Genomic DNA, 72,089 nt, shown 5'->3' with positions numbered 1-72,089 from the left:
CTCTGGAGATAGTGTCGGGGTCAATGTCTCATGTATTGCTTAAGCATCTTGGGGGAGAGCTTAATCAGGTTTCCCTTAGAAGGAAAGGAGGGAGGAGTTGTGTAGACAACTGGAAGCATCTCTTATGCAGGAAAACTTTAGGCAGTGACTGCCACATGGGTAGCACAGGGCATGGAGCTCACAATCGGGAGACAGTAAATGACCAGCTCTTGATGCGGCTCTTCTTACTGTTTATTACAGCCTGTGACATGGGGGATGAACTATATCTGTGTTGCGGAGGGAGATGATTAAGTTGGAAGAGAAGAAGGCATGCCTGTTTCTGCCCATGGAAACTGTGTCCTGTTATGTGAATGGCTAGAGGACAGAAAACAGGCTTTCCTTCATGCTTTGAGGAGGCTACCCCATCTGGTTTGTAGAGGGGGTGCTTGGGTCAGGGTCCTACCTTAAGATACATGAGCCAAGTGGAAACTTCAGTCCACGTAGGAATCCTTGCTGCCTCCAAAGGATTTGAACTAGCATAAAACAGAAAGAAAATTTAAGGCTTCCTATGAAAATTTCCTCTTGAATTTACTATAATCATCTCGTGCTAAAAAATGATCCTTTTGAGGTGGGGTTGGTATTGGGTGTCACCCAACAGCCTTACGGGGCTCCCAACCATCCCTGTGCTTGCCCTGTTCCTATGTTGGGCTCTTTCCTTCTTTCTGAAGTTTCTATTTATTACCATCCATGAATGTTAGTCACAGGGTAGAATTCCCTCCCCACCACGATGCATTGTTTTGACTTTAGGCCATTCCTGGAACTTTTTACTATTCTGAGTACTACTCATCTCAATTTATTGTCCTGGCCATTCGTGGCTGCTCCGTTGGCTGTGTTTGATGGAGAGTGCTTTGTGGCTTGTGAAAAGCATTTTTGAGACACTTGCAGTTAGATAACATCCCTGGGTCTCAGGAATCCTTTTTTAAGCATCACCACCATCTACATTAATCATCCTGTTTTTGATGCCTAGACAAAAGATGTGAAACAGTTTCTGTAGGGCTTGGGGACTGTTTCTAGGAGCTGTTTCTTCCAGTCTGGAGAGGCAGCTTCAGTCTGAGCTGTGGGGGCGGTGTGGAAAAGCTTTTGGCTCCTGAATCACAATAAGGATTTGAATCGAGGGAGCCCACAAAGATTCTGCCCATAAAGCTGTTTCACTCTTGTTTTTCTCTTTTTAGAAGTGAGGCCCTAAGTATTAATGTTTTCCCCCACCGAATGCAATTATGCATGTGGAGTGCAAAAAAGAGGGGAGACTCAGAAATTATTCCACCTCTCTCTGTTTTTCCTAAATAACTTACTTGAGTTCTCAGAATCTTGGGGAGAGTGTGCTGATGTGTTCTGAGTCTGGCAATACTGGTTTACGAGGCTGGGAGTTTCTGTCATTCTCTCAGGCTTGTCAGCAGAGAATTGTGGCTCCTGAAGCCATTTCCTTTGGTCTGTCCAGCTGAATGTTCTGTTGTCTTAACTGGCGGGCTCAGTCCAGCCCCAAGTCCTGAGCCAGTGCTGACAGTAGGAATGTATCTGCAATTTCAGCCCTATCTACTATGCAATACCTCTGAGAACTGAAGTAAGCGCCCTGCAGACAGAGGACACCATTGCTATGCCACATGTGCTAACTTTCACACTTGCCAATGTCCTTTGCTGGCAACCAGCCCCAAGGGTAGGTCCTGACCTCTTGTATGCCCCCAGAGTTGTTGCACGCCCCAATATCCTGTGATGTTCCACCTGTCAGATGTCTGCCTTGTTCTAGCAGCCCCTATCTCCAATAGTCTCTACCAAGCAGAGTCCTGCCCTGAGCCTTAGTTTGCAGGATGGAGTTCTTCATGTCATATGAGGCTCCTTCCTCCCTGGTTCTGATCCATGCCTCCCTGCATTTGGTCAGCAGTCTCAGAATCTACCTAGTTACTGATTCTGAAGGGTATGACTACTGCCTGGGTTTGTCATTTGTTAAACAAACCCTGTTGATTCCTGTCTGGGTCATTTGACACTGTGTCTTGACTGACAGTCGAAAGATGAGCATTGTAAAGCCTAGAGGGCGGGAGATGTTCCGAGGGTTCAGGAGTCCATGTATCCATCGTGGACTGAATGTAGATTGAATGTAAACTGAATGTGGAGTGTCTTAGGTGAATACATACATTATGTTTTTAAAGTGTGTGCAGGTCCTTCTATGTCTGATTTTGTTAGACATAAATCCATTTAAAAATGCCACTGAATTCATAGCATCTTTTGTCATTATGTATCTTCTAAAATCATTGGATACCAGCAATACAACACAGTAAGATGCTGAAGTCAAAGAAAGCCCTCTTTTGCAGTTGCAAAAGCCCTCTCTGCTGCACTCACCTGCTCTCTCCGCTCTGCTAACTCCTCTGGGTTGCAGTACTCTGACTGCAGGACAGAACTCCCCACAGCACTTCATTCTGCCTCAAATGTGAGCTCTAGCTGGTGGCTTTTCCTGTCAGATACTTTGGGTAGGGGGCGTCAGGGTGGAGGCGTGCTGAGCTAGCTCCATTGTTATCTTCAGGCATGTTGACTACAGAGTTGTGCTGACCCCTGAACCTCTAAATATGATGCAGTTGCCACAAAGTTTCTGAGATATTCACAGTCAGCATCCACATAACTGTCCCATTCTGTAGAAAGAAACAGAAGTAAAGGGCGGAACAGACAATTTCTAAGTTAATATTTGCCAAAACTAACTCAGATTTGACCAGACTATAAATTCTTGATGGAAGAAGCTGATATTCTGAACCTGTTCCTACCCACCCCCATCCCACTACATTCCCAACATACCCAGGTGTAAATCTGAGATACTGGATTCCAAGGGAAAATCCCTGAGCTCTGGGTCTAAGTGAAGCCTTGCCTTGAATTCAATATAACTTTCTGATGACTCTCTGAACCTCCGAAGTTATTGCAGAGGAAGAGTGGCTCAAAGCTGTAACAAAGCGCAGGAGGGGCAGGGGGCTGAATCCCAGAAAGCTTGTTTAGCACCAGAGCCCACCCTCAGGCCCAGGGCAGCTATCCTTGTTTTTGAAACAGACCATTGGCAACCATCTCTGCTGTGGGGGAGCCTTATATAAATAATGCCTGCCTCTCCTGAAACTCCATGGTCCTAAGTGGAGGGAAGTCCTAGCTGGAATTTGGTGAGGCCATTCAGTTGTGATATGGAGTTCATTACTCCTGAAAGAGAACGTGTTAGTAACTCAGTCGTGTCTGACTCCTTGTCACCCCCCATGGACTGTAGCCCACCAGGCTCCTCTGTCCATGGCATTCTCCAGGCAAGAATACTGTAGTGGATTGCTGTTTCCTTTCCCAGGGGATCTTCCCAACCTAGGGATTGAACCCTGGTCTCCCTCATTGCGGGCAGACTGATCCACCAGGGAAGCCCTTTCATTGCTCCTGGGCCACCCTTTCTGAGTCAGCGAGTGAGCACAGGAGAGCCAGCTGACTGGGGGAGTCACGGACAGGAGAGAAGAGAGACCCAGGGTATACCATCCCATCACAGTAACACCTCAGAGGACAACGCCTGAGCTCCAAGAGAGGCAGTAACAGTAACAGATTTCCCTGGTTCCTGCCATTTTGGAAGAATTCTCCCAGGAGATTGGGACAATGTTCTATAGCTCTCTTGTCTGGACCGTGAGAAAGGCCAGGACAAGCTAGATGATCTAACCTGCTGTAACAATGGCATCTGTCTTCAGACAGGGTTTTGTGCTACAAATGCAGCAGAGACAACGCTGACGTGGTGTTTACCTTCATGGAGCTTATAGCTTGAAGGAAGGTACAGGGAAAAAAAGAGAGAGAGAGAAGTAAACAAACACAGAATTCCATTTTCTGATAAGGAAGCAAAATGTGCTAGGAGAGAGGGACCGTGGACTTGCGGAAGATATAGTCATCTTTATTACTGAGTTATGAAGGATGAGAAGCAATTAGCCTACTCATGAGTGTGGGGTAAGAGTGCTTTGAGCTGAGGCGAAAAGTGGGTTCAGATATTTTGTGGCAGGAAAGAGTTTGCTCCTTTGATGAATTTAAAGAAGGCTTTTTAAGGAGATGAGGTTGTGAGAGCTGCTTCTCTAACATCACGCAAGGGCAGGGAGAAATGCCTAAGTGAAGCTGAACTAACCGAATAGCTGGAGTTAACTAGTAATCTGGAATTTAATTCCAGTTATTATTTCAAAGGGCGGTAAACATGCTCAGGAAATCTGTCTGACCTTGAATTCTGCTCCTAGTTTTATATGAAGACTTTCAGTAGGGTGATTTTTACTGCCAAATAGAATTCTATTTTATACCATGACATGTGCCTTTACAAGCAGGAGAGAACTGTATTCTCAGTAGCGGAAAAATGACCAGAAAGGGAAAGTCTTAGGAAAAACAAAAACGAAGAATTAAGCTAAGGCAGAGACAAAGCTCTTATCTGTACAACCCCAGATTCTGGTCAAGAAAAGCTCAGAGAGATCAGAGACAAGTCGTAATCTGTGATGAACAGATGGGGAGACATGGAGGACTGTGGTTGGTGAAGAGACCTAGGAAGAGCCTAAGGGATTGCATTTGGGGCATGGGATTTTCTGGGCCAAGTCAGGCTGCCTGAGAGTGTAGTCGTCTGAGAAGGGCTGTGCTTGTGCACAAGGGCTTTCATGTGAAACCAGGGAAGGATCCTGGTATGGCGCCCGAAGTTTAAGGAACATAAGTCTCTGTATGTATGGGTGTGTACGTGTGCACACATACAGACATCTGACAAAGACAAATGCAAAATTTCTGACAACCCTCCAAGAGCCTCAGAAGAAACATGGGTAAGAGAAAGGCCCTGAATTTTAAGCCTTATTCACTTCATGGCACCTTTGCCTGTGTGCACATCCCCTCATGCAAGTTAGGGTCTGACTTAACAAAGGAAAGGGACACCAGACTTGTCTCCTACGTTGAGTCCCTGCTGTGGGAGAGGGAGAGGGAGGAGACAGAAGCAGGTGAGTCAGGGTCAGCTGTCAGAAAAGCTACAGGATGAAACCGCAATAGGCTTCTGCACAGGGACAGGTTGAAGTTGTTGTTTTGTCGCTTACTCGTGACCCCAGGGACTGCAGCACACCAGGCTTCCCTGTCCTTCACCATCTCCCGGAGTTTGCTCAAACTCAAGTCCATTGAGCTGATGATGCCATCCAAACGTCTCATCCTCTGTCGCCCCTCTTCTTCTCCTGCCTTCAATCTTTCCCAGCATTAGGGTCTTTTCCAGTGAGTGAGCTCTTTGCATCAGGTGACCCAAGTATTGCAGCTTCAGCTTTGGCATCAGTCCTTCCAATGAATATTCAGTGTTGAATTCATTTATTATTGACTGGTTGAATCTCCTTGCTATACAAGGGACTCTCAGGAGTCTTTACCAGCACCACAGTTTCAAAACATCAATTCTTTGGCACTCAGCCTTCTTTAGGTCCAGCTCTCACATCTATACATGACTGCTGGAAAAATCACGGCTGATGTTCATGAAGAGAGAATACCAACCGTATAAGCAGTGGGTCTTCTGTCTCCTCTACTGTAGACAGCAGGATACTCTCTTGACTCAGGGCCTTGGCTTAAAATTAACTTCAACCATAGAAGGGGCTTGTTATCACTGTTGGGAATTAGTATGTGACAGGTATACCTTAGACTCCACAAAGTACAATGCATGTTGAATCCCTTCATGCTTGAACCAGACTGACCTGCTTGAAAGAACAATAGTAGGAACAGCCTTAAGTCAGTTTGGAAAGTGGAGAAATGCTTATGTCCAGGCCCTCGCTTCCTTAGCCTTGAATTCTCTGCCTACCTTCTAAAGTCCTCAGTGCTCTCAGGCAGCCCTAGCTCTTAGTTACCCCATCCCAGTCCTTCATCCTACCCTGTTGACAATTGGAATTTGCTGTTAAAACTTTACTTTTCCTAAATAGGTCCCTGAAGTCTAACTCCAATCATCCTGCTGTCCCTATGCAAACATAAGCACCCAAATCACATCTCCTGCCTTTAGTAACTTATGAAATAACTACTTTGATAAACTTCAATTCAATGAATTTATACTCAGATAGTAAGGGCAGGCCTCATGTACTTGTCTTTCTAGAAATATTTTCTCATTGAGGAAAAACTCTTCGAGTATTTACTATGTGCCAGACACTGAGTTAGACCCTGGGGGGCAAGGATGGCTAAGAGAGGACCCCTGCCTGGAAGAGACCCCTCACCCAGTGGGAAAAGACACTTAGTACAATTAGTACTAGTCAGTGCACAGAGTATTTGGAAGAAGGAGCTGGGAGAAAGCAAGGAGTGGCTTAAAAGTTGAGAATCTTACATGCTGGCTCCAGCTGGCACAGGAAATCCAATAGGATAAAGAAATCTTAGCATATCCATTAGAAGACTGAAACAGCAATACAGTATACTAACGCATATATATGGAATTTAGAAAGATGGTGACGATAACCCTGTATGCGAGACAGCAAAAGAGACACAGATGTATAGAACAGTCCTTTGGACTCTGTGGGAGAGGGAGAGGGTGGGATGATTTGGGAAAATGGCATTGAAACATGTATAATATCATATAAGAAACGAATCGCCAGTCCAGGTTCGATGCATGATACAGGATGCTTGGGGCTGGTCCACTGGTCTGACCCAGAGGGATGGTATGGGGAGGGAGGTAGGAGGGGGGTTCAGGATGGGGAACCTGTGAGGGATTCATGTTGATGTATGGCAAAACCGATACAATATTGTAAAGTAATTAACCTCCAATTAAAATAAATAAATTTAACTTAAAAAATAATAGTAAAAAAATTAAAAAAAAAGAAGGCAACCTGTAAAAATCTACCTGACCAATCAAGGTGATGACCAATGTCTTGGGAGGCTTGGCTCACAAGTCTTTAGTATTTTCTGCCTGGGACCAGGTGATTGCTGGTCTCTTCCTGCTCCCAGCTGGGTATAAGCTAGATTGGAAATATTTCACAGGATCCTAGATGAATGGCAGAAAAAGTGACCGTCAATTTAAACTTGAACCCTACCTTGCTGGAAAACTGCATGGTGAGGCTGGATTTGAGAAAGCCAAAGACAGACTTGACTTGATACTGACAAAGATTCACTTTCTGACAATCCTGTTTCCCTTTAGACCTGCAGTAATATGTGTATTAGCGGGAGCTGGTGATGGACAGGGCGGCCTGGCGTGCTGCGATTCACGGTATTGCCAAGAGTGGACACGACTGAGCGACTGGACTGAACTGAACTGAACTGAGCATGCGTGTGTGTTCAGGTGTGTACGACTCTGCGACCCTATGGACTATAGCCCACCAGGTTCCTCTGTCCATGGGATTCTCCAGGCAAGAAAACTGGAGTGGGTTGCCATGCCCTTCTGTGGGGGATGTTCCTGACCCAGGGATTGAACTCACATCTCCAGTGTCTCCTGCACTGCAGGTGGGTTCTTTACCCCTGAGTCACTGGGGAAGTCTGAAGGCTAGCAATACCTGCAATTTTAGAGGGGCTATAAGGATTTGATCCCTGGGTTGGGAAGATCCTTTAGAGGAGGGCATGGCAACCCACTCAAGTATTCTTGCCTGGAAAATCACATGGACGGAGGAGCCTGGTGGGCTACAGTCCATGGGGTTGCAAAGAGTAGGATGTGACTGAAGCAATGACATACACACACACACACACACACACACACACACACACACACACAAATCCATTTGTTCAAGATCCCAGTATCCTGGGGCTAATCCTCACCCTTTCAGCTCTGTGAGAAAATGATGGTTGTAAAAGTGACTATCCAGGCAGGGTGCGGTCTCAAGATGCAAAACACTGCAAATTGCTTTGAAAGCATTTTACCATGATGATCCAGATTGAAAGGTGATAGAGCAATTTGGTTTTGCTGAAAGACGTGATTGTGTGAAAGCTAACACCTATGGTAATTCTTTTCAAAGCAGCTCGGAGTGCTGTCTTTGCTCATGTAGATCACAGATCTGGTCTGGGCATCCAGAACGAATGTCTGGTTACATGAGGCACTTCTCAGGCTTGACATGAGGACAGTTCACAAGATTGCAAATATCTGTATAACCTTGGGTTTCTGACTCTAGGTGCTGTGTTTCTGCAATGGGAGTCTCACATGTTGGAAATGACTGATAATCTCTGGAGGTGCTAAAAGCATTACTGCCAATATCTAATCTTGGGGGGCCCAAAGAATTGTTTTCACTCCCACTTTCGTGTCTGCACAGTTATCTACCTAAGTGTCACCATATGGTGTTTCTGTCTCTGCAAGTCTTCATCAATCTGATTAACACGTTTGACTTGTGTTAAAAGTTCAAAATAAAATCAAATACTGCTAATAACATTTTTAGATTTTTATATATTTTAATTTTAGGGTGTATCTTAAAATTATAATAAAATCTCTGTTACATATAACTTAAAATTTTTTTTCTTAAGAAAATTTGTAGCATTCTGAGTTTATGAAAAACCATTTCTGTCTTCTTTTACTATAAAGAAGTAAAAAAGCTGCAGTTTCCTTCTGTCATGAATTATGTTTTCCAAAAAAAATGTTTTTGAGTCCTTGTTACCTGTGAATGTGACCTTATTTAGAAAGTGGGTCTTGGCAAATGTAATCAAGTTAAGATGAGGTCATACTAGATTAGGGGCAGACTCTAGACCAATGACTAGTATTCTTTTCTTTGTTTTTTGCTGCACTGGGTCTTTGGGCTTCTATTTTTGTGAAGCATGGGCTTAGTTGCCCCACAGCCTGTGGGATTTAGTTCCCCGACCAGGGATCGAACCCACGTCCCCTGCATTGGAAGGGAGATTCTTAACCACTAGACCACCAGGGAAGTCTCATGGTGTTCTTATAAGAAGAAGGACGTGTGGATAGACACACAGACTCACAAGAAGAACCACCTGAGACAACGAAGACAGGATTGGTGGTGTGCTGCCACAAATCAAGGGATGTCAAAGTCGCTGGCAACCCCTGGAAGCTACAAAGGCAAGGAAAGATCCTCCTCTAGAAACTTCTAAGGGAGCATAACTGTACAGACACCTTGAATTGGAACTGCAAGCCTCCAGAACTGTAAGAGAACACATTTATATTGTTTCAAGCCATCCAGCTTGTGGTACTTTATTGTGGCAGCCCTAGGACTTGATACATCTTCCTTGTCTGACACTCGTATATTAGGTGTTGGGTCTCTAATACAGTGTTTGCCTTCGAAGGGCTTGTGAATACCTATGCTTATTTCTGAGTCAGGTAAGTTGAATTGTATAAGTAACATCTTATCACATGGGATGCACAGAATTCCAGAGATCAGCAGCCAGAAGTCTCAGTTTTGGGGCTTCAGTGAAACAGCCTAAAGAGTGGGCTAGAGAGGAGTGCAATGTTGTTTATTATAACAGATTCAGAACTCAGTCTCCCAGACTTGTGCTGCTGTGTTGTTAATAACTTGGGGATTTCCACTACAAGGAATCTGATCAGTGTGAGAAATCTGTGAAGGATGCAAGTTCAAGTAAGTGACACCAACAAATGTGTCTCCTTGATTTGACCACGGTTTCATATGTTCTGTAAAGAAGATGGTGACATTTGATATGGTTTTATTGTTTATAATTTGTGGTTTGTAAGTTTCATCAGGTGGGAAGTTAGGGCAGGCTATCACTAGATTGCAGGTGGTTCCTTGTCTCACAGTTGAAATAATAAACCATGTGTTTTGTTCAAGGTTTATATTATAACCATATTTTATTTTAATTTTCCCCAAGTTAGTCATTATTAAAACAGATACAAATGCTGATTATAAAATAGCAGAGTGGACAATCTTACAGTAGGATCTGAGAAAATAAGCTCCCCTAAATTTGACCTTTTCGTATAATGAATTCCCAAGAATTATCCACTTATTTAAGTCTCAATCTTGACTCTATTTTTTTAACCTGTAAAAGGTAAAGTGAAAGATAGGTGAATAACTGGCTCATCTGCCCCATCCCAAACCTAATCTCTCAGAACTCTTTATTATTTAATAGCAGCAACCGTTAGTTCGAGTTGCCAAGCTAGAAACTTTTAGAGCAACTGATTCTCCCCTCTGACACTGTTCCCGTCTAAATGATCACCATATCAAGCCTACCTACCACATCTACCAACCCTTCCCTGGAAAAGGCACACACCATCTGATCTGCCTCAAGAGTGATGGCTCTGTGGTTCCCAAGTCGAGGTAATGTGGAAGAAGCGAATTCTAGAATGGCCCGAAACAGATGCTGGAGCAGTCAGCCTGAAGCGGAGTAACTGAGGAAAGAAGAGTTTGTTATTTTAAGTCATGGGCAAATCCTTTTTAGAAGCAGATGAGTGTCCATTTAAAGTAAGCTGGTCATGGAGAATGAAATGGTAACCCACTCCAGAATTCTTGCCTGGGAAATCCCATGGACAGAAGAGCCTGGTAGATTACACTCTGTGGGGTCGCTAAGTCAGCTAAGACTTAGCAACTAGACAAAACAACAACATTCAAAATGTGAGATATTTTTCAAAATGTAAAATGTTCATGGACTTTAAGTCAGCAATTTAGCTTCCAGGAATATCCTATGACTATTACAACTAGTGCTTGTAAGAAATGACACACATAAAAAGTTTTTCATGGCAGAATTGTCTGTGATAGCAAAAGATTAAAGCAACCTGAACACACATTGGCTTGACATTGATAGAAGAAGGATGATGCAAGCATACGAAAGAATATTATACAGCCACGGAAAATAATTGGCAGATCCAAATGCACAGATGTGGCAGAATCTCCAAAATCTAGTGTGAAGCGAAAAGATGTAAGGCCGTGTCTATGCTGTTCTACCAAAACATGTATACATGCAAACACGCACATGTTTACAAGTGGTATTTACAGGCACACACACAAATGTTCCAACCTGTGTATTTTATAGCATGTATCTAGACAGATAGATATTTGAAATAATCATCATCTTCTGAAAAAAAAATTGGGTATCGAAGGGGCAGGCCCATAGAGAACTTGCTTTTTACCGTGTACCCATGGCTCAGTGGTAAAGAACCCGCCTGCTGATGCAGGAGACATGGGTTCAGTCCCTGGGTTGGGAAGATCCCCTGGAGGAGGAAATGGCAGCCCACTCCAGGATTCTTGTCTGGGAAATCCCATGGACAGAGGAGCCTGATGGACTACAGTTCATGGGGTCACAAAAGAGTCAGATATGACTTAGTGACTAAACAACAACAACAACTATTTTTTAACCTTTTAAATTTGGATGTTGTGCATGTGACTACTTGAAAATAAGTTGATTAAAGAAACTACAGAAAGCAGAAAGAAAAAGAAAGCAAGTTGGCATCGGCCTTGTGACACTGTGTGCACAGTGCTCTTGCGTCTGTTCTATGCCCCTGGGCCCAGGTGGAGGGGAGGGCTAGACTTGGAGGACTCGGGAGGGGAGTGGACCACCCAGCCACAAAGAGAGGAGCAAGTGCAGCTCCCTGCTCCCATGCTCAATGCACCTTGTATGGTGGAGGGGGAACACCCGATGGAGTGAAAGATGGCTCCCCTGCGAGGAGAGCCCCACAAGGCCTGGTAAGTAGAGGCATTCTCTGCCCCCAGGAGGAAACAGTGGCCCTGCCTGGGGTCTGGCCTGGACTCTGTGGTCACACAGTATAATCCTAGTCAGCATAACTAGGGGAAGCCTTGATAAAAGTCGAGGTGCCCACTGTAGCCCTTTTTGCTCAAACTTGTTTGTTGTTCCATCACTAAGCTGTGTCCCCGTCTTTGTGACCCCACGGACTGCAGTACCCAGGCTTCCCTGTCCTTCACCATCTCCTGCAGTTTGCTCAAACTCATGTCCATTGAGTTGGTGATGCTCAAGCTTGAGTGAGCTTCTATTGTATCATCCATGACTGAAAAGTTATGTAACAGATGGGGCACAGCAGACTTGGGACATTCCTGGCACCAAGCGAGTTCACCAAGCTAGCTCAGGGAGCAGGCAGATGGGTGAGGCCAGCCTGGCTCCAACCCTACCTTAGGTGGTCTGGAACATCAGTACGGTGTGGGGCGCCTCTGCAGGTCAGTAGGTGCTGAATTCATCTCTTTTTATTAACTGTTCAATAGACGTTGGGCTGCAGCATATTTCGCAGAGAATATCCGGGCTGAGATAAGACCATTTCAGCCTAACACTTTTATTGGAATGAGCAACTGCTCTAAAGCCTATAAGTGAACCTCAGTGGACCCTTAAGCCACTCTTTTGAAGACACAGCATCTCTTCCCAGTGGTACCATATGTTGGCAGATGGCCTATAGTGGAATCATTTTTATTCTATAGGATAATGGTTACCTAATGCTGGCCTGTGGAAAGTCCCATCCTGCAACTAAGTTACTGACACTCCATGGAGACTAAAATAGAGACTGTGAAGAGGGTTTCTCCTTTAAGGTCAATGTATTCACTTAGTCTAGGTTATATCTTTTGTATATGTTCAGGAGTTTGAAAATGCCCTTTCTAACTGAATCTAAGTGTGAGTAAACAGACAAATCCAGAATATGGAACATTCTACAAGACAACCTGCCTGGATTCTTCAAAAGAGTCAACATAGTGAAAAACAAATAACTTTTTAAAAACACATCGTGGGGGGGATTGTTCCAGATTTAAAAAATACCAGAGAGATGTAACAATTAGACGCAATGTATGGGATAGGATTGAATCTTGGATAGGGGGAAAAAAAAGTCTTTTTATATAAAGGAGATTTTGGAAACAACTGGGAAAATTTGAATATGAATTGCTTATTAGATGATATTGAACTCAGGCTAATTTTCTTAGGTGGAACAATGGTATCAAGCCTACCTACCATATCTACCAATCGTACTCTGAAAAAGGCATGCACCATCTGGTCTGCCTCAAGCGTGAAGTTTCCATGGTTCTTAAGCTGAGGTTGTGGAGAAAGTGTGGTTGTTTTGGAAAATTTCTTCTTAGAGGAGCATAACAGAGTATTTAGGGGTGAAGTGTCATGGCATCTGCAACTTTCAAATGGTTCCACAGGAAGAAAAGTTAGCATGCATGCCAAGTCACTTCAGTCATGTCCAACTCTTTGCAACCCTGTGGACCATAACCAGCCAGGTTTCTCTGTCCATGGGATTCTCCAGGCAAGAATACAGGAGAAGGTTGTCATGCCCTCCTCCAGGGGTCTTTCCGACGCAGGGATTGGATCTATGTCTCTTTTGTCTCCTGCATTGGGAGATGGGTTCTTTATCACCAGCGCCAACTGGGAAGTCCAGAAACCAAGCAAATGTGGCCAAATGTAAACAATTTGTGAAAATGGGTAAAGGGAATATGGATATTCACTGTGATATTATTTCAGTTTTTTAATAGGACTGAAATATTTCAAACTAAAAATCAGAAAGTAAGGTTCAATTTTTCTTTTTTTTTTTGACTTTTTTTTCTAGTCATTTTATTTATTTATTTATTTATTTTTACTTTACAATATTGTATTGGTTTTGCCATACATCAACATGAATCTGCCATGGGTATACACATGTTCCCCATCCTGAACCCCTCTCCTACCTCCCTCCCCGTATCATCCCTCTGGGTCATCCCAGTGCACCAGCCCCAAGCATCCTGTATCCTGATATTTTATTGGTACCATAAGTTTGGACTGTACTCCCTTGCATGATGTAAATACTTTAATATGAAAGTATGTTAGAAACACGCAGCTCAACAATCCCCTTCCTTTACGAAATGATAGTCACAGGTGATAGCTGCTTTGTATTAATTTCCAAAATAAAAAATTGGGATATTAAAGAAAATAAATAAAAAAAAATTTATCTAGAGAGTGCCCCAGTGCATGGTTTGTGCTATTCAGAGGTCTCCAGCATTCTTCATGTATGACACATGCAGAAAATGGTAATATTCACATGGCCAATGGGATGAGGCTGCCAATGTCTGAAGACGACAAGTGTAGAAACTCTGGCTACCCCCAGGATAAAGGGGCCACTGTCTTGGCACACCCATGAGCCATCTGGGCACACAAGTGTACCATTGCCCACAGATTGGGAAACTCTGCTTTGATGCACAAAAGTTCTATGGACTGTTTTAGACATGACTTGAAAAGTTTGCTTGAGAAACGCTGGCTAGTGCATGTCCCACACACTGTGGATTCGTACTTATGATACTATGAATGAGGTTGAGGTTTCACTGCATATTTGTGATAGCACTAAATACCGGCGCTGTGACCTATCTCTCTAACACGCTTCCATCTGTATCATCACTCATTGCAACACTTGTTATGATGGATCTTGAGTTGTAACAAGGTTAACAACGAGGCAAACTCCTACAGGAGCATATGGAGCAAACTCAGGGGCTAATGTTCTGTCTCCGGCTTTGTGATTCAGTCCAGCTTAAATGGATTGAGATAGGCAAGAAATGAATCTGAAAACAGAAGCCCAGAAAGGAAAAGTTAGCCCAGCTTAATTCAAACCTTGCTGCTAAGTCGCTTCAGTCGTGTCCGACTCTGTGCGACCCCACAGACGGCAGCCTACCAGGCTCCCCCATCCCTGGGATTCTCCAGGCAAGAACCCTGGAGTGGGTTGCCATTTCCTTCTCCAATGCATGAAAGTGAAAAGTCAAAGTGAAGCCGCTCATTCGTGTCTGACTCTTGGCAACCCCATGGACTGCAGCCTACCAAGCTCCTCCCATGGGATTTTCCAGGGAAGAGTACTGGAGTGGGGTGCCATTGCCTTCTCCCTCAAACCTTGCTAATGAAGTAATATTTTGTGTTTAAAGTTTAATGAAGGGGGATGTGTACTAACTAACTTTATAAAACTAGTTTCTTAACCATCCTGGTGCCTGATGACTCAGAAAAAGATGCATGATTTTCATCCTCAAGAGATTCTATTTCGATTGGTCTGGCAGCCTATTTTTCAAACCCTTTTCACCCAGGTGATTCTAATGTGCCACCAAATACTGATGCCTAGAATCAAGATGATGGTAAAAAAACTGAGTGGGCTTCCCCGGTGGCTCAGTGGTAAAGAATCTGCCTGCCAGTTCAGGAGACATGGGTTTGATCCCTGGGTTGGGAAGATCCCCTGGAGAAGGAAATGGCAACCCACTCCAGTATTCTTGTATGGGAAATCCCCTGGACAGAGGAGCCTGGTGGGCTATAGTCCACAGAGTTGCAAAGAGTTGGACATGACTTAGCCACTGAACAGCAACAAAAAACTGAGAAAGGTAAAGTATTTTACAAATATGAGACATTAGCTTTATTATGTAACTACAATACTTTCCTTTCTGTCTTCTCCCAATTTCCCAACATGGTTAATGCAGTGTATTTGGAGTAGATTTGCTCTATTTTTTTCTGGAATCCCTGTGGCCTTATTCTTTCTAGTGCCCGGCAAAGACCCACATGCCCTTGGTTGGCACAAAAGAGGTGACGAGAGAGTAACACCATGAGTATATGTGAGCGTGCTACTGATTAAAAGTGTGCTTTCTCTCACAAGCCAAATAATGTTGTTTTGTGTCATTTATTGGTCTCGATTAATCATAGATTTTCTTCCTTCCATTAACGTGGGCATCTCAGTCTTCTTTGCATTGACTGAGTGTCTGCACTGAGTACAAGGTAGATATAGAAATCAAGTAGTTGGGCCATTGTTTAATTCCAGACTCATTTACAACTGTTTATTTCTTAAGACAAACTTGTTAGCCAATAAAAACATGGGAATAAGATGATTTGTAGCCAAGGATAAAAGTGTGACTTGCTGAGATTTGCAAGATTGGTTAGTATGATCCTGCTAAGACACGTCAGTCATGTACGACTCTGTTGGACCCCATAGACAGCAGCCCACCAGGCTCCCCCGTCCCTGGGATTCTCCAGGCAAGAACACTGGAGTGGGTTGCCATTTCCCTCTCCAACGCATGAAAGTGAAAAGTGAAAGTGAAGCCGCTCAGTCGTGTCCGACTCGTAACGACCCCATGGACTGCAGCCCACCAGGCTCCTCCATCCATGGGATTCTCCAGGCAAGAGTACTGGAGTGGGGTGCCACTGTCTTCTACAAGTATGATCCTAGAGAAGTAAAAATCATACAGGCTCAAACATTCTAGTGAAGATAATGATGATGTTTACTATCTCTCAGACCCTGTTCTAAGTGCTTTTTACCCATTAACGCATTTAACCTTCACAGCACCTCTATGGGTTAGACGCTATCATTTACATCTCCATTTTACAGGTGAGGAACTTGGGAATAGGTTTGTTCTAGACTTGACTTCACCACTAATTAGCTGTGTGAGTCTGGTTATGTTACTTCATCTATGAGGTTCTGTTTTCTGATTGGATTAGTGAATCTCTACGGCTCCTTTCTGCTTGATGGTTCAGTAACTTCGTGAGTTATAAATTCCTAATTTGGTGCAGTGATTTATTCTTTCTACCCTTGCATAGTGTAGAAATGAGTGAGAAAATGATGAAAATGCCGGTAGTAGTATCAGTTGAGCCATGGCACCTCAGGGTACATAATTGCTATCTTTTGTAATATTTCATAAATACTGATCACACAACTGCTAGTATACTTATGATTCAAAGAACGATATTTATGCTAATACATCTGACAATGACACAGCTCCATAGTTAAGACTTTCCATTCTCCTTTCAAACTTGCAAGTGTGGACAGTGAGATTGAGATGTAGGTAGTTAAAATACCCAAGGAACTTAAGAGGACTGAAGTACACTCTTTTACTCCAAATGGCTAGAGGATTAACGGGCAGTATTCTCTGGGTGACTTACTCATTCCAGAGAAACAACATCCTAAAGGGGAGGCTATATGCAATGAAAGCCAATTTTAAAATCATTCAGGTCTTTTTTCTGCTTTACCATTGGAACCTTGAAATGTATGATTTTCTATTCTCTATCTGCAAATCTGGGTGTTCTCATGGCCATGTATTAAAAATTTATGAAAAAGAGGACAGATAGATACTGGAAAATATTCTCAGCTGTGTATGTCTATCTGGCACTTCTAACATTCTGTTCTCCATGAAACTATGAAGTTTAAGGATTCCTCCAAGTATTCCAATGACTCACATCAATGAAGGTGGTAAACATGTTGGGCCAAAACATCGGAAACATCTTTGTCAGCAGGGAAGAAGTTATATTAATTAAAATGTTCTGAGAAGGTACAGGGTACACTCCCAACGAGTCATGAAACTATTTTAATCCTAATTAAGGATGTTCCCTGCTGGCGTCTAGTAACATGGGAAATTAGAATAAAAAAGTCTACGGCATATCTGGAAGTAGAGTCAGTGGATTTAAGCTGAATCCCCCCAGGCTAGGAACAGGGCATATTTTGATAGAAAACCACTATCTTATTAATTGATGTTTATTTAACCTTCTTTCCATGTTCAGAGATGATTAGGGAAAGGTAGAGAGTAGGCTGCAGTCCATGGGGTTCCTAGGAGTCGGACACGACTAAGCGACTTCACTTTCACTTTCATGCACTGGAGAAGGAAATGGCAACCCACTCCAGTGTTCTTGCCTAGAGAATCTCAGGGACGAGGGAGCCCGGTGGGCTACTGTCTATGGGGTCACACAGAGCTGGACACGACTGAAGTGACTTAGCAGCAGCAGCAGCAGAGAGTGAAAAGGTCAGAAACAGGTGAAATTTGGGTAGAAGTGTGAAGGGCTTGAGCTACTGAGAAACAATCAGTGACCTTAGGAGGGAGAAATGTTATGGAATGGAGGGTGTCTCCCACTATAGGATCACTGGCCTACTCTGACACCATTGTCCATGTGGGTCTAAGAGCCTTAGTATCCAGACCTTTGGGAAGAAATGATGTCACCAGGATTTTCAGCCTATGACCTAGATAAATTCTTCTATTTTAGGATGATTTGGTGATTCACCATGAAAGCTTAGTATTTTTCTGCAGGGATTCTGAAAACCTAATAAAGCTATTGGGACATTTCCTCACTGCACCTCATCATGTGTATACATATTTGGAGGTAATCATGAACTGACATCTCCATTGTCGAGAACATCATCATTAATTCTTTCAAGCATTAGTGCATAGATGGAACTTTCATCGCTGCAAAGTGTGAGTTAAATAATCCAGGCTGAAAAAAGAGGAGGTAGCATCGTGTTATCTGGACCTCACATTTCTGGTAAAGCACCAGTTTTCAAATGACAACATCTAGGCTCATCCTTCTCGCTCGAAAATGATTTGAGAGGCACGAACGTGGGTTAACATTCAGAGATAGAGCGTTTGTGCTCCTTAAAAAAGGCTTTCCTGAATGGGAAAAGAGAAAAACATTACTTTTTGATTTGTGGTGATACAGAATAATGATTTTGTGAATTTGAAGACACTTCTTTTTTCAACTTTAAAGCTGAAAGAGCATTCTTATTCATTGAATGGTTTCTGTTGGTACTGGTAGAACTGACCTTCGAGAGAGGGAGGAGAAACTAGCTTCTGGTCAGAGGACAAGCTCCTGAGCTGGCTTAGTTCTACCAGGAAGGAGTAAGCGCAGTATTTCTGGCCCTACCACCCATGTGTACCCTTGGTTAGTAGTCTGCAGAGCAGAACCCACAGACTGGGAGTGTATGACATTCACATTAATCCGCACGTGTAACTGTCAGTTATAAGACCACTAACAGGCAGCCTGATAGAACACTATGCCGCAGATGACTCTAATCGGCACAACATATTGGTTTTCGAGCATTCTCAATTTGTTTCTCAGAACGAAGTTGATTCTTTTTTAATGACTTTGCCAGTTTACTGTTGTTTTCCATGGCTTTTGCAACATTTTCTTCTACACGGCTTTACCATGTGTGGGAAAGGCCCTACCACAATTAATGCTGAACTGGTTATCACAAACTGGTTTAATAGGATCGAGACGACATGGACCGACTTGAATGCTGTCAGATAAAAAAGTTGTGGCAGCAAAAGATGGATAGATAGATGTAAAAATCATTGTAAGGGCGATTTTTGCCTGGATTCAGTCTAAATACATATCAAAAAATTGTAAAATAGAATCTACCAGCTAAAACTAATGAGCACAAAACTGCATTGATTTGGCCCAGGGTGGACAAATAGAACATCTGGCATATTTGGCACCAATGACACAGCTGGCATTGTTGGAAACGTTTCTGCAGAAGGTACAGATGCAGAAATGGGAGAATTGGTACAAACAGTGCAGATGGAACAGTTGGAACAGATGACAGTGGGCAGAGCTGGCGATGCTGGCACAGGTGTCATAACCTCAACAGCTGGCACAAGTTGTGACAATCCTGGGATTTCTTAGTACAAGGCACATGTTCATTTTGGCTTTGGCTGCAGAGAGATAAGAGCATTTTATAATTAGTAAATGTGCCATTTAAAAAAGAACTTTTCCCCCCCATCCTTAAGGACATCCGCCTCCAACTGTTAAAGCGTGGAATGTGCAGCTTTTTTTTTCAAATTAGAATTTCCCTGAGAAAGCCATAATTGATAAATACAGATTTCAAAGAAGAGCCAATTAGAAAATGTTGTTCTGATATAGATAAAATTTATGAATGGAATTTCTTCATAGGAGCTTTGTGAGAAATAAAGGTCAAATTCTTGGAGATAAAAATGCACTTTGCATTTAAACCAAAATTTGTTATCAAATTGGAGGGTTATTTGTTTCTGAAATATAATGACTATTTCCCAATGATATGAAATTTCCTGCAGAATCACACTTGAAGACATGGTATAGAATTGGAAAACTGTCTACAGAACAGGTTGGGAAAGGAGAAAAAAAAATGCTGGAATACATAATACGGAGAAATCATGATATTGCCACTTTCAAATACCAATGGGACTTGGCTCTAATCTCATCTAAAATGCTATAATTTGGACTCAAATTAAAAATACAATATAGTCGAATCTTTTGGGTAATGACATTTAATATCAGCTAAAAAGTTGAGAGAACAAAACAACTTGTTTGTTGGTAGCTAGAAATCACTGTTCTCTTGTAATATTTTTATTGTAACAAAGGTCTGTTCCTATTATGGGAAAGCCACAAACTGTTACCTACTTATAAAATAATAACAAAGGGTTAAGAAATGGGTTCTTAAATCTATATGAACAGTTTCTTGAACATAGTATAAGTTCTTATAGAATGTTCTTGTTGAGAACATCTAAATTCATGTTGAATAAATGAAATAGCAATGTTCAGAATTTTTTAAGAAATCAATGATTGCCTTCCAATTAACCACTAATTTTCTACTAGGAAGAAACAAAGAGCATCAGGTCTCAGTTCTCCCTAAAGCCTCAAACTTGACACGTAGATTTTAATCAACTTCCTTCCCACAAAGTGAACCATTGATGAAAAAGTTTAGTTGGATGGCATCCACTCTGTGTCCTCAAATAAATCCAAAATCCTTTCGGTTCCCAGTTTACCTTGAACTAAAAATCAGTGTCATCAGCTTCTATTGATAATCAATATAATGCAGTGACTGCTTTATATGCGTTTTGAGACTTTTGAAAACTACAATGAGGGTTATTTACTTCTCATTGGATGTCAAGTTCTTGACCATTAAAACATAATGTTGTTGTTTCCAGATGGTTCTGCACATTGCAGCTATATTTAATAAAGAAACTGTTTAAACTTGTTTAAATGTTTGATTTCAATTTCTCTTTTACTTCTACTTCGTTATAACCTCATTTTGAACCCAACTCAACTATTCTTATTATTCAGAACTTTAATTCTATCACTTACGTTTAGTTCATTTTTTCAACTGAGATGACAAAAAATGTTTCTGATTAAAACTGATGAAGTACCTTAATTTGTTAACTGTGCTTTTGTGACAGTGCAATGAAGAGATAGAAGAGGAGGTAAGAGGGCTTACTCTTCTTTCAAGACACAAAAAAGATGGTTTTTGTGGCTGAAACTCACATGAACATTGTTTTTAGTCAGTAAATGCTTTATGAAAAGTGATCAACTTATTTTTGAATTCAAAAGCCTGGGTATTTCCAGGCTTTGGCATTTGAGGGGTCGGCAAAAGTTTTTCTGAAAGATGAAGATGAGGATGAGTCATTCTTTTGAGCCTCTGCCTTTCCCAGGAATTAAATGAAAATGAAACATGAAAAATGCAATCTGCTGCAGCAATGTGATTCCTCTATCATTGTCCCAGCCACTATCTATTTCTAAGCACATTGAACTTTCCAATTCACTGGCGTCTCCTCTTATGTAAATATCCCTTTCCTTCTCTAACTCCAAGACATCAGCACTTGCTTTCATTCCATCCTTCAAACAGTTGCTCTACATTATGCCTCTCTTCTGTCCCTGGGGCAGCTTCTTGTTTCTGCACATGGCAACCTGGGATATATATTTTTTCCTAGGCTTAAAAAAATTCATTATGTTGGAGCAGTGGTGAACAAAAATAAAGCAAATCATCTAAAATAAAAAACCATTTAGGATGTTAAACAGAAATTCCAGAGAAAATTATATATTAATGTCAAGAATTGAGAAATTTTTATATTAAACCATCACCTTCTTCCACTTTCCCTGCATTCATTTTCCTCTTGCATCAGCTACATGTCCCCAACCAGACCTCAGCCCCAGCTGCTCCCTGGGGTCATGAGCATCAACTGCTGCCCTAAGTACACTACCAAGGTTTTTTTGTGAGAAGACAGTGTTTTCTCTCCCTAGCCCCATCACAGAAGGCTGTATTCTACTGATCAAGATGCAATGACACGTCTGTATAATGACCCACTCTGCTCAGTCTGTTGGAAGTGGGAAAGGAGAGAAGGACAGACAGATAAAAATTAAGTGGAATTTTTTTTTGAGGGGAACACAAGAGTAGGTCTGTATGGAGACTGTTGGGCTATTTTTTCATTGCAGTTTAGAAATGAGCTTATTTTTAGTGATTTGTGATCTAGAACTTTCAGACCAGCCAAGAAGCTACAGTCTAGTCCCCAAAACTATTGTGCTGGTATCTATCATTGTGTTATGTCTATTGTGCTGGTATCTATCATTGTGTTATGCGGAATAATTCACTGAAGTGTGGATCACTTCCTTTTAAAAAATGTTTTAATATGAGAAACATAACCCATACAAAAGAAGTAAATAGTCTAGAATACTGAGATCTCAGGTACCCATTACCCGGACTTAACAATTACTAATATTGTCAATTTTAACACAATGACCCTCATGTAATAGCTATTTCTTCAGTATCGTCTAATTTCTAGTCTCTTTAAGGTCTCCTGCTTATGCCAAGGATATGTTCATGCGGTTAGTTTATTCCAGTAAGGACCCAAACAAGGTTCTGATTATGTCTCTTAAGTTTGTTTTATTCTCTCCTCTTCATTCCATTGATTAGTGAGATAAACGAGATCAATCGTCTTTAGAATGTTCTGAGCCTGAATTTGTATCCTCTATCTTTGTATTTCCTGTAAACTAGTGTTTAGAGCTCTAAGCTTGATTGGACTCAGGTTCAGGTTTTTGGAACATTTCATAATTTGTGTTTCCCCCACAATATCTCCCATCAGGACGCTCCCATAACCCTCTTATCCTTATCTGTCAGAGGGCAGACAGAATGAAAACCACAATCACAGAAAACTAATCAAACTGATAACACGGAACACAGCTTTGTCTAACTCAGTGAAACTATGAGCCATGCCGTGTAGGGCCACCCAAAATGGATGGGTCATGGTGGAGAGTTCTGACAAAATGTGGTCCACTGGAGAAGGGAATGGCAAACCACTTCAGTATTCTTGCCTTGAGAACCCCATGAACAGTATGAAAAGGCCAAAAGCTATGACACTGAAAGATGAACTCCCCAGGTCTGTAGGTGCCCAATATGTTACTGGAGAAGAATCGAGAAATAACTCCAGAAAGAATGAAGAGACAGAGCCCAGTTGTGGGTGTGACTGGTGATGGAAATAAAGTTCAATGCTGTAAAGAACAATATTGCATAAGAACCTGGAATGTTAGGTCCATGAATCAAGGTAAATTGCAAGTGGTCAAACAATAGATGGCAAGAGTGAACATAGACATTTTAAGAATCAGTGAACTAAAATGGACTGGAATGGGCGAATTTAATTCAAATGACCATTATATCTACTACTGTGGGAAAGAATCCCTTAGAAGAAATGGAGTAGCCCTCATAGTCACCAAAAGATTCTGAAATGCAGTGCACCCAATTGCAATTGAGTGCAATCTCAAAGATGACAGAATGATCTGTGTTCGTTTCCAAGGCAAACCATTCAACCACAGTAATCTAAGTCTATGAAGGAAATGGCAACCCACACCAGTATTCTTGCCTGGAGAATCCCATGGACAGAGGAGCCTGACAGGCTACAGTCCATGGGATCGCAAGAGTCAGACACCACTTAGCAACTAAAGAGAGAGAGATGCCCCAACCAGTAGTTCTGAAGAAGCTGAAGTTGAACAGTTCTATGAAGACCTACAAGACTTTCTAGAGCTAACACCCCCCAAAAAGATGTCCTTTTCATTATAGGGGACTGGAATGCAAAAGTAGGAAGTCAAGAGATACCTGGAGTAACAGGCAAGTTTAGCCCTGGAGTGCAAATGAAGCAGGGCAAAGGCTAATGGAGTTTTGCCAAGAGAATCCGCTGGTCATAGCAAACATCCTCTTCCAATAACACAGGAGAAGACTCTACACATGGACATCACCAGATGGTCAACACCAAAATCAGATTGATTATATTCTTTGCAGCCAAAGATGGAGAAGCTCTATATAGTCAACAAAAACAAGACCGGGAGTGACTGTGGCTGAGATCATGAACTCCTTATTGCCAAATTCAGACTTAAATTGAAGAAAGTAGGGAAAACCACTGCACCATTCAGTTATGACCTAAATCAAATCCCTTAAGATTGTACAGTGGAAGTGACAAACAGATTCAAGGGATTAGATCTGATAGACAGAGCCCCTGAAGAACTAAAGATGGAGGTTCATGACATTGTACAGGAGGCAGTGATCAAGAACATCCCCAAGAAAAAGAAGTGCAAAATGGCAAAATGTCAGAGGAGGCCTTACAAATAGTGGAGAAAAGAAGAGAAGCTAAAGGCAAAGGAGAAAAGGAAAGATATACCCATTTTAATGTAGAGTTCCAAAGAATATCAAGGAGAGATAAGAAAGCCTTCCTCAGCAATCAATGCAAAGAAATAGAGGGAAACAACAGAATGGGAAAGACTAGAGATCTCTTTAAGAAAATTAGAGTTACCAAGGGAACATTTCATGCAAAGATGGGCTCAGTTAAGGACAGAAATGGTAGGGACCTAACAGAAGCAGAAGATATTAAGAAGAGGTGGCAAGAATACACAGAAGAACTATACAAAAAAGATCCTCACGACCCAGATAGTCATAATGATGTGATCACTCACCTAGAGCCAGGCATCCTGGAATGTGAAGTCAAGCAGGCCTTAGGAAGCATCACTACAAAGCTAATGGAGGTGGTGGAATATCAGTTGAGCTATTTCAAATCCTAAAAGATGATTCTGTGAAAGTGCTGCACTGAATATGCCAGAAAATTTGGAAAACTCAGCAGTGGCCACAGGACTGGAAAAGGTCAGTTTTCATTCCAATCCCAAAGAAAGGCCATGCCAAAGAATGTTAAAACTACTGCACAATTGGACTCATCACACATGCTAGCAAAGTGATGCTCAAAATTCTCCAAGCCAGGCTTTAACCGTACATGAACTGTAAACTTCCAGATGTTCAAGGTGGATTTAGAAAAGGCAGAGGAACCAGAGATCAAAATGCCAACATCTGTTGGATCATCAAAACAGCAAGAAAGTGCCAGCAAAACATCTACTTCCTCTTTATTGACCATGCCAAAGCCTTTGACTGTGTAGATCACAACAACTGTGCAAAATTCTTCAGGAGATGAGAATACCAAACCATCTTACTTGCCTCTTGAGAAATCTGTATGCAGGTCAAGAAGCAACAGTTAGAACTGAGTATGGAACAACAGACTGGTTCCAAATCGGGAAAGGAGTACATCAAGGCTGTATTTTGTCACCCTGCTTATTTAACTTATATGCAGAGTACATCAGGTGATACGCTGGGCTGGATGAAGCACAAGCTGGGGTCAAGACTGCCGGGAGAAATATCAATAACCTCAGATATGCAGATGACACCACCCTTATGGCAGAAAGCAAAGAAGAACTAATGAGCCTCTTGATGAAAGTGAAAGAGGAGAGTGAAAAAGTTGGCTTAAAGCTCAACATTCAGAAAACTAAGACCATGGCATCCAGTCCCATCACTTCATGGCAAATAGATGGGGAAAAAAATGGAAACAGTGACAGACTATTATTTTGGGCTCCAAAATCACTGCAGATGGTGATTGCAGCCGTGAAATTAAAAGACGTTTGCTCCTTGGAAGAAAAGCTATGACCAGCCTAAATAGCATACTAAAAAGCAGACATATTACTTTGCCAACAAAGATTCGTCTAGTCAAAGCTATGGTTTCTCCAGTAGTCATGTATGGATGTGAAAGTTGAACTATAAAGAAAAGCTGAGTGCCGAAGAATTGATGCCTTTGAACTGTGGTGGTGGACAAAACTCTTGACAGTCCCTCGGACTGCAAGGAGATCCAACCAGTTCATCCTAAAGGAAATAAGTCCTGAATATTCATTGGAAGGACTGATGTGAATCTGAAACTCCAGTACTTTGGCCACCTGATGTGAAGAACTGACTCACTGGAAAAGACCCTGATGCTAGGAAAGACTAAAGGTCGGAAGAGAAGGGGTTGACAGACAATGGGATGGTTGGATGGCATCACTGACTCAATGGACATGAGTTTGAGTAAGCTCCAGGAGTTGGTGATGGACTGGGAATCCTGGAGTGCTGCAGTCCATGGGTTCACAAATAGTCAGACATGACTGAATGACTGAACTAAACTGATATGGAATATATATTATATACGTATTAATATAAGAGATTTATTTTTCTCTGACTCCACTTTGTATAACAGGCTCTAGGTTCATCCACCTCACTAGAACCGACTCAAACGCATTACTTTTTATGGCTGAGTAATATTGCATTGAATATATGTACCACAACTTCTTTATCCGTTCATTTGTCGATGGACGTCTAGGTTGCTTTCAAGTCCTAGCTATTGTAAATAGTGCTGCAATGAAGATAGTGTATATACTCTTGATCCTTTAGACTGTATTCATCTATTCTCAAGCTTCTTTTCATTTATCAATATATCTTTATCTTTGTACAATCTCCAGAGAGTCCTTCAATTGTTAGCAAAAATTCTTTGATATTCATTTATTGTGCATGCTCAGTCCCTTCAGTTGCATCCAACCCTTTGTGACCCCATGGACTGTAGCCCACCAAGCTCCTCTGTTCATGAGATTCTCCAGGCAAAAAGACTGGAGTGGATTGCCATGCCCTCCTCCAGTGTATCTTCCCAACCCAGGGATCAAACCCACATCTCCTGGATCTCCAGCATTGACAGGCAGATTCTTTACCACTGAGCCACCAGTGAAGCCCCTAAAATTTTAAATTCTTATCTAGTTTTTTGGTCCGCTTGAAAACAAAAAGTTTTGATATCACCGGTCTAAGACTAGTGAATATAAAATGGAATGTTTTCCAGGAGCAGTTAACAGTAAATATAAACACCCTTAGTAACAATAAAACATTCCAGTTTTTATGAAACCTTAAGAAAAACATCTAATTTCCGTGTAAAGTTTGATGTTTCACTTCCATGATTTCATTTGATCATTACTAAAACCCTGTGGGGGAGGATATTTGAACAGAGGAGAAAGCTGATACAGGGAGAGATCAAATGACTTAAGCAGGGCTGCACAACCAGAAAAGGACAAAGCCAGCAATCAGGATCCCTGCTACATCCAGTTTAGAGTTATTGCACTCTGCTTTAGACAGAAAATATTTAACTTCCTTCTGCCTGTGAAATTGCAGCCCTGTGCAAGGTGTTATGGAAACTTCCAGTTTGAGCATGCTCCTTCAGGGGTCCAGTAAGATTCACAATCTATTTTCTGTTTGCCTGACAGAGCACGTTTGACTGCCTTCCTAATTCTCATCTCTCTCTTGGACATCTCCCATCTGAAAACCTTTTCCTCCTTTTTGTATTTGCTGAGAGAGAGCTGGACTTTTATGTGGTCCCCTCTTCCTTTTCCTTCTTTTACAAGGACAGAAAAAAAGTTGGAGAGGAATAAGGTATAAGACTTTTGTCAAATATTCATCAGATCCTCTAATGAGATTTTTCTCCCTTCTGCCCCCAAATATGAAAAAGTTTTCCCCGGTAGCCATTCTTTTAGATCATTTTTTTTCTCCTTTCTGGTGAATGTCCAACCTGCACTGGGAAGAATTTCTTTATTAAACTCTTCTAGTTTTTGACATGATTTCTTCCATCGACACGTTTTAAAAAATTGCCTTTCTTGTTCTCTGGCTCTTATAATAAAAAATACATTAAATTGTATATCAATCTAATTAAATTCAAATGTAAATAAAGATGCATATTATTTTTCTTATGATGTTTTTATGATAACACTGTAACCATTCAAGTTGAGACACAGTACTCACTCATTGATTAGCGTCTTATTTTTAGGTCTTTTCACCGGTAACGAAGAAGGTATATGGTGCTTTTGAGATAATTGCCAAAATTATATTAGGGAAATTTCAAGAACTTAGAATTACTGAGCCCAAAGAAGACACCACGACGGACCATCTCTTCAAAGTTCTACAGTTTGTGATCATTGTAAAAAAGATCCAGTCAGTCATTGTATTCACTTTAAAAATCCAAGTGAAATACATTTAAATGACAAAAAAAATAGTTAAAGACATAAGGAAGTAACTTAAGAGTAATTGTTTAAATATCAGAGCATCATTGTAAGGAACTCTTGTAATCTGTAAGAACAACAACAGAAAGCAATCATGATATTCAGCAATCATGACTAGACCACAAAATGAACTGGATACTTGCTGAAAAAGCAGGTCTGCACTTTTGCCTCCTCAAACCTAGGAGTCTCTTTGCTTTTCAGAGTTCCCCTGAATATGCCCACTCCCACAGTAGGGCTGAGGTCTCTTTTTTTTATCATCTGACTCTAGCTTTGGGCCATTTCTTCTTTTTCCTTCTCTCAACCTCCATCTTCACAATGACACACTGCGTTCGGTAATTGCTGTCTTTTGCAATTGTTCTAGCTCCAAACTGGCTGATGAGTGGAGAGACCCAGCAGTCCGTCAAAATGGTGCAGAGTGCCTGAAGCAGCCGTGCCCTGAGCTGGAGAAAGTGAACTGCACTTTCTGGGGCTGTTCCAGTAGGAGAGGTGCTAGTAGAGGAAATCTACAAACACTATGTGTTTTTTTTTTTTTCCCCTAAGCAGGTCCATTCATAAGCCAGAAAAAAATGTAAACAGCATGCTAATTATATTTACAGTTGAAATTAAATCAAGAAGCCCTGGAAACACTCGAGTGAATAAAGTGAAATGCTCCTCAAGGTTTCAGAGGTTAAAGTATGAGAAAGGATCACATAAAATGAGAATTAAGGCAGACAGGTATAACCCCAGTGCTTTGGAGGGAAAAAAAAACAAGCTATAGAAGTAAGCAGCAAGAGAGGAAAAATCCAGAAAACAGTAATTCCAGAGAGATCAAGAGAGAGTGGACAACAAATGAGATATGTTTGCAATATGCCATGGAAGCTAATGTGATTTGGGGCTGTGTGTGTGGAGACGTCACATCACGAGGGAGAGGTGGTGTAATTTAGTGCGTTTGACAGAAACACACCTGGAATATTGTGTTCCTGGGAGCAGACAGCTATAGAGGAACTAGAGGGAAATCAGCATAGAGCAACAACAGTGATTCACAAGTGATCCGCTGATTTATGAGAAAAACGGGCTGTGTGATCTGGCTTACAAGAGTAGCAACAGTGGAGCATTTAACTTACTTTAAGGGTGTTTTCCTGGGCCTTTTACCTATGAGTCAAGAATGATTAAATTGTAATTAGCATAAAAGTATATACTACAGTTCAAAATGGAGGACTGCCATTTACAAGAAGGAAAAATTCTTGGGAAGAACAGCTATGAGATTATTTAAGTAACTTTTTAGGAGAGTAGAAGGAGGGCACGGCTGGAAAAATATGAGTTACATTGTGATCATACTTTTCATTCCCAAGCGGCTAGATTTACCCTGGCCGTGACCCTTCAGTACTGAAGACTTGAGTGGACCTGCTCATCTGTCAGAACCTAGAAAATTCCCTGGATGTCTGTTCTTCTGCCAAGTTCCACTCAGAGGTGATCGTTTTTAAATCTGGTTTTAGTGTACTCCCTACATAAGTGCTTATGGCAGATGGCTTATCTTTTCCATCCTTTTGGGTGCTCCTAGTTATCTGCAAAGGCAGTGACTGAAAGCGACAATTGATCTGCCATATTCTGTATGTAAGGCTGGAGGTTGTCCCTTCATCTGAAGATTGGGTTCTAAAGGCAAAGGAGAGATTAATCTGATTTTTAAAAAAATATCTCGAAATGATTGCTGGAGGAGCAGCATTTTGTACTAGCTAATGAGGCTAATTTGTTCTTTAAATACAAGTTACTGTGCTTCCTAAATTAAAATTCACTTCTGATGTAAATAAAGAAGATATAAATATGGAGAAGAGATGTATGCTGTATTTTTTATTTTGCACTTTGGAGCCCATTCTAAGAGGAACTGTTAGAAAAGAGATTTTATTCTCTAAATCTGGGGAGATCTTTGCTTCCTGGCTTCAAATACATGGAAGGACAATGAATAGCATTCGTTTTACAAAAAAGAGAGGAAGGTGTGATGACTTTCTCTCAGCTAGAGATTGTAAAGTGCATGGTTCTGGATATTATTTCCTAAACTGTTGTAAGTCTTAACATTCTCATCCAGAAAATGAATGTGGGGAGTATATTGCTTTCAAAGTAATCACATAGTCCACTGACAAATGCTTTATTACCATTTAGCTATTTAATTAAATCTGTCATTTAAGAGGAAGTTCTTATTCCTAAATCAAGGGGTTTTCCTTCTGTTCACTGTGGTGAGGAGAGTGCTAGTTCTCATGTGACCTTGCTATAGAAGGTTTTCTTATTCTTTGTATTTTGAGTGTTACAGAGAGCAGAGCAGAGCTTTAGATAAATTAAAGCAAACAATACAAGGAAAGGCCTTAAAAGTAAATGACATTAATTTTATAAATATTGTTTGGTTAGCTCTCTAAAATAAGAGTTTGGACAACATTCTATAAGAAATAGATATTGTCTTAATGGTGCAACAACTTTTAATGCTTAAACTAACAAATTTTACAGAGCAATTATCTGAAGCATCATTTAATATGTAGTTTATCTGAGGGATTTACATTACACTTGTATGCTAGGTTTTCTTCCTGAACACTGGATTCTGACTTTTTGGCTCATAACTAAGAATTTGGCTGCCCTTTTCTTATCTCATTTTAAGTTCAGATTCAGGAACCAGGAGAAAGCTATGTTATTTATCTGATTTAATTGATGACTTATGTCTGGGATTTTGAATGGGTTTATAACATAAACGTTGCCCTTTCTGATACCAGTGATTTACTTTAAAACAATTGAAACTGTTACCTAATGGAACTTAAATTGCTGTTCACTGGCCAGGCTATGCAACAGACCAGATGAGAGCCACTGCAGCTTTAAACACAGGCACACCCAGACTAAAGATTTATTTTCTTCCCTTTCCATGCCAGATTTGGCAAAGTTTCTCTGAAACTTGCTTCCTTCCTATGCTTTTTCTTCTTTACTTTAGCACTGCTGAAAAATTTGGTGTAACAAATGGCTGTTAAAGTTGGAGGAAGAGTATGCCCGATCAAAGGAAAGATCTCTGTGTGGGGCCTAGTGTGCGGTACGAGCCCCTAGCATGCCAGAGGTACTTTCACCGTCAAATGCAAACTCTTTATCATGGTCCCCAAGGCCCTGCGGCTCTGGTTCCTGTCTACACCTGCACTCTTAGGCTGACCCGCTCTCTTCCTGCTTTATGGCATGCTTTCTGTGGCTTGAGGAGCATGTCCTTTTCTGTCATGGGGACTTTGCACTTGCTACTCCTTCTTCTTAGAAGACCCTTCCTCTGAGTCTAAGTAGCTAGCTCTCCTCTTTTAGGTCTCAACTTAAGTGTCACCACTTTAGAAAGGACTTTCTCTCATCCTCAACCTCAGATAGCCCTGGCGCTATCACCTTTTCTACAACTTGCTGTTGCTGCTCAGCCCTAAGTTGTGTCTGACTCTTTGCGGTCCCAGGGTCTGGAGCCCTGGGATCCTGCAGGCTCCTCTGTCCATGGGATTTCCCAGGCAAGAATACTGGAGTGGATTGCCATTTCCTTTTTCCAGGGGATCTTCCTGACCCAGGGATTGAACCCACATCTCCTGCATTGGCAGGTGGATTCTTAACCACTTAGTAACTTACTCTCTGTTGTATTACCTGGTCCTCTTTGCCCCTCTCCTTTCTCCTCCTCTGCCCCTTCTTCCTTTTTCTTCATAGTACCTTACTGACATTGTCCCGATTGTTTAGTGCCTGTTTATTGACTGTTTACTTCCCTAGAAAGCATGTTTCATGAGAACAGAGGACTTGTATTTTCTCTGGTGCTGAGAACAACACTTGGCCCATCAGGGTGGGTCAATATTTCTTAAATATTGGGCAAGATATTACAGAAATATTTCATTACATATTTTCAAATCTTTTCACTAGTATAAATGGAGAAAAAAAGAAACATTAAAAATGATTGTCTTAACATATGCTCAGGCATGCTTCTTAACTACAGCTATCAGGATATAATAAATGTTGCCAACATCAGCAAACTCTTCTAATATATACACAGATGCTAGGGTACCACCATCAGAAAGGCATTCTTGTAGATGTAAAGGAAACTGGAAGACTGATGAAAGGATCAGGCTGAAAGGTTCTTGAAGTCAAGCTCCTTCATTTCAGTGATTCGTTTGGATCCTCTGAAACTATTGTGGGACATAGGACACAACCACAGCCTGAAATGGGCTGAAATAAAATGGAATGTTATAATAGATGCCAGGAAAAGGCCAGTGCAAAGGAAGTGAGAGAGTCCATTCCTAGGCAGGTTGATAAGAAGTCCAGGGCCCCCGAGGAGAAAGGGGTCTGGGGCCCTCAAGGAGGAGATAGGGGTCTGGAATTCTCAAGGAGGAGGAAAGGACAAACTTTTTTTTTTTCTCTACATTCCTTAGTCTTAGTCACATAAAACATTTTTTTCTTTAAGCCTGGAACTGATGATTACACAACAAACAACTCAGTTTAAACTCTGTGCTAAGGATTATATGGAGAACTCCTTGGAGAAGGAAATGGCAACCCACTCCAATACTCTTGCCTGGAAAATCCCATGGATGGAGAAGCCTGGTAGGCGACAGTCCACGTGGTCTCAGAGTTGGACACAACTGAGCAACTGAGGACTCTGCAAAGGATTATATAACAACAATGTATCTTGCTTGAGGACAGTTTCTCCTTCCTGAAAACCTTCAGGCTAATCCTGTGATCTTAAAATGTAAATTATGGGAGTGGGTCTGGTAAGATCTTTACAACCTTGAGACATTCTTTTGATTTATTGTAATAACCGATTAAGAAAGTATTTAACTCCCTTGCTTAGACTAGCAATGGGGGCACTCTCTGTCCCCCTTCTCATGTCTGCGTCAGAAGCTTTCTCTGCCCCTTTTTCACTTTAATGAAACTCTGCTATGCATGAGACAAGGTGCTCAGGGCTGGAGCACTGGGATGACCCTGAGGATGGGATGGGAGGGAAGTGGGAGGGGGGTTCAGGATGGGGAACACGTGTACACCTATGGCTGATTCATCCCGATGTATGGCAAAAACCACTACAATATTGTAAAGTAATTAGCCTCCAATTAAAATAAATAAATTAAAACAAACAAACAAACTCTACTATACAAAAGCTCTTGAGTGACCAAGTCTGGTCCCTGGTCCCAAACCTAAATCTTCTTCTTTGGAGATAACTGACACCATTACTCGTAAGCAATCAGAAGTGAGGTAGGTTACATTCCCAAACTAAAGATCATTACCGGCATAAGGCATCTAGCACTGCCCTTTGCCTTTCCCAACAAGCAGAAGTCTGAAATGAGGAATAAATCTATGGGTACAAAAGAAGGAACCCAGGCCTCCTTCCAAGGTGTATCAAGCAGAAAATAAGAACTGCATCTCTTAGGTTCTCATAAAGGCTCCCAGTCAGCCAAGCCGTGGTTCTAGGGGAAGCAAGGAAATCTCTCCCAGGATCATTGTCACAGGCAAAGCAAAAATCTGCCTACGTGGCAGCAGTAGCTAGAAGCCCTTTCTAAGGGTCAGGTATCACCTAAATGCTGTGTGTCTATTACCTCATTAAATCTGCACCACGACCCTGTGTAATGTGTACTGTTATTATTTTCAGTTTTACATATGAAGAGACCAAGACACAGAAAAGGGAAATAATTTGCCCCCAATTAATCAGCTAGTAAGTGGCAGAGCCATATTTGAACTTGGACAGGCTGGCTCCGCTGCCTGTGGAGACTAAGAGCTCTGAAGCTCTTCAATCTGTGATCTTGGTTTTGGGTAGGGAGGATTTTTACAGCCCTCTTGTCTCTGGAAACAGGAAACCCAGGGCCAGATATTAAGGAGTAACTGAAGGCTAGCTAATGGTACATTATGATGACTGAGAAACATGATGGAAAGAATGTGTTGTGATCCTGCTGTACTCAGCAAGCTCCTAAGCGGTTTGATGGAAGGGAGGCTTGCTTCTTCCTGCAAGTGCCCCTGCGTTATGTGCAGAGAAGAGAGCAGAGCATTTATGACTGTCTGAACAGGGTCCCCTTGGCTTTCTCCTTTGCTGCATCCAAATGGTGCCTGATGGCCTCGCACGTCCCACTGGACCTGCGCTAACTCAGAAAGACAGCACAGCAGAGCAGAAAGGACTTGGACCCTGGGAAGAGGCCACCCTGGACTTAAATCCTGGCTCTGTCACTTGTTAGCTGCATGACTGCTGGCAAGTTTCCGAACCTCTCTTTGCCTCAGCTTTCTCATCCACAAGATGAGGCTAATATTAGTCACTTTTCAGAGCTATTGTGAGCATAATCAATGAAATAAGACCTGTGAAAATGTCTAGCACATAGAAGGCACTCAGTAAACATTACCTCCCTCTTCCCCTCCCATATTCTTACCTAGAGAATTTCATGGACAAAGGAGCCTAGCAGGCTATAGTCCATGGGATCACAAAAAGTCAGACATGACTGAGCAACTGACATTTTTCACTCTTTCAAAGCCAGAACAAATCCTCACCTGTGGACTCTCAGAACTACATTTCAGATCGTGTGTGGTGCCAGAGTGAGTATGTCAGCAAGGGATACGCGATACAGCAAATTAGTTTACATTTTCTGTTTATGTTCTGGGAATGGAGAGCATTGAGCACAACTTGAATTATAAGTCACTGGTTTTCTTGTTGAAGGTTTAGACCTAGGCTGCATGGTAGAGGCAGGTGATGAGGGGTGATGGAGAGTAACGTTTACCCTGATCTCGACGGGTGAGTTAAGGCAATCAACTGGATTTTACTCTGCCAGAGTCTAACACCTGTTTCTCCAAGTACAGTGAGTTACAGAGATAGCACGTCTTGTAAAAATAATGAAAATAACTCTGTGAACAGCACGGAAGTAAGTTGGGGCTACTTCCACCCACACAGAGATGAATTTTATGTGCAGAAACCCAGTGGAATATAAATGAACTGCTGTATATGAGAAAGAAGAAAGAAAAGGCTGGGACTTTAAGATGTATCTCAGGAAGAAACCTGCATGGTCTTTCCTCTGTCTCTGCAAAGTAGGATCATGGACACAGAATCCCCTTCTTGCAGGAGTATAGCTGGTTGTAATAAAATGTCATGCACAGTATGATGGAAAGCTTGTGTTTGGAGGCACTCAGTCTCAGGAGCCCCTGGCTGTTATCACAAACTCTCTAGATGCTCTTTTTCTATGTGCCCTTATTCAGGGCACGATTTACTGGCAGCAGGTATTTGTTCATTCTGACAAATGTCAGCTTCTTAACTTTCACTTTGGAGAGGGAAGGGTGACAGGCACCATCCTGCCTGTGTTGAACTGAAGGCCTTCCCACAGTGCTTGCTGGAGGGCAAGCAGTGTGTACACGTTAGAGCCTCATGGCTGGAGCTGGCCCAGTCTCCTCTCCCCTTGTCAGGTAGGGTGACTCAGCATCAGCAGACTTGCTCCAGATGTCTTGCCAGCATCTGATTGATGTACAACCTGGGGAGCCCCCAGTCTCCCATGATGTACAAGGAGACAGGAAGCCCACAGCCTCCAAGTGGTGCCCTGGGGGTTTCTAAAGTGCACTAATGCACTAATTGAGCATCACTGTTCTGCTGTCTGCCATGCTGCTTCCATCCCTGTCCATTTCTCATTTTTCAGTTATTTGCTTTCTAGAGGCTCACTTAATCAAATAGCCCACTCAGTTCATCAAATGACTGTTGAAGCATACAACTTGCCAAGGCGCTGTCCAAGGTACCACACCCTACGGTTAGTTAAAGGAAATGGCAACCCACTCCAGTATTCTTGCCTGGGAAATCCCACGGACAGAGGAGCCTGGTGGGCTGCAGTCCTTGGGGTTGCAAAGAGTCGGACACGACTGAGGGACTGAGCTCACAAGCTTCCCAATATTTACTTAAACTTTGAGAGAACATCAAATTGAGATGTATCCAACAAAATCCTCCTTAATAAATCATTAGTTATTGACTTACTATCCTCTCTGTCACAATATGCTTGTTAGTCTTGAGAAGAACTTAGAAATGTTTGGACATGACTCGAGCTTTCAGGAAGCTTACCATAAGTCAAGTTAGGAAGATATAATAAATAATGCATACATGGTAAATAATCTAAGAAGTATACAATTAAGAGGTAAATTTTTAAGGAAACAATAACTAAAAATGCTTTATTTTTCAAGCTCTTTAGACTTAAACATGATCTTGGTTAAAATAAAATTGTATTTTTCCCTGAACTTTTTCTTGAGATAAATTTACACATAACATTTATCATAAAAATTTACCATTTTTAAGGGTACAATTCTGTGACATCCTGGTAAAATTTGTAGCACAAACTAAAATGACAGAGGAATTGAAAAAGATGAAAGATTACAAAAATCTGATGCTTTTAAAGTAAATGTGACTTGAGCTCTTATTCAAAAAAGATAGATAGGACTGGAATAGATAGGGGGGAACAATGAAAATATGTCTGTGGCACACCAACAAGATTTACCCGAATGTCTCCATATAAATTAGAGTTTATGTAAAATGTTTATTCTTGTCTTTTGTGGCCATTTGAAAGTGAAACTACAAGTTTATAACTTCATAGTTCTGATAAGTGTGGAAGTTTAGAATTAAGAAATCTTATTTTAAACAAATTAAGAACTTGAGGGTCATTTTGCAATCTGATTACAGCTTTTGTTTGAACACCTTCAATAAAAATATTTCCCCAGAGGCTAAGTCTCAAGAAAAAGCTGTCAGTGAAAAATGGTTTCAATCTTTTAATTTCTCTAAGTAATAAATGTCCTACTTCTGTAAAGGTGACAGTCGCTGTATCATCTATATGCAATTGGCATGGCCCTGGAAACTTCTGATTTTTTTCAAAACTAAAATTTTCTAATGAATTTGTCTTTCTAACAGCAGAGATGACCCACTGACAAATATGCCATGATACTTCAAAGGATACCAGACATCACCACACCTGGGAAAATGCAGAGCAAACAAAATAGAGCAGAAATAAAAACAAATTCCATGACCACATCCAGAACTTATAATCAGAGTTTATTTTAAAACACATCAGACTAAAGCATAAACAAAGAGTCAAACACCTAGATTCTAGTTCAAGCACTTAATCAGCTTGGCAAAGAAATGCTAGCGAGCTTCAGTCCACTTATCTAGGCTATCATCTGAGCAATACACCCATCTCTCTTTTAAATGTGTGATGAACTTATATATAAAGAAGAGATACCTGTTCCTCCTAATTTGTATGATTTTGTTAAGTATCAAAATGGATCATGATATGATAATAAGATGGAAGATGTAATTAATATAGAAGCCATTCTGAGTAATGGCACAGATGGATCCAATCAGGAGTGTGGGAGTCATTCTCGAGGCACATTTGGATCACAGAGGTGAAGACCAGACTCTCAGTGTTAATTCTGGGCACTATTTAAAACCTTCCATCCATATGACTTTGGACTTGTTTTGTATCTACTAGAAAGCTTGTTTATATGTGTGTTTTAACCGCGGCACTCCCGTTATCTTTCTCCATGCAAGGCCCCTTAGGTGGTGTTTGCATTTAGTGGAGTGATTTTTGTTTTCAAAGAGGGAAATTTTATAAATTGTGCTTCACTTTTATTTCAGCTTGAGCTGTTTTCTCCTGGGAAAACAGCTTTTTGCTTGGCAAAAATGGATGTGAAGCATTGGCGAAAACGAAAGGCCGTTTTTATTGCAAAGAAAACTGCCTTTTGCTTTTGCCAAAAAAAGCAAAACATATGAGACAAAACTACAAATATTTCCCTGTTTGCCAACCCTGTGAAAACGTGATTTTTCACCAGTGGTGAGAATATTTTCCCACACCACTCTTTCCATTTCTAAAAATTATTATTTCAATGGTAAAAGTCATAGTTTATACCTGCAACACCTCATGACTGTAACAGAATATCATGAATATTATTATTAAATATGTTGAATATATTTTATCTTCAAGGTAGTATTGGAAGACATACAGCCCTCACCCAGCAAGATTAAGATCGCAACAAAGTATAACGGAAAAGTCACCAAGGAATGTTTCACTGATGCAGACCAAGAACACTTGAAAAGGAAATGTATTCGGGTTGAACTTGGATGTAATGTGGAGTATGCTGCTGCTGCTGCTGCTAAGTTGCTTCAGTCGATGTCACTGAATAAATAAAGACTTGGGGAAACATCGGTGAAAGAGAAGAAAAGCGTAGTAATAATATCATATGGTTGTGCCACCTTTGAAAAATCAGCTCCACTTCCTGGGGTCTCAGATTCCATTTATGAAAATGATAAGTTTTGATGAAATGACCAGAATCCTTTCATATCTACAAATTTGCAATAACCAGATAGGAAGTAACTCTGTAAAATATAGAAATTGTCAATATCAAGGGATCTCCACTAACTGACTTGATTCCAAAATAGACCACTGAAGTCAGAAGTCTACGTGGTGCCTTTAATGATTTATGTGAAGGTATTCACATAACAAAGTCAACTGAGAATTTCTTTGTGGTCCTGGTTGCCCTCAATATGCTTTTCCTCATGCCTACACTAAGCCCCTGGGCTTCCCAGGTGGCGCTAGTGGTATTAAGCACTCGCCTGCCAATGCTGGAGATGTAAGAGACATGGGTTCAATCCCCTAGTGGGGAAGATCCCCTGGAGGAGAGCATAGCAACCTACTCCAGTATTCTTGACTGGAGAGTCCCCATGGACAGAGGAACCTGGCGCGCTACATTCCAGAGTCACAAAGAGTTGGACATGACTAAAGCGACTAAACCCACGGGCACACAAGCCCCTTATGGTGATTAAGCCAATTTCTCCTCACTTTTCGCCAGTGAAGTAGCAAGCACTCATTCACCTTTTCAATACTATTAAAATATTCAAAATATTAATACAGATGTGACCCAGTAAAAGCAATTGATTTGCTCAGGAAAGTGGGGTGTAAACAAATTTGTGATATGGGAATGCTGTTTTGAAAGATATTTAATTTTTAAAAGCAAATCTATGGATTCATTTATCTGCAAGGAAATGATAATGACTTAGTCACTCAGTTGTGTCTGACTCTTTGCAACCCCATGGACTGTAGCCCATCAGGCTCCTCTGTCCATGGGTTTCTCCAGGCAAGAATACTGGAGCGTGTTGCTATGTCTTTCTCCAGGGAATCTTCCCAACCCGGGGTTCAAACCCAGGTCTCCTACATAGCAAGCAGATTTTTTACTGTCTGAGCCACCAGGGAAGACCCATTTATCAGCAAGGAATCATTTGATTAAATAAAGATGTTTATCTCAAAGGATTTATTTTAACAAGGGTATTTCATGGATATTGTAGAAAACCTTCAGAAGTTCCTTGCACTCCTTGCTACTCTTCCTTCAAACCCGGGTCTTCTGTTTTTCTCCCCCTCTAAGGGCTGCCTTTATTGAATGGTGGTCATGGGCCAGACACGGGGCTGGACACACTCATTCTCCATCCCTGTTTCAGTTGCTCATTGGTTGTAACAGTGCACCAGGCGCCGATAGGCCTTTGAGCATGCTTTCCCGTTCATCCCATTTGGCAAGCCCTAGGGATGAGTTATTATTGTCCTCTGTAACCAAAGCGGCCTTCTACAGGCCTTGGGTTGCTGATAAAGTTCTGTTACTCAGCACCCCAGAGACTGGGCTTGATCTGAGAACCTCCCCCTCCATGTGTCCATCTATTTTTCTTCTCAGTAGGATTTTCGTGGAACTTTGGCATGGATGGTGTGGGGGTGAGGGATCTTGATATCCCTTTTGCTACAGAAGGACCAGGCTTACTGGGAAGAAGCTTTTCTGGAAATCCTATCCAAAGTGAAAAGCTGGCAAGGTCCACAGCTCCTGAAGCAGCCTCTTGTTCCAAAACTGTTCCCTCTATATTGGTAAATTTGTAGAGGGGGCTGTGCTTTCCTTGTTATAGTTGATAGAAGGACTCTAGCTAACATGCCAGGCATCTTAGAATTAGAGCACTTTCAATCCCCTTATTCTTACTTTGTGTGGGCTCTGGATTGAACCTCCTCGCTTTGCAAAGAAGCTTTTTTAGCCCCTGTATCCATAGGGGGAGAATGTGGTGGGACAAATGTTATCCACAAAATCTCCCATGTGCCCAGGCATGGTGATGCCTACTTTGTAGAGGTAGGAAACAAATAAAAAGTAAACAGAAAAACATCAGTTAATAAAGTGATACCCAAGGATGTTTAGAGCAATTGACCTTCAACTCCATCAAACACAATGCTCTTAAAACAAGTTTGTAATGCTCCAATAACCTTGCTGTGAAATTCATAGAAAATATATCTATCGATATAATTTTAAAGTGCACATTATAATGCACTTTAAATAGAAGTATGAACTGATTTTATAAATATATTTTATGTAGAAACATAAACACGCTTCTCAGATAGCTCAAACAGTAAAGAAACTGCCCACAATGCGGGAGACCTGGGTTCGATCCCTGGGTCGGAAAGACTCCCTGGAGAAGGAAGTGGCAATCCACTCCAGTATTTTCGCCAGGAAAATCTCATCGGACAGAGGAGCTTGATGGGCTGCAGTCCACGGCGTCACAAAGACTTGGACATGACTGAGAAACTAACACTTTCAAAACGGAGGAAATGAGTATAAAATGACTTAGTCTACAGATGATAAAAAAGTTTTAATTATGTAAAATATATTTATTAAATATAAAAAGGAGATATAAGAGGAAAATAATTTATCAAAAAAGAATATGTATTGCAAATGCATGAACTCAACGACACTAGATACTGTTATTTCTCTGGCAGTTGCTCCAAGCTTTAGTTATATTTCCTCTAATGTGCATTTTTCCCTATCAGTGCTTCACACATGCATATTTATGTCTTTCCCTCAAATAAGGAAAAAACTTCCTCTACCCTCTTCTCCTGGCACATTACTATTGTCTGAAGTTTTAAGTCTGAAATGGTGCAGATATTTTTTGGCGAGGGAGGTGGATCATTGTTTGTTAAATCAAAACTTTCCTAGTATCATTTTTTTATTTCAAAATTATCTTTAAAGTGTACAATTCAGTGTTTTTTTTGTTTATTCACAAGATTGTGCAACTATCACCACTACATATCCAAAATATTTTCATTGCCCCCCAAAGAAACCCTATATCCCTTAGTAGCCACTCCTCACCTCCTGCCTCAGCCCTTGGAAATCACTAATTTGCCTTCTGTTTCTGTGAGTTTTCCTTTTCTGACTGTGTGGATCACAATAAACTGTGGAAAACTCTGAGAGAGACGGGAATACCAGACTACCTGACCTGCCTCTTGAGAAACCTATATGCAGGTCAGGAAGCAACAGTTAAAACTAGACATGGAACAACAGACTGGTTCCAAATAGGAAAAGGAGTACGTCAAGGCTGTATATTGTCACTCTGCTTATTTAACTTATATGCTGAGTACATCATGAGAAACGCTGGGCTGGAAGAAACACAAGCTGGAATCAAGATTGCCGGGAGAAATATCAACAACCTCAGATATACAGATGACACCACCCTTATGGCAGAAAGTGAAGAGGAGCTAAAAAGCCTCTTGATGAAAGTAAAAGAGGAGAGTGAAAAAGTTGGCTTAAAGCTCAACATTCAGAAAACGAAGATCATGGCATCCGGTCCCATCACTTCATGGGAAATAGATGGGGAAACAGTGGAAACAGTGTCAGACTTTATTTTTTGGAGCTCCAAAGCACTGCAGATGGTGACTGCAGCCATGAAATTAAAAGACGCTTACTCCTTGGAAGAAAAGGTAGGACCAACCTAGATAGCATATTCAAAAGCAGAGACATTACTCTGCCGATGAAGGTCCGTCTAGTCAAGGATATGGTTTTTCCAGTAGTCATGTATGGATGTGAGAGTTGGACTATGAAGAAGGCTGAGTGCCGAAAAATCGATGCTTTTGAACTGTGGTGTTGGAGAAGACTCTTGAGAGTCCCTTGGACTGCAAGGAGATCTAACCAGTCCATTCTGAAGGAGACCAGCCTTGGGATTTCTTTGGAAGGAATGATGCTAAAGCTGAAGCTCCAGTACTTTGGCCACCTCATGCAAAGAGTTGACTCATTGGAAAAGACCCTGATGCTGGGAGGGATTGCGGGCAGGAGGAGAAGGGGAGGACAGAGGATGAGATGGCTGGATGGCATCACGGACTCGATGGACGTGAGTCTGAGTGAGGTCTGGGAGTTGGTGATGGACAGGGAGGCCTGGCCTGCTGCGATTCATGGGGTCGCAAAGAGTCAGACACGACTGAGCGACTGAACTGAACTGAACATTCTGTATAAATGGATATAATATGTGGCCTTCTAAACTAACGTCTTTCACTTAGCATGTTTTCGAGGCTCAATCCTGTCATATCATATATCAATACTTCATTTCTTTTTATTTCCTACTGTGTTGTTGCTTCTTTTTGGAGCAGTTTTCCTTTTTCTTTTTTTTTCCTTTATTTATTTATTTAAGCTGGAGGATAATTGCTTTACAATGTTGTGTTGGTTTCTGCTGTACAACAACATGAATCAGTCATAATTAAATATATATCCCCTCCCTCTTGAGCTCTCCTCCCATCCCACCCCTCTAGGTCATCATGGAGTACCAGGCTGGGCTCCCTATGTTACACAGCAGCTTCCCTGTAGTTATCTGTTTTACACATGGTAGTTACATAAGTCAATGCTACTTTCTCAATTCATCCTATTGTCTCCTTCTCCCGCTGTGTCTACAAGTCTGTTCTCTATGTCTGTGTCTCTATTCCTGCCCTGCAAATAGGTTCGTCAGCACCATTTTTTTAGATTCCATATATATGCATTCAGTCAGTCAGTCAGTTCAGTCGCTCAGTCGTGTCTGACTCCTTGTGACCCCATGAATCGCAGGACACCAGGCCTCCCTGTCCATCACCAACTCCCAGAGTTCACTCAGACTCATGTCCATCGAGTTGGTGATGCCATCCTGCCATCTCATCCTGGGTCGTCCCCTTCTCCTCCTGCCCCCAATCCCTCCCAGCATCAGAGTCTTTTCCAATGAGTCAACTCTTTGTATGAAATGGCCAAAGTATTGGAGTTTCAGCTTCAGCATCAGTCCTTCCAATGAACACCCAGGACTGATCTCCTTTAGGATGGACTGGTTGGATCTCCTTGTAGTCCAAGGGACTCTCAAGAGTCTTCTCCAACACCACAGTTCAAAAGCATCAATTCTTTGGCACTCAGCTTTCTTCACAGTCCAACTCTCACATTCACACATGACCACTAGAAAAATCATATTCTTGACTAGATGGACCTTTGTTGGCTAACTAATATCTCTGCTTTTCAATATGCTATCTGGGTTGGTCATAACTTTTCTTCCAAGGAGTAAGCGTCTTTTAATTTCATGGCTGCAGTCACCATCTGCAGTGCTTTTGGAGCCCCAAAAAATAAAGTCTGACACTGTTTCCACTGTTTCCCATCTATTTCCCATGAAGTGATGGGACCAGATGCCATGATCTTCGTTTTCTGAATGTTGAGCTTTAAGCCAACTTTTTCGCTCTCTTCTTTCACTTTCACCAAGAGGCTCTTTAGTTCCTCTTCACTTTCTGCCATAAGGGTGGTGTCATCTGCATATCTGAGGTTATTGATATTTCTCCAGCAATCTTGATTCCAGCTTGTGTTTCTTCCAGCCCAGCGTTTCTCATGATGTACTCTGCATATAAGTTAAATAAGCAGAGTGACAATATACAGCCTTGACGTACTCCTTTTCCTATTTGGAACCAGTGTGTTGTTCCATGTCTAGTTTTAACTGTTGCTTCCTGACCTGCATATAGGTTTCTCAAGAGGCAGGTCAGGTGGTCTGGTATTCTCATCTCTCTCAGAATTTTCCACAGTTTGTTGTAAATATATGTTTGTTTTCCTGTTTCTGATTTACTTCACTCCGTATAACAAGCTCTAGGTTCATCCACTTCAGTTCAACTGACTCACTTAATTTCCCTTCTTAAAGTTTATCTCCTAAAAAGTCTTGTAGAGAGGCATATATCTGGGGTATAAATTTTCCTTAGACCAAGTATGCTTCAGAATAGCTTCATTTTATACTCATGTTTAAATAAAAATTGACTGAATAGAAATGTTTAGGTTCAAAGTATTTCTCCAAATATTTTTCTCCTTGTTTACTTCTCTCCCTTAGAGGTCAATGGTACAGTCTTGCTTTTGTCTTCCATGCCTTTTAACTTTTCTCTTATTCTTTCTTTTCTTAATGCTTTCTTTGAGAGTTCTTTGACCTGTATTTTCCAGTTCATTAAATCTTTCTTCATCTGCATCCCTTCTGATATTTAATCTACCCATTGAATATTTTACTTGGAGAATTATATTTTTCTGTACACAACATTCCTCGTACACAATAGTCACTTGTTCCTCTTGCAGGTGTACAATACCCTCCTTAATTCTGAGGGTTCTCAATTTTGCTCATTTTAAGTTCTTGTTCTGTCTCTCCCATTAAATTTGTCTTCCCTGGGAAAGAGTTGTTTTGTGTTTCTCTGTGAGTTTATCTTTTCTTCTATGGAGATTTTCAACTGCATTGATTGCCAGGGTTTGCCTTGGAGGAGGGGAGGAAACCTTGCTGTGCTTTCCAGGCTAGTCTAGGTTTGAGGGTTGGGGCTGCTCCCGAAGGTGAGCAGACCCTTGTATCGCATCCCTGCTCATCCACTCCCTGTTTTCCCTACTTGAGATATCATCTGTTCCCCAGGGAGCTCCAAGGACTTCCGTCCCAGGAAAAGTGGTTGTGAGTGGGCGACAGGGGAAGAGGCGTGGGCTCCTGCCAGTCAGCCTGCCTGCCTTTATTCCGTCTCCTGTTCTGGCAGGCACTGACACTGCCCTCCTGTTCCCTCTCCAGTTCTACCTTTCCTAGGTGCTGTCTTAATATTGCTGCACAAAATGATCTTCGCAGGCAAATGCAAACAAGGGAAGGGGAATAAGAGAAAGGAAGGTATCTGGTGGCTCTGGCCTTTACCTCCAGACCACACTTCTCCCTTAGTACTTCTTGAGCTCAGCTTTGTAGCCCTCCAATCTCAGCCTCTTCATCTCTTCTGTGGTGTCTTCATACAGGATTAGATTCAGGGGAGAGAGTCAGCATCTCATGCTACTTTGCCATTTTTCAGCCTTAAAGTATTATCTCTTGTCTTTAAAATATGAAAGAAACATTAATTTGACTTCAAATCAAGGCTATTCTGACATTTGATTGGTAGAGCATTCAGAATAAAATGTGCAAGCCCTTGGATTTAAGTGTGTTTTAATAGCCTTTGTTTACAAAAGAGAGATCATTTAAAAACTCAATGGTCTGATTAATATTTCATCTTAATAGAAGCCCAGATACTGAGTTCAACCAACAACTCCACTCTGAGAGGGTTCAGTTGGTTGGTGTTTGGCTCTCAATTTCTAAATATAGAAAGTGGGAAGATGCTTGTAAGGACATCTGTCTGGGCAATTGCCAGCCCTGCTTTCAAAGGCAATCCATTAATACAACTATTGGAGAGGGTGGGTTTTGGAGGGGGAGTATACATTTGAATCATTTCTTCATTCAAAACATATTTATTGAAATGGCAACCCACTCCAGTATTCTTGCCTGGGAAATCCCATGGACAGGGGAGCCTGGGGGGCTCTTGCGTCCATGGGGTTGAAAGAGTCGGACATGACTGAGCAACTGAACAACAGCAATACTGTGTGCCAGACTTGATGCTAATATCTTCACAAGATAGTCTTTTATGTGAGTGATAACCAGAGTTTTAAAGTGTAAACTGATCATATAGTTCATAACATTGAACATAGAGTCTGAAGAAAGAGTTCTATTCTTGTTCTATAAAAAGTCTGGTCTGTGCTAAAGTTAGACTATGTTACTCAAGAAACTTTGTTCAATGACACTTTGACGGTTCAAGAAATACTATATCAGAGAGATGGCTCTTTCTGTAGACTATCCCTTTAGACTCTGGTGTGGAAAGTTTGGCATCCTGGTCTGCAGACATGGAGCCAAGAGCAGGGAATCAGCAGAGGGACTCCTAGGCAGATACTGGGGTTGTTTTGGCCCAGATGTAGCACAATAAATTATCTGGAAACTAGTTAAAATGTGGGTTCTAGGATCTTTCCAAGAGATATTGAACTAGTATCTCTAGGGTTGCTGGCCCTGACATCTGAAAAATTTAGGGCCTTGTCTATGTGTGGATCTCTTCTCCGTGTGTGATCCTAGGGCAGACCAGATGGGAACTGCTCACATGGAAAGAAGAAAAGGGTGGCCCCAAGGGACAGGCAACTATAGAGAGACACTGGAGTCATAGTGAAAATGAATTAATACTAGTTAGTTAAAATGCATTCATAAGAGCTGAGTTAATAAGTTCTGAGAAATAATATTATGTTCAAGATAAACATATGTGATGATAGAATTGTTCACAGTTCATTGTGTTGTGAAAGGGGAGCCTAGAGTTAGGTATAGGATGAGTAAAGCAAATTAAGATCCAGAGCACCAAAACATAGTAGAACTTAACTTTTAATTAGAGCCTTGTGTCTGTTGTGATGCATGAAGGCCCTGTCAAGATTCCACTGGTGGAGAGAGAGATTATTTCTCAAAGTCCTAAAGGGCTTCCCTGGTGGCTCAGATGGTAAAAAGAAAATCTGCCTGCAAAAATGTAAGAGACCTGGATTCAATCCCTGGGTGGAGAAGATCCCCTGGAGGAGAAATAGCAACCCACTCCAATCTTCTTGCCTGGAGAATCCCCAAAGGCAGAGGAGCCTGAGGGGCTGCAGTCTTCGGGGGCACAAAGAATTGGATACAACTGCGTGCGCACGCACACATACACACACACACACACACACACACATACACAGAGGTGTCGCTAGAAATAAGAGATGTAGTTTGATCACTGGATTGGGAAGATCCCCTGGAGAAGGAAATGGCAACCCACTCCAGTATTCTTGCCTGGAGAATCCCATGGACAGAGGAACCTGGAGGGTTAAAGTCCACAGGGTCGAAAAGAGTCGAGAACAACTGAAGCAACTAAGCACGCAGGCAAGGGGAAGATGCCATACTCATTTGTCCATTCACTCACTGATTTATTCATTTGATCAAGCAGCTAGACGTGACATATTCATTACATAACAAATGTTGAGGGCCTCTTATATGGCAGGCATTGTATAAATGTAAGACTGGAAAGGTAGGCAGGGACTAAACCACCCACGGCCAGGTATAGTTTTGTTTTTATCCTAAAAGCAAATGGAAGTCACTGAGTGATTCTAAGAATTGAAGTAACATACTATCTGAGCATGTTGAAAGTCCATTCCCCTGCAGCGTAAGGAGAGATTGGAGGGGACAGGCATGGCTGCAGACAGGCCAGATGGGAGACCATCAGTTTCCAGATGAGAAGCAATGGTTTGGACTGGGTGCACAGAAGTAACGAGAAATGGACAGATAGATAGTTAAGAGAAAAAATTACGTTGATAGGACATGATACTAGATTGAATATGGGGAGTTGGGTCTTCCTTGCTGTACTTGGGCTTTCTCTAGTTGCGGTGACTGGGAGCTACTGTCCAGGTGTGGTGCACAGGCTTCTCATTGCAGTGGCTTCTCTTGTTATGAAGCACGGGCTCTAGAGCACAGGCTCAGTAGTCATGGCACTTGGGCTTAGTTGCCCTGCGGCATGTGGAATCTTCCTGGACCAGGTATTGAACCTGAGTCCCCTGAGTTGGCAGGGAGATTCTTAACCACTGGACCACCAGGGAAGTCCCGTGGGGAGCTTTTTAGGGAGAGGGAGATGCCAAAATCACTCCCAGACTTCTAGCTTCATTGGCTAAATGAATGATGGTGCCATTATTCACTGAGAGAGAAAACAGTGGAAGAAGTTAAGCCTGAATTACGATGCTTAGAGTCAAGCCATGTGCTCTGGCTACTTCTGCTCCCCTCATGCCGCTAACAGACCCTTTGATTCCCCCCATAGTCCCTTCATTGACCCCTTTGGTTGCCTCCACAGAGGACTGACTCATCATTATCAGGGTCATGCTCTGGAGAAAACTGTTTGCTAAACTAGTTGATGACCACTAAAGGAAGGCATTAGGTAAAATAATTGGGAGGGGACATGAAATTACCAAGCCCCACCCCAGCAATGGTGGGAAGGGAAGAACCTGGATGGTTTAGTTTGGGAAATTCTTTGATATGGTTACCAAGCCACTGGCATTCGCCTTTCTGGCTTTTGTAGGTAAACCCTTCCCCTACACATTCATCTGAGTTGGTTAACAACCATGGCCTGTTTTGAGTGTCCTTTGTCGCCTTTTTTTTTTTTCCTGACTGCTCTGGAGCTTATGAATAGGAAAATGTTGAAAAGGCAGGCAGAAAACCTTATTCAGCCAGACAATATTTTATTGGTCCCACCATGTACAAAACACTCTATTAGTTTTTGAAGAGGTAAGAAAGAAACGGCTCCCAATAAAAGAAAAAGAAGAAGCAAAACAACCAGGTAATCCATAAATTGTACAATCAACTCTTAAGAAACTAAGGGAAGTGTGATAATTACCAGGAGACCCTCGGGACAAGAGCTCAGCAGAGGCAGGAGACCAAGTTTTAGTGGTTTATTTGAGGGTGGGGTGGATGCTGGCAAGCTGCTTGGAGCTATGCAGGAGTATTGAGGCTAGAATTTTATAGACTTTGGCTGTTTCTTGTCCTCTCAGTTTATTGCTGGAAAGGATCACTAAAACTCCCAACCAGGAGTAAATGAAAAGTTATAAGCCCATCTTTCTGGAAAACATACCCTCTGTATGTAATTTTCGAGAAAATGGAATTAATTCTCCCTGTTTAGTGTGTGAGGCGACCACCTAAAACTATCAAAGTGGAAAATAATATTTAGAGAATGTTACAGGGTAAAAGAAGAAAGGGTAAGCATTTCCCTGCATTTTGAGACTCAGAAATAAGAAGGGAGTCCATCCACACATGGCGGGGTGTAGGGCCTCAGGAGTTTCTGAAAAATGTCATGAAACTGTTTAGGGAACAGTGTGGGAAACTGAAGGAGTGGCTTAAATATAATTTTCTGGCTGCCTGTTGAGTACCTGAATCAGGCCCTGCAGACAGTCCTCTCAACAATCCTATCAATGGATTTTGTATCTCCACTTTTACAGAAAAGAATATGAAGGTTTGGTGATACTGTCACACAGCTAATACAGGATGGATGGATATGCATATACGCTCAGTCGTGTCCGACTCTTTGCAACTCCATGGATCATAGCCCACCAGGATCCTCTGTTCATGGAATTTTCCAGGCAAGAATACTAGAATGGGGTGCCATTTCCTTGTCCAGGGTATCTTCCCGACCCAGGGGTTGAACCCATGTCTTCTGCATTGCAGGCAGATTTTTCACTACTGCGCCACTCAGTCAGACCCAGAAGAGTTCTGCTGGATTCCATAGTCTATGACATGGTGTTGTTTTTTGTTGTGGGTGCCCTTCCCACTCCTTTGGTGTTTTCTCCAACGCTGTAGAGAATTACTCAGGCTATGAGCTGCATAAAAGGTTCCCACAGCTGCCTTGTCCCCAGGGCACCGGGCACTTAGAGCAGCGGTTCTTTCTGAGTGTGGTCCCTGGACCAGCAGCCTCGGCATCACCTGGAACTTGTCAGATGTAAACATTCTCAAGCTCCACCCCTGAACTAATGAACAGGAAACTCTGGGGTGGGACCCAGCCATCTGTGTTGTAACAAGCCCTCCAGGGGATTCTGAGGAAACCAGTGACTTGGAGGGATTCCCTGGGGAACTTTGCCAGGGCCTCTCCAAGAAGTACTCTAGAGCAACTCAAGGAAGTAACTAAGAGTGCTCCAGGGCTCAGCTTTCCATGGGTGACAGCTCCTTTCCTAAGGGTCTACACGGGGGCCTCTGCCATCTGTAGCATGTGCCTGGCACTGTGGGAAAAGCTCCTGGAGGCTTCCTTCTCCAGCCATCTGGCCTTGACTCTCTGGGACTTATAAACCAGGCCAGCTGGTTCTCCCTTGCCATTGCAGAACAGAAAGCCACCCAGCCAGGTGGAGGCTCTCGTCACATTCCCCTCCGTGTTCACATCCTCTCCCTGGTGGAGAAGCTGGCAGCTTGGAGGAGAACAAGATGCTTTGGCCAGAGCTCCTGCAGGCTGAGGCTGGTGGGAGGAGGGCCTCATATTTGAAGGGGTTGTGATCCCACACCTGGGAAAGGTGTGTACTTCCCCAGAGAAGCAGATAGGGAGTCAAAGACGGTGTGCCAGAACAAAAAAGACTTCCAGCTGGTGCTAACTCAGAGGAGAAGGGGAGATGTGGGTGTTAAAGGGCAGCCTGTGGCAAAAGGAGTTGAACACAGAAAGCGACACATACCTGAGACCAGGAGTCACACATGGAGACCGTCCAGATTAAATGATAGGTGTTAGACGTTAGAGCCCTTCCAAGTTTCTAAAATATCCTTCGCTGGCTGATACTGATGCAGCTAGTCCATAGACCATCATCTGGAGACCATTGCTGCCTTTCACAATATGATGAGTGCCTGCTCCAGATAAAGACCAGATAAGGATTTGTGTGAATTTTCATTAAAGTCACTTGAAACTTTGTTTTTAATTAGTTGGTACATTGGCTTGACTGTTTTTGCAGAGATGAAAAACAGAGGGCTAAATCAGGTAGAAGATTTATTTCTCTTTTACATGAAAAAGTCTGAGCTGGCTGGGCAACCAGCGTGGTGTGCTGACCAGATGTACCCACAGTGTTACCCCAGTGACCCAGGACACTTCTCTCTTGTTGTCTGCCCCCATCCACATGACCAGAACTGGCTCATCAGTGCCACAACAGTGCTCCAACCCTTGGGAAGAGGCAAAAGCGGAGGCAGAGTGCAGAGTCAGCTTGGTCTGCTGTGGCAATGTACTACAGACTGGGCAGCTTAAACAATAGATATTCATCTCTCTCAGTCAGGAGGTGGCACTTTTGAGATCAGAATGCTAGTGGGATCAGGTTCTGAGGAAGGCTCTCTTCCTGGCTTGTGAAGGGCCATCTTGCTCAATCCTCACATCGCAGAGAGAGCAAGCTTTTGGTCTCTCTCTCTCTCTTTGTCCTATACGGGCTATAATGGGCCTCCCTGGGTGGCTCAGAGAGCAAAGAGTCCACCTGCAATGCAGGAGACCTGGATTTGATCCCTGGGTCAGGAAGATCCCCTGGAGGAGGGAATGGCTACCGACTCCAGTATTCCTGCCTGGAAAATTCCATGGACAGAGGAGCCTGGTGGGCTACAGTCCATGCGGTCACAAAGAGTTGGACACGACTGGGCAACTAACACACACACACACACACACACACACACACACACACAAGGACTGTAATCTTATCATGGGTCCCTACCTTCCTGACCTTATTTAAATGTAATTACCTCCCAAAGGTCCTACCTCCAAATATCATTACACGAGGGTTAAGACTTTCGCAGAGAAACTTTGAGGGGAAACAAACATTGAATCCACAACACAGGGCAAACAGCTTCTTGTTAATTATGTAACCCCAAAGTTACAGGCATTACTTTCACTCACATCTTATTGGTCAAAATCTGTTCGTATGACCACATCTGTTGTGAGGGAAGTGGGGGAAATAAAATCTCTGTCTGACTAGCCATTGCTCAGCTAAAATTTGGAGAGTTTTGTTATTAAGAGGAAAAGGAGAAAATGGATACTGAGAGTTAATTAATTTCTTCCCAAAGGGCTTTATCACTATACCTCTCTTTCCCAAGCCACACTTTTTATCCTTATGCTCTGTCTCTTGTCCTGTCTGCGTATGTGTGATGCCCTCCTTTGTTCATACATGAGGCCCTAGACATTGTGAAGATCTCTCAGAGGCTGTGACCAGGTCTGGACCTGCCACACAGGATGTCATATTTTAAACTGCCTAGAGAAAGGCAATGCCAAAGAATACTCAAACTACTGCACAATTGCACTCATCTCACATGCTAGTAAAGTAATGCTCAAAATTCTCCAAGCCAGGCTTCAGCAATACGTGAACTGTGAACTTCCAGATGTTCAAGCTGGTTTTAGGAAAGGCAGAGGAACCAGAGATCAAATTGTCAACATCTGCTTGATCATGGAAAAAGCAAGAGAGTTCCAGAAAAACATCTATTTCTGCTTTATTGACTATGCCAAAGCCTTTGACTGTGTGGATCACAATAAACTGTGGAAAATTCTGAAAGAGATGGGAATACCAGACCACCTGACGTGCCTCTTGAGAAACCTATATGCAGGTCAGGAAGCAACAGTTAGAACTGGACATGGAACAACAGACTGATTCCAAATAGGAAAAGGAGTACATCAAGGCTGTATATTGTCACCCTGTTTATTTAACTTCTGTGCAGAGTACATCATGAGAAATGCTGGGCTGGAAAAAGCAGAAGCTGGAATCAAGATTGCCGGGAGAAATATCAATAACCTCGGATATGCAGATGACACCACCCTTATGGCAGAGAGTGAAGAGGAACTAAAGAGCCTCTTGGTGAAAGTGAAAGAGGAGAGCGAAAAAGTTGGCTTAAAGCTCAGCATTCAGAAAACGAAGATCATGGCCTATGGTCCCATCACTTCATGGGAAATAGATGGGGAAACAGTGGAAACAGTGTCAGACTTTTTTTTTGGGGGGGGGTGGTTTCCAAAATCATTGCAGATGGTGATTGCAGCCATGAAATTAAAAGATGCTTACTCCTTGGAAAGAAAGTTATGACCAACCTAGATAGCATATTAAAAAGCAGAGATATTAGTTAGCCAACAAAGGTCCATCTAGTCAAGGATATGGTTTTTCTAGTGGTCATGTGTGAATGTTAGAGTTGGACTGTGAAGAAAGCTGAGTGCCAAAGAATTGATGCTTTTGAACTGTGGTGTTGGAGAAGACTCTTGAGAGTCCCTTGGACTGCAAGGAGATCCAACCAGTCCATTCTGAAGGAGACCAGTCCTGGGTGTTCATTGGAAGGACTGATGCTGAGGCTGAAACTCCAATACTTTGGCCGTTTCATGCAAAGAGTTGACTCATTGGAAAAGACCCTGATGCTGGGAGGGATTGCGGGCAGGAGGAGAAGGGGACGACAGAGGATGAGATGGCTGGATGGCATCACGGACTCGATGGACATGAGTCTGAGTGAACTCCGGGAGTTGGTGATGGACAGGGAGGCGTGGTGTGCTGCAATTCATGGGGTCACAAAGAGTCGGACATGACTGAACAACTGAACTGAACTGAGATCTATGTTTCCTACAGTGAGGATTGGTGACTGAAGGTGAAGGTAAGGACTCAATAAATGACAGAGGTCTAGCAGTCCTGGACTCACTCCCTATTGTCTCACTTAATGGAGACAAAAGTGCCCTCCACTGAGAAAGATTACAGTAAAGATATCAGACATCGCTTCTGCAAGGTGCCTTGCAGATGCTGACCAAGAACCTGTGAAGTGCTTGAGGATGAATCTGTGCTTTTCACTCAGGGACACTGGCTCTTCCCAAGGTTTCCAGCTTGTGCAGGAGGTTGGACTTCTCCCTTGGTGAAAATATACATCTTATTCCCAAACTTTCTCAAGAGAAAGACAAGTCTGGCTCCCTCGTGTCTGGTTTTAAAGCATATAGTTCTCACTCTAACCAAAAGTCCCAAATCTTTGCCCTAAGGCTGTGGTCAGAAATCTATTCAAGTATTAATGAAAACCAGGGCTGCCAAGATTCACTGTAGGCTTCAGATCTTTGAGAGGCAGATTAATAACCATGTTTATGTCCTTGGGGGCATTGTTGTGCACAAACTTTACAGCACATTAGAGTCATCTGGGGAATCTGTTTAAATACATGTTTTGGCCCCATTTCCAGAGATTCTGACTCAGTAGTTTTGGGGTACAACTTGGGAAGCTACATTTCCTAAAAATCCCTTCCAGGGAATCCACAGGCTACACTTTGAGAAATGGTATTTATTTCTCCGAGCACCATTTCTGTGTGAAATTAGACAATCATAAAGAAAAGCTCTACTATTGTAATATCTCCATCCCCTTAAAGAATGCCTTTGATATGTCAACACTTAATGCTCTATGTTCAGACTTTATGAATAAACTTGGTCTAAAGCTTTTTTGTATTCGGAATCCTGGGCTTTATTGAAGGTATCACTTGATGCTCATGCATAAAGACACACATGATGAATTTCTTCTGGGATTTAGTAAAGATGGTATTTTCTCCACAAAAGATGTGTCTCTATGTTTATATTTATACATTTAGTGGGAGATGGGGAAGGAAATGCAGCTCAAATATTGTCATCTAATGCAGGTCCCTTTTTGCTTCAGTGTCTATCAGTCCCCTCCTGTCCTCTGGTCCTCCACTGCCCCTTACTCCCAGATTCTCTGATGCATCCAAACCCAGAACTGTGTAACCCCAGCTTGGCAGGATATTAGAAACTGCTCTCTGTACTGAGGAAATCTGATGTTGCCATAACTGTGCTCCCTTGTGAGCTTTTAATTCGACCGCAAGCCTTTGCCATAGTTGGCGTTGCCATCTCCTGCCCAGGTCCTGGCTTTCCCTCCAGGGCTGGCCAGGATCAGGCCTGTCCCTGTCCTCGTCCCCAGGTCTTATCACTTGCTTCCTGCTGGCTCCTTACCCTACGCCTTGGGAGCTGGATCCTGCTCTTATTATCATTCCAATTGACTGCATTCTTAGCTCCAAAGTGAAATACAGTGATTATCTTTCCTTATAGCTGCTGCTGCTACTGCTGCTAAGTCGCTTCAGTCGTGTCTGACTCCATGCGACCCCATGGACTGCAGCCTACCAGGCTCCTCCGTCCATGGGATTTTCCAGGCAAGAATACTGGAGTGGGTTGCCATTGTCTTCTCCTGCTACCAACACCAAAATTCATGATGGCCTGAAAGTCCCAACAGAAAGCAAGAGCAGCACCTTTGCCCTCATGAATGGAAAATTTATGGGAAAATTCCACAGTCACTGCAATTTATGAGGTAACAGGCTTCCTCTGTGTCTTCAAGTTCTCTGGAGGTTATCTATCTATCTATTTATTATCTGTCTATCTGGGCTTTCCAGGTGGTGCTAGTGGTAAAGAACCTGCCTGCCTACGCAGGAGATGTGCATTCAGTTCCTGGGTTGGGAAGATCCCTGGAGTAGGAAGTGGCAACCCACTCCAGTATTCTGGCCTGGAGAATCCCATGGAGAGAGGAGCCTGGCGGGCTACAGTCCATGGCGTCACTAGAGTTGGAAAGGAGTGAGCACACACATACATGCATCTATCTATCTTATCATTGACCTAGCTGCTATTAGGAACTGGCTCATGCTGTTATGAATGCTGAGAGGTTCCACCATCTGCAGTTAGTGAGCTGATCACCCAGGAGAGCTGATGGTGTAATTCAGGCCTTCAGCAGATTGGATGAGGCCCACCCGTATAAGGGAGAGCAATCTGCTTTACTCAGTCTACAAACAACGTAAGTACAGTCCTGCCCTTGGGGATTTTTACAGACTGTAGAGAAAGGCGACATTGAAAAAGCAATTTAAAGTTCCTTAAGTGCGGCCACAGTAGGGAGAGAAAAGGGATTCACAGGGACCGTTTATCTTGTCTGAGAATCAGAAAGGGAGAACTAAGTTAAGATTTGTGATATCTAGGAAAACGGGAAGAACGCGAGACATGCAAGGCGTGAAGGTGAGTCAGTTCCAGCCTGGTAGCAGAAGAGGATGAGCCTAGAGAGGCAGGCAGGAGCCGGGGGTGGGGAGCGCTGCAGACTTTGGCAATTAGAGACAATCAGAAGTACTGAAGGGATTTAAGAATAAGAGTGACACGGTCAAGTCACTCTGGAGTCAGTGTGTAATAGTCTTAAATAAAAAATGAAGAGATACTAAACATGTTCTTTCTTTCTTTTTAGTTTTTTGTTTTATATTGAAGCATAGTTGATTAACAATGTTGTGTTAGCTTCAGGTATACAGTAAAGTGATTCAGTTATACATATACTTGCATCTATTTTTCAAGTTCTTTTCCCATTTAGGTTGTTACTAACACTGAGCAGAATTCCCTGTGCTGTACAGTAGGTCCTTATTGGTTATTCATTTTGAATACAGCAATATGTGTATGTCAATTCCGTATTCCCTAAGTATTCCTTATTACACAGCCATTAAAAACAATGAAATAGTGCCGTTTGCAGCAATGTGGATGGAACTAGAAATTGTCATACTGAGTGAAGTAAGTCAGATGGAGAAAATGGAATATCATATGATATCATTTATATGCAAAATCTAAAAAAATGATACAAAGAGATACTATTTCTGAAGTCCAATTCAAGTGTTTTTTATGATATGGTAACTTTTTAGTTTCTTTTACTTATGAGTTTGTTTGGCTGCACTGAATCTTGGTTGCAGCACTTGAGATCTTTAATTGTGGCATGTGGTGGGGACTCAGTTGCAGCACGTGGGATCTAGTTCCCTGACCAGGGATGGAACCCTGCCTGCTCCTCTGCCTTGGAAGCATGGAATCTTGGCCACTGAACGAGCAGGGAAGTCCCTGACAACTTTTAAATTTTTATTAATCATTGTATTTTATTAGTTACAATGTCAAACTGGTTACTTACATAGTTTCTAAGAATGAGAAATAATCCATGGCTAAGTGGTGAATATGTTATATTCTATTACGGCTGTTTCTAATTAACCTTTGTAACATGCAAGTCTGTTACTAAAACTCATGGGTTTTAGGTTTGAAGGGGAGTGGATACATGTACATGGATGGTTGACTCCCTTTGCCGTTTACCTGAAACTACCACAGCATTGTTAATTGGGTATCAGCTCAGTTTCAGTTCAGTTGCTCAGTCGTGTCTGACTCTTTGCGACCCCTTGAATTGCAGCATGCCAGAGGAGAAGGCAATGGCACCCCACTCCAGTGCTTTTGCCTAGAAAATCCCATGGACAGAGGAGCCTGGTAGGCCGTGGTCCATGGGGTCATGAAGAGTCGGACACGACTGAGCGACTTCCCTTTCACTTTTCACTTTCATGCATTGGAGAAGGAAATGGCAACCCACTCCAGTGTTGTTGCCTGGAGAATCCCAGGGATGGGGAAGCCTGGTGGGCTGCTGTCTATGGGGTCACAGAGTCGGACATGACTGAAGTGACTTAGCAGCAGCAGCAGGCCTCCCTGTCCATCATGAACTCCCGGAGTTCACCCAAACCCACGTCCACTGAGTCGGTGATGCCATCCAGCCATCTCATCCTCGGTCGTCCCCTTCTCCTCCTGCCCCCAATCCCTCCCAGCATCAGAGTCTTTTCCAATGAGTCAACTCTTCGCATGAGGTGGCCAAAGTACTGGAGTTTCAGCTTTAGCATCATTCCTTCCAAAGAACACCCAGGACTGATCTCCTTTAGAATGGACTGGTTGGATCTCCTTGCAGTCCAAGGGACTCTCAAGAGTCTTCTCCAACACCACAGTTCAAACGCATCAATTCTTCGGTGCTCAGCTTTCTTCACAGTCCAACTGTCACATCCATACATGACCACAGGAAAAACCATAGCCTTGACTAGACGGACCTTTGTTGGCAAAGTAATGTCTCTGCTTTTCAATATGCTGTCTAGATTGGTCATAACTTTTCTTCCAAGGAGTAAGCATCTTTTAATTTCATGGCTGCAATCACCATCTGCAGTGATTTTGGAGCCCCCCAAAATAAAGTCTGACACTGTTTCCACTGTCTACCCATCTATTTCCCATGAAGTGATGGGACCAGATGCCATGATTTTATTTGGGTATACCTCAATACAAAATAAAAGGTTTAAAGTTTGGGGAAAAAAAACCCTGATGGGTTTAAAGTGATTTTATCAACGTAATAAAATCCAGAGCAAGGGTTTTATAAAGGACTAGGTCATGAAGATTACATCTGACAGAGAGCGATGCAGACTCATTGAGATGTCAGTTTTGCACCTGTGACGTGTGTTTCCATCTTTCTCCCAAGCTCTCTACTAATTTCCCTCCTTTTATCCAGCCCTGCTTCCTGAATCACTGCTAGGTCTCCACAGCTTCAAGATAAACCATGTTGGGCTTCCCTGGTGGCTTAGATGGTAAAGAATCTGCCTGTAATGCAGGGGACTCGGGTTCGATCCCTGGGTCAGGAAGATCCCCCGGAGAAGGGAATGGCAATCCACTCCAGTATTCTTGCCTAGAGAATCCCATGGACAGAGGAGCCTGGCAGGCTAAGGTCCATGGGGTCTCAAAGAGTTGGGCAAGACTGAGTGCCCAACACTTTCAGGACTCTTAGTTGCAAATGAGTGAAATTCCAACTCAAAATGACAGGAGCAGAGATGGGAATTCGGGCTTGTTGTTGGGTATGATGGCTGTAGGGCTCCGCTGGTCTCTTAGGAGCTCCCTCTGACCTTTCCTGTGCATCAGTTTGCTTGTAGGGAAGCACCCGCTTATGGTGGCAAATGACTGTCAGTAGGTTTGGCCTTACCTTGTCTCACCTTCTCAGGACATCCAGCAGAATTTCCCTTCTCCCACAGTTTCAGTTAAAGTCTTAGAATTGAGCCCCATGTGTTCCCATTGGCCTGGCTCACAAACCACTTCAGGAGTTTGGGCTGGGACCAGTCCCACAAAACTCGGATGGACTGAGAGTGGGGAGAGGAATTGCTACAGGAAAGGAAAAACCACTAATGTCCACATGAGCACTAAGTAAGGGCCAGGTTTGCAGCCTTCCCAAGGCTGCAAATCTGAGAGGATGCTCACAGGGGGTCTGCTCAGAGCCGTGCCCACACTGAGCTCTGGCTCACTCGAGCTCTCGGGAACTCCTGGCTGGGCAGCTTGGTTGACGGTTGCCATCCCAGCTCCAAACCTTTGCTTGTGATGGTTCTTTGGTTCTATTTGATGGCCCTGCTGGGGCTCTCAGGTGCCCTCCTGTTCTTCTCCACAGCTCCGGCTCCAGCAGTCACCCTTCTTCTCCCTTGACGTCTCCCAAGTTTTCACCCGCTGTCCCTGACCTGTGCACTAGAGTTTCAAATGTGGCCACTGATCACTGTGCTACATCTGTAGAATGTGTGAACGCTGCTGGTATCCAAATGCCATCCAGTGGATTCATTAAATGCCTCCATTCATCTCCATGGAGAGAAAACAAGAACAAGGCAGGGTCTTGGAGATCTGAGGGGCGCCTCACCCCACGCGCCCCTTCTCCTGGGCTCAGTGTAAGCACATCCTGCCGCTGGAGGGCCACAATGGCAAGTGTTGTCTCAGCCGCCATGACCTTCCATTATTTTTAAGTAGCTGTAGCAGAACAAAAGACAAATGAAAACTTTCTCTGCTTGATATTGAAAAAAAAAAATCACTGGCATGTCATATGGTAATTCATTAAAGACTCCTCATTCATCAGAACAATTCATTTTTGTTTGAAGAGGCTGAATAAGCAGTTTCTTGCTGATTTCACTGTCAGCCTCTCTGGCCACATGTGGCTCCAGTTCATTTGCAGTGATTTTATTCCTAAATATTAAGAGTTTTCAGGGAATATGTGGAATATTTTAAATCAAATTGGGCTATTTTACTTAGATACCTCTTTTACATTCTTTCTTTTACAATTCTAATATCCAGGACTGGAATTTAATTTTTTTTTTTCCCCTTCGAATGAAGAGATACACAACAAGTAGATTCTTTCTTTTTTCAGAAATTAAAATCTACCCAGTTGGCTTGAATCTACTGCTGAACTGAGCACAGGAAACTGATTTCTGGCTAATTTTAAAAGTTTTTTTTAAAAAAATATATAAAATAATATCTCAAACTAGGGGGAGTTGTTGTTTTGGAGTCTGTTGCATTCCTGTTGTCGATCAGTTGCTCAGTCATGCCTGACCACAGGGACTGTAACCCACCAGGCTCCTCTGTCCATGGGATTCTCTGGGCAAGAATACTGGAGTGGGTTATAGTCTTGAACCCGAATTAAACTTCGTAAATGTGTGCTTTACTAAATCCTCCTTTATCAAGCACGTCTAATTCATTTTCTATGTAGCTATGCTTTAACACCACAGAAATGCAGTTTTTGGATTTCCCCAAAATTCTTTCTCAAAAATCTTTAATCAATATCTGTAAACCTGGTTCCCTTAGTCAAGTCTCTCAGTATCTCTTTTTCTTACCTCTCATCACTGTTTCTTTTCCCCTCTGTGGTAGAACAGGGTTTGTCAGCTCAAAATACTACCTGAAGTCATGCAGCTATTTGAAATGGGTGAATAGGTTGGGAACAATAGCAGTTGTATGGGGACCCTGGGAAAGCAGAGACACCTGACTGCGGGTAGGCTGACAACATTCAGCTCCAAGAGTCCCCATGAGAGAATTCAGCATGAGATTTGCCAGGTCTTACACTTTCAAGGGAAGCCAGAAACCTAGATTTTAGTGTGAAATATTCCAATTTTTGAAATGGTCAATTATTAAAAATTTTTAAGATCATTTCTCCCCCAAACCTATAAATGTCCCATAAGCTATTAGAAATTTGTTATATCCACCCTTTAACCAATTTGTTTTCATCAACATCTGATTATACTACACTGGGTTTGCTTCTCCCCTCTCTCCCTCTGTACTCAGATCAGACTTGTGCAGTAAACTGGTGAATTATCTAGGGGCAGAGCACGTCCCCAACCTGTGGCCACTTCAGGCCCTGGGACCAGAGCTGTTTCCAGGAGCCAGAGATGCACCTGGACTCTGAACTTTGCCACAAGCCTCCCGACAATCACTGGTTAGGAGAGCGGTGCTCTGCCTGCTGAGGCTGGAAAGGAAAAAAGCAGCTGAACTCTAGTCTCCATCTGTCCAATTCTCCCTTCTTTTCACTTGTTGCTGTCCTTTCAGCCTCTATTAGTCCAGCACTTTTGCTGCCACTACCAACACCAGGGGGCTTCCCTGATAGCTCCGCAGGCGGTAAAGAATCCGCTGCAATGTGGGAGGCCTGAGTTCGGTCCCTGGGTTGGGAAGATACCCTGAAGATGGGAAGAGCTATCCACTCCAGTATTCTGGCCTGGAGAATTCCATGGACTGTATGGTCCATGGGGTCGAAGAGAGTTGGACACAACTGAACGACTTTCACTCTCACCAACACCAGGTAAGGCTGGATATAGGTTCATCTCTGTTTCTACCCATGGACACAGACACGCACAGACACACACACATCGCTGCTGTTTCCTGACTTGTTTCTTCTCGCCTGTTCTTGATATTCATTTATTTGACCTCCACTGTAAAAAATGCACAGTGTGTATGAGGTTTCCAGTGCTGTGAATGGACTAAAGAAGTGGTATATTCTTAACTATACCATCCCCCTAGTCAGTCCACTAACTTGAATAACTGGATGTTACCTGTATCAGAATAACTGCAGGTTGAATTTATTTAGTATTTAAGGTTTTAAAAGCATCTTTGGAATTGTCATTTTATTTTTATCTTTATAAATAAACCCTGTGGCTTCAGTAGTGAGATATTGTCCTCCACTTTTAATACACTGGGAAACTCTTGTCAGGCTCGTGGATCAGAAATAGGAAGGTCTGCAAAGAAATTCTGATGTCAGATATTAAAATATTAGCTGACCTGTATTTTCAGTGAATTATATCTCTTTTCCTGTGATTTCACTCTTTTCAACAAAAGTAGTTCATTACCGCTGGTATCTACCCACCTGGCTGAGTCCAATAGCATTGTTAATTTTGGGTATGACTCATCTGACAGCTGTTTGTATGATGTCTCTCAGCCAGTTAGTAGAAGGTCAGTATTTTTTTCCTGAGCAGTATGATTTTTAAAAAATAATTAAATCAAGCCAAGAAATACAGAAAGAAAAGTAAATTTGAAGTTTTTCGGCAATGTTCCTATCTGCATACTTTGTTAACATTTTAAGAAAACTATGCAGCTAACTTACGATCTAGCAAGACCTTCTTTTGAGAAGTTATATCAGTTATGACTTTTTTGGATACAACCCCCTTCCTCTGGAAACTCTACTTGAATATAGATAGAAAAACTGTATTATCTCCTGTAATGGCCAAAGTTGGAACAATTTGAGCAACAAAATAGTGTTGGATTATAGCACAAAGTATAATATAAGTATCATGAGTCCATACTGATAAAAAATAACTAATTAAATAAATAGACGATGAGGGAGAAGAGACAAATCTCCTGTGCATAAGAATTCCAAATAATTTATGTAATTACTCCACCCTCGATGGGAACATTAACTCCTCACTTCTTAAGTGTGGGCTGCTCATAGTATGTCTTTCCAAAGAGGACAGTGTGGAAAGGGGTGGGGGAATACATTTATAGTAGAGAAACTTGAGACCCTAGACAGGAGTCAAGGTTAGTATCAACAGTGTTAAGTCCTATTGATGTGATGAAAATAGCGCTTTACCCATGTGGTCTTCCTCCCCTCAAAATTTATAAGTGTAGTATAATCATGAGAACAGAAAAATCCCTATAGAGCGGCATCCTGCAAGATACTTGACCAGCACTCCTCAAAACTGTCAAGATCCTTAAAACCCAAAACCCAGGAAAATCTGAGAAACGTCAAAGCCAGGAGGAACTTAAGGAGACATGACAACAAAATGTAATGTGGTAACTCCGCTCAATATTATATGGCAGCCTGGATGGGAGCAGGGCTTGGAGGAGAATGGATACATGTATATGTATGGCTAAATCCCTTTGCTGTCCACCTGAAACTATCACAACATCATTAATAGGTTATATTCCAATACAAAATGAAAAGCTTTAAAAAAAATGTAATGTGGTGACTTGGATGGGATCCTGGGATACAACACAGACAATAGGTAAAAACTAAAGAAATCTGAATAAACTACGGACTTCAGTTAGTAACCTTATATCAGTGTCGGTTCTTAATTGTAACATAGGTATTACACTGATACAAGCTATTAAAACCAGAGAAAACGGGGATATATAGGATATATAGGAATTCTTTGCCATCTTCCCAACTGTTCCACAAATCTAGAACTGTTCTAAAAAATAGAGTGTATTTTTTTTTTTAATGTCATTTCACCTGCAAAAGAGGACAGGTAGGATGGTGCAGAGTTGGCTAATTCAGCAGGTCAGACACGTCAGCAACTCAGGTTTGTTGTGTCTTTCTGCTCTGCTTCCCTGACATACGCTGACTTCCATGAGGCTGTCTCACAGCTGTGAGATGGCTGTGATGCAGGCAGACACAATAGCCGACAGAAGGAAGGAACTGGCTTTCAGTATGCTTCTTTGTAAGTGTGGAGAGTGGAGGCCTCTGGCCAGAACTGGGTGACATGTCTGCTCCTGAGCCACTCACTGAGAAAGCCGCAAAATGATCAGTGAGGCCACAGGAACCCATACTCCCCCTAGACCTCCTAGTGGGAGCACTTAACTAGCTGGGCTCTTCCCGCCCCTAAGAAGAGGCTGAGAAATAGACTACGCTCCTTCACAAGAGAAAGCAAAGCTAATGACCATATCTGTTTCCCCAGGCTGGATACACCACTCTGGTCCCTCTTAATCCCATTCTCGTTGTATGCCCATTTCTCCAACTTGCGCAAGTAATTTGAAGAGTAGTCTATAAGGATTCTATATTAAACAGCAAGTATATCGTTTTCCTCTTTTCTTTTCAGTGGCTATTGAATGGCTTTACCACTCAACTACAACTCTATTCATCCATTAGACAGAACAGGGAAAACGGCTTGGCTCTGTTTCCTGCACTGGACTAGTTTGGAGGCGCTAATATGCAGTGCTTTCCTGATAAGCTGTGATAAGGCAAAAATATTCCCCACCCTGGTTTTCATCAGAAATGTAAATGACATTGTAAATGACCTGTTTGTAACAGGTCCTCCATCAAAATCCCTAGATATCTTTCCAGTGTCTCAGTCCTGTTACTAACACATCCTGTCAAGATCAGTGTCTCCGAATGGTGTAAATGTGACTAAGATGCTCTATTTTCTAAATGGTGTCTAATAGGTTATAAAATAATTATCTGTAAATAATTATAATTATATCTGGGTCCTACAGTCTTTTTTTCAAATGTGAGTTGGGGAAAAATCCTTAAAAATAAAATATATAAATGTCTCATGTATTCAAGGGAGAACAAACATTGACAGAAACCACAGCTACTATCTCTCCTAAAACCAAGAAAAGGTAGGAAATCAGAGTGAGAATAAGAGTGGCTTGAAGATATAGGTCCTACAAGAACACTTGTAGAGAGTCATGAGTTCCAGGGTGACGTGCACTCAGCAAGGCTTGAAGGTTATACTCCTCAGAAAGAGCATTTCATTCATAGGAGACTTTATTCAAGAGGAGAAAAAACCCCCAAAAAACAAAACAGAGAAAGACATTGAAAACCATACTATTGTCTGCCAAACAGTGTAAGCTAAATTTGGTGAATGAATATGGACTTCAGGAAGCCACTGGGGTAAAACTGCTTCTTCCATTCAGCCCCCCACCTCTTATTTCTCCCCTTTATCTCAATGTAGACAAAGAATAAAACAAACACATAACAAAGATTGTCTAATGATCGTTTCTGAGACTTCTGTGCTTCTCTCGCTTACCCAAATCCCTAGAGAGGCAATGGTGTGGACATGAATCTTATGATACCTGAAGGGATTCGTTCTGGGAGAGGTGTGTGTGTGCGTGCATGTGTGTGTGTGTGTGTGTGTGTGTGTGTGTGTGTGTGTGTCTGTATGTATTTGAAGATGGGAATGAGAAGCTGTAGGGACACCTGTACCCTGTCTGATTTGAAAGGAGAATGTTTTGAACAAAACACTGATGGTGGGAGTGACCTGATCCCTACCTCAACTAGAATCCACTTCAAGACCACAGGAGCCTGGGTCATCTCCACCAAGGATATGAGATGAAGACCCTTTTTTAAGGATTACTTAAAATAGTGAGAAATGCTGAGAATCAGTAGGTGCTTGATTGCCAAGGAACAGGTGAGACTAAGAATTCTGCTTCCCTCTCACCCTTTCCAGGCATCATTCCTCGGTTCTCTAATAAACCATGCACATCAATCCCTGTCTCAGAATGCATTATGTCTCAGAATGCATTATGTGACCTAAGACAGTTAAGAACAGGATGCAGGTGTAAGTGTGAGTGCATGCTCCGTCACTTAGTAATGTCCAACTCTTTGTGACCCTATGGATGGTAGTCAGCCCTTCAGGTTCCTCTGTCCATGGAATTTGCCAGGCAAGAATACTGGAGCAGGTTGCCATTTCCTCCTCCAGGGTATCTTCCCAACCCAGGGACTGAACCTGTATCTCCGGCGCCTTCTGCACTGGCAGGCGAATTCTTTACTGCTGAGTCATTGGAGGAGCTCAGGTATAAGTGCACCTACTCCGAAATGGGATTTGTGAATTAAATCACCCAGAATCCCCTGGTATGCCTAGTGGAGTTACTAGTGGTGAGTTAGGATGTTCTCAGGTGTCTGAGAAGTTTACGGTGTCGGGGAAAGTAGTAATTAAAAGCTCGATGACATCAAACAGCTCTTGCTGAGTGCTACCAGTATACTGCAGAAACACAGCGAAAGGCTATGAGTGAATAATCCCAAATTTAAGGCAAAGTGTGGGAGTTAGAGGACCTTCTTGACAACATGTAAAGAGTTCTTATCTCTGTGTGTCAGAACAGAAGCAAAAAAAAAAAAAAATCTGAGGATCTTATCCAGGAATTAATTATAAGGTTAATGAAGCTTCAGAGAAGATGGGATTTTCAATCCTATTCAGTTTGCTAGGCTCAAATCATGGCCCTGATTGAGAGGAAGTGGGAACTTGAGACTTAAGATTTGGACATCTGGGTTGCTCACTCAAGCACCCTGAAAGCACCTGGATTGTCCTGAGTCCCGGGTCCCGCAGAAGTGACCCCTGCTTCCCTGTTAAAAGACAGGATTCCTATTTCCATGAGGATGGTGCAAAGGTCCTCACCTTGCAGGGCAAGTTACGCCCCACTCCCTACCTCAGGATCTACCCCCATATCAGCTCCCTAGCAGGTCAACAGCTGTGACCAAGTCAGAACATAGCTTGACCAGGGAAGTGTTCGGCCTGGTGAGTGAGAAAGGGGACTCTATGCTGAAGAGGCTGCAGGAACCAACATGTGCTCGGAGGGTGGGGCATATGAGGATTCCAAAGCCCATCATACCGTGACTATTTAGTAAAGGACGAGAGATTGCATTGTGTACCTCCCTCCACCAAAAGGAAGTCTGTCACTTGGTAAGCCTCTTTGGTTTCTGAAGGCAGTATTTCCCCCATTGAACATGCTATTCTGACATATTTACCAACTCATGTGGAAGGCTCATAAGCTTAGAGTGGGACCCATGTCAGGAAAGAGCTCTATGTCAGGTCTAGGTTGTGATGCTGCTTGGATCATATAACTAGCAGACCCTCTGCTACTAGAGATATCTGTGGTGGAAAAAGATGCCATGTGGAGTTTATGACAAGCCCAGTAGGAGATTCACAATGTAGAACCCTAGGGTTCTGGAGCCAGGCCATGCCATCTGCAGCAGAGAATCATATACCATTTGAAAAAAGAGCTCCTGGCATGGTAATGGGCCCCAGGTGAGATGGAGTGCCTAACCATCGGATATTGAGTGACCATGTGGCCAAAACTACCCATGAGAATCTGGGTTCTGTCGGACCCACCAAGTCATAAGACCCAGCAAACCTCAGAGCAATTCATCACAAGATAGAAGTAGAGCATCCAGGATGAGACATGAGCAAGGCAAGTGGGCAGGAGGAAGAATCACAGGCAGGTGGCCCAGACATTCATGTCACCCACCACTGTCGCACCAGCTTTTCTCCCTCAGCTCACATCTGGGATGATCACTGATATGTCCATGAAAATTTCTTGGGCCCTGGGCCCTTAGTAGTGAACTGAGAAAGGAAGAGGCAGGTTAGGCTTAGTGTATGGAAGAGTCAGGTTAGCTTGTGGATGCAAGCCAAAAACAGACAGTGGTTGCATAATCGCTTCTCTTGGGAATGGCCTTGAAAGGCAGAGAGAAGGGGAAATTCTCCATCATAAGAAGAGCTTTGGATACAGTCATCTGGATTATCTACTTTTGAAGAAAAAGAAGTAGCCCCTGCAGAGACTCATAGCAATGATAAAGGCTAGACAGGGGGCGTGACAGAAACAAGACAGGAAACATCAGGGGCAAGGACTCTGGGAAAGATGTGTGCATGGGAATAGGACAAACAGTGAAGTTCTTTGTATCGCCTTTTAATGCCCATCCGAACACACCTATCAGCTCACTGCAGAGGAGGGCCTAAATGACTAAAAGAAGATGAGTCACTGGTCAATGCTAGCTACCTGCATCAATGGCTGGCACAGCTGGTGCATAAACACAGTAGCTACCACCTCAGGGATGGAGGCGATGTATGGGCTCAGCAGCATGGGCATCTCACTCATCAAGGCTGGCTCAGTCACTGCCACTGCCAAGCGTCCAACCTGTGAGCCACAGAGACAAATGCTGAGCCCTAGACGGAGCACCATCCCTCAGAGAGACAAAACTGCCACTTACTGGGAGCTTAGTTACATGGTACTTTTTCCACCCAGAAGGGGAAGTGATTTATCTTCATTAGAATTGACACATAATCCAAGTATGGGTTAGTTTTTCTGCCTACAAGGCCTAAGCCACTGCCTGAAGGTCTACAGAGTGTTTGTTCCACTGACACGGGTGTCCATAGGTTATTGCATTTGACCAAACAATCCACTTTACAGCAAAGGAGAGGCAGCAGGAAGCATCTGACCGTGTGTCCACAGGGGCTTCCAGGTGGCCCAGTGGTTAAGAATCCACCTGCCAATGTAGGAGACATAAGAGATGCAGGCTTGATCCCTGGGTCGGGAAGATCCCCTGGAGGAGGAAATGGCAACCCACTCCAGTATTCTTGCCTGGGAAATCCCATGGACAGAGGGGTCTGGCGGGCAACAGTCTATGCGGTTGCAAAGAGTCAGACATCACTGAGTCATCATCATCAAAGTGCCCACCTAGAGTGGGAGAGAGATGGCACTGGCAGGTAAAAAAGAGCAGTCACTGGCTTGGAGATAATTTCTTTTAAATACAGACACCATCCTTTAGAGCCTTAAGTCGAAGACCGTTATATGGTATCTTGTCCCCTGCAGGTAGGATATGCAGGTCTAGGAACCATAAAGAGAAAGGAAATAGCTCCCAGTGGCCCAGTTGGGAAATGGATACCTCAAATCCCTTCTGTGCTGGGTTCTTCAGGGTTAGAGGTTTTGGTTCGAAGGAAGGGAATGCTTCCACCAGGGGGCACAGCAAGAGTCTCACTAAACGTTAAGGTACAGCTGCCACGGGTTTTTCCAGGATCTTCATGCCTGGAGACTATCAGGCAAGGAAAAGGGTCGAAAGTAACCCCGTCATCGAGGGGAGGAAGGGTTGCTGTCACACAGGACAGCGGGGGAGAATTTGCTTACCATTCAGGTGACCTATGGTGGCGTGAGTGCTCCCCTGGCAAATACCGACGGTAGGCACGCACAGCACGCACAGCCTGAGAAGTGCAGGGCGAGCAGGGGGTAAAACATGGGCGCAGGTGGTTGTCACCAGTTAGCCGTCTGCACTGGCAGAGGTGCCGGCTGACAGTGAGGGGAACACAGGGTGGGTAGCGAGGGCAGGTGGAGACCAACTACAGTTATTGTCCCTCACACTCACCTTCCTCTTGAAGTTTCTGCAGAGAAAGAGACCAATAGGACTGCTGGAGGCCTGGTTCCCAGAGGGAGTGAAGATATTACAGAATGCAGATCCGAGGGTGTGAGGAGTGCACGTGCTGATTCACCACCAAGGTCCCTGCTCAGGGCCTAGGCACTCATCTCTCCAGCCGCCAGGAGCAGTGACTGCAATCAGTGCCTGGAAACCACCGCCCTCTTCCCCTCCACCCCCCCAACCCCTCAGCTCCCTCCCCCACCCCCAACACCCCCACCTCCCTCCTCCCACTCCCCAAACCCCATGCCGCCAAAGGGAGTTGCCTCACCCAGGCCTGTGCCTCCCGCCAGGGGCAGCCCACACCTGATCCTGATGCCTGCCTGAGATGGGGATGGAAACTGAGGTCTCCTGCCTCAATTCAGTCAACTAAAGGGACACCCCAGCTTCCAAGCACCCCAAGCAGTTGGCTGAGGCCTCTGTTGTGACTGCACCCAAAGTCAGCCCCTCTGCCCAGTCTCATTCCTCCCCCACTCCCTGAGGTATGGGCCCCCCACCTTCCACGCACCCCCACAAACTCCTTGCAGGCACATCTCTGCCTCCTGGGAGTCTGTTTCCCGAGGAACCCTAAGCTAAGACAGCCTGAGACTGGCTACAAGTGATAACCAACAAAAACATCATTAACATAGCTGGCTCAATCAGAACATTGTAAGATTTTCAGGGCTGTCCCTCCTTAAGTTGGAACATTCAGGTGAATGACATTTGTAGTTTGACACTGGACAAAATTCTTCTAACTCAGGCCCAGACATCTCTCGCCTGCCCTTTCCCCAGCTTTGCCATCCCGTACCCACCCCCCTGTGTATAAGAGTCATTTAATATTAACAGAATAAACAGCTTTGGTTTGGCAGTTCACTTATGCTGCACCAAAGCAACAGAAATAAAACAAGCAATCAAAACCTCAGAAACCAAACATATGAAACCCAAAAACACCCGCATACGGCAGTGTTACCTGTCCAGCCAGTCACGTAAACATCCATGACTAACTCATCTCTTTTTGTAGATGTTAGAGCAAACTCTCTGAAAACTTAAAGGAAAGGCCCAAATTCCACTTTCATCAAACTTGTGTCCAATTTAATCTTCTGTGATTTTGACAGAAATTAAATGTCGGGGAGAAGAGAGAAAAGAAATATTATTCAGCTTATATGATAGGCTCAATGTGAGCAGGTGTTTAAAATTCACTGTTAGGTAAACTAGGCTCCGACGCAAAACTGCACTTTTGTTGGGTGATGCATGTTTCAAACTTTAACCCCCTTTTTTTTTTTTTTTTGCTGACAGAACCTTGTTTTTTTCCCTTCTTTTTTTTCCCCCAGCAGGAAGGCACAATCATTTACAATACTGCCAAATATAACAAACATCTACAGATGGGTTGGTCTGCAGCTGGAGGCTTTAACTTCATAGTATTTATTTGAAATACCCAAGCCAGCAGAGCAGGGCTTAAGCACAGTGGGCACAATTCACAATGTTTTGGCTCTGGAGCAAATAGCAGTTCAACTTAGTTTTTTCAGCGAAAATGGAATTTATGCAGATGTGCTTTGCACTAAATTCATTAAACAATTACATCCTGGTGCAGTTTTCACATTTTTGTAAAGGATCCACATAAGCACTAATTAGATCTAAAACAATGTTACTTGGCAAATTACAGTGCCGATTGTCTGCCTCGTCTTGCGATCCGCATCTGCTTGGCAATGATGATGATAATTTAGGTGCAAGCGATACAAATGTTGGTTTTTGTTACATTTAATAGAAATATTTATTTAAAACACACTATGGATTAATTGATAATGTAACCAGCGTTAAAGAGCCTCCAAATGTTTTCTCACGGACTTTTAGTGGTAAAACTGAATATGTGAAAATACAGTAGCTGAAACTTCTCACCATCGCTAACTGGCATTTCCTCAGTGAGGTTCGCTATTGAAAGGCAAGTTTGCATTTCATTTGGCTTCAAGTGCAAGCTGGGTAGCTGAATTACAGCAGTGCCTTTCAGAGTGCCGCATTTGAGCATTCGACGCAAAGGCAGAAACGCTTTCCTCCACAGCTCCCAGCCATGACTCCCCACGCTGCCTCTTCTTCGGTCCTTGGTTTAAAAGGACAGCTCAGTGTTAGAGAGGTATTCCATTCTTAAGTATTTCAGACATCAGGGTATGTTTTCTTTTGTCCATATTCATCTGTTTTCTATTTCATATATCATTCAATGTAAGAAGGCTTATTAACATTTAACCATCAAATCAGTTCTGCAGAAGTGAGGACATTCAGACGGGGTTTCTATGGCAACTTTGAATGTACCAACTTAATTCAGGGCTTGCTCTAGGCTGGTCACCTCCATTATTGCTCTCATCCTAGACATTCTTTAACTCGCTTGACCAGCCATGCAGTCGAGAATCCTGAGTGTTACCATTCTGCTCTCACCCAGGACAACCGCCACCACAACTACCTAGCCTTGCTTTATCCCTGGGAAGGAGGCCAATGTGGTGAATCAGTTTGGCTGCTGGTTTCCTAAAAACCACTCCTGTCGTTTGACTTCTCAAATGGTTACTTTATTGTTCAGAGCTAGTCATAAAAGAGCAAGCTCAGTGCCACCGCCAACAAAGATTAAGGGGCAAAATTAAACTCCAAATGTAATCATTGCCAAAGTCCATGTTTGGAAATATCTCCTCTCCAGGCAGGAATACTAATTATTAATGCAAAGCACAGCAAATAATAATGATGCTCTCAACATTCAGCATCCAGTTTCCTTTTCTTTCCTGGCTTGCTTCCCTAACGTTTGTGTGGGCCTTGCTGTTTGATTCTGCAGTTTTGCTAGGTAAGACACTGTAACTAGAAGGGTGATAATTCATTCAACAGACCTAATTGATAGGCCTGAAAATGCTGTGCTGGTTAAATATGAAATTATATCCTCCTTGAAAGAAAACACAACTTAGCACTAGTTTAGAGCTTGGAATAGTTCAGAGAGAAAATGTTGTTAGGTCTGTGTCAAAAGGCAAAGTAAAATTTGTAACAGAAAATGTATTTTTGAAGATTCTGAAAAAGTGAATCATTAATATTTCATAACTTGAAACTCAAATTCTTGTTGTTTCACCTTGGGAAGATATTTGATTCTATAATTTACTCCTATTTAGAATTTTAAAGGGGAAATATGATTTAATTTTTATTAGATTAAAAATAACAGAAGAGTTATTCTCAAATTTTCAAAAGTTGCCTTTGGATTGATAGCAAATGGAGAAAATGCTAAACAAAGGGCTGTAATTTTAGAAAGTTATGAACAACTGGAAAAGGGTTGTTATGACAACCTTTTTAATTATAAGTGTTAATTGCTTCTATAGCCAATAAAATGTACTATAGTCTATGCAACTTCTGAAGAGATAATTAAAAGTAACAATGGAGCTTTTGGTAAAACCAATTTAATTCAACTATTGTACCTTTTTACCCTGGAGGTGAGTGAGTAAGTGAAAGTCACTTCTCCAGGCTCCTTGAACCAGGGAATGAATCCAGGTCTCCTGCACTGTAGGCAGATTCTTTACCGTCTGAGCCAAGAAGGAGGAGGAGGAGGAAATGGCAGCCCACTCCAGTAGAAAAGTCCATGGACAGAGAAGCCTGGTGGGCTACAGTCCATGGGGTCGCAAGGAGTTGGATGTGACTTAGCAACTGAGCACGCATGCACCTTTTACCAATCAGATTCCATTTGTATTTGGTTGGCATGGATGATACCACTTACTGTTTCTAACTTTATAAGTCCTTGGGTAGTGAATATCTTTGGCCCTGAGACAATTCTTGGTTCTATTGT

At 42.6% G+C, this 72,089-nt stretch overlaps 1 long non-coding RNA gene across 1 annotated transcript; it reads right to left on the bottom strand.

Moving 5' to 3' along the window:
• Window positions 1–18,663: 18,663 nt before the first annotated feature.
• LOC138416426 (uncharacterized) lies at window positions 18,664–51,371 on the bottom strand. The gene is made up of 2 exons (XR_011247668.1): window positions 50,026–51,371; window positions 18,664–19,268 (listed from the first exon to the last, which is right to left on the bottom strand). It is a non-coding gene; the product is annotated as an uncharacterized lncRNA (long non-coding RNA).
• Between the last annotated feature and the right edge of the window lie 20,718 nt (window positions 51,372–72,089).

Source organism: Ovis canadensis, chromosome 12, assembly GCF_042477335.2.
Source record: "Ovis canadensis isolate MfBH-ARS-UI-01 breed Bighorn chromosome 12, ARS-UI_OviCan_v2, whole genome shotgun sequence".
In the NCBI taxonomy this organism is placed as follows: domain Eukaryota; kingdom Metazoa; phylum Chordata; class Mammalia; order Artiodactyla; family Bovidae; genus Ovis; species Ovis canadensis.
The sequence above is the reverse complement of the archived record's forward strand: the minus strand, read 5'-3'. Positions and strand labels throughout refer to the sequence as shown.